Source organism: Oncorhynchus nerka, linkage group LG15, assembly GCF_034236695.1.
Source record: "Oncorhynchus nerka isolate Pitt River linkage group LG15, Oner_Uvic_2.0, whole genome shotgun sequence".
Lineage (NCBI taxonomy): Eukaryota > Metazoa > Chordata > Actinopteri > Salmoniformes > Salmonidae > Oncorhynchus > Oncorhynchus nerka.
This window is the reverse complement of record NC_088410.1, coordinates 45,946,450-46,018,538: the sequence shown is the minus strand read 5'-3', so window position 1 is coordinate 46,018,538 and position 72,089 is coordinate 45,946,450. Positions and strand designations below refer to the sequence as shown.

At 42.5% G+C, this 72,089-nt stretch overlaps 2 protein-coding genes and 1 long non-coding RNA gene across 4 annotated transcripts; 2 read left to right on the top strand and 1 right to left on the bottom strand.

The window, feature by feature from the left end:
• The first annotated feature begins 15,584 nt into the window (after window positions 1-15,584).
• Window positions 15,585-21,090, top strand: LOC115142787 (intermediate filament protein ON3-like). The gene is made up of 9 exons (XM_029682521.2): window positions 15,585-16,174; window positions 17,953-18,161; window positions 18,297-18,357; window positions 18,476-18,571; window positions 18,723-18,887; window positions 19,022-19,147; window positions 19,346-19,566; window positions 19,689-19,744; window positions 19,918-21,090. Exons 1-9 carry the CDS (start codon window positions 15,734-15,736, stop codon window positions 20,106-20,108), a joined length of 1,566 nt encoding a protein of 521 aa, XP_029538381.2. The 5' UTR covers window positions 15,585-15,733; the 3' UTR covers window positions 20,109-21,090.
• A 299-nt stretch (window positions 21,091-21,389) lies between these two features.
• Window positions 21,390-35,846, bottom strand: si:dkey-195m11.11 (uncharacterized). Of its 2 annotated transcripts, none has more exons than XM_029682522.2 (8): window positions 35,794-35,846; window positions 34,411-34,461; window positions 31,879-32,181; window positions 27,450-27,770; window positions 26,692-27,012; window positions 26,143-26,267; window positions 22,937-23,117; window positions 21,390-22,728 (listed from the first exon to the last, which is right to left on the bottom strand). In XM_029682522.2, exons 1-8 carry the CDS (start codon window positions 35,813-35,815, stop codon window positions 22,493-22,495), a joined length of 1,560 nt encoding a protein of 519 aa, XP_029538382.1. In that variant the 5' UTR covers window positions 35,816-35,846; the 3' UTR covers window positions 21,390-22,492. The 2 variants fall into 2 exon arrangements, with proteins under 2 accessions (XP_029538382.1, XP_064857705.1); XM_065001633.1 differs by lacking the exon at window positions 35,794-35,846 and adding an exon at window positions 35,181-35,214.
• A 97-nt stretch (window positions 35,847-35,943) lies between these two features.
• Window positions 35,944-50,267, top strand: LOC135559911 (uncharacterized). Its single transcript, XR_010458599.1, has 2 exons — window positions 35,944-36,423; window positions 48,776-50,267. It is a non-coding gene; the product is annotated as an uncharacterized LOC135559911 (long non-coding RNA).
• Window positions 50,268-72,089: the final 21,822 nt, after the last annotated feature.

The window sequence follows — 72,089 nt, the reverse complement described above, 5'->3', positions numbered from 1 at the left end:
GAGAGACTGAAAAACAGCTTCTATCTCAAGGTCATCAGACTGTTAAACAGCCACCACTAACATTGAGTGGCTGCTGCCAACACACTGACTCAACTCCAGCCACTTTAATAATGGGAATTGATGGAAATTGATGTAAAATATATCACTAGCCACTTTAAACAATGCTACTTAATATAATGTTTACATACCCTACATTATTCATCTCATATGTATATGTATATACTGTACTCTATCATCTACTGCATCTTTATGTAATACATGTATCACTAGCCACTTTAAACTATGTCACTTTGTTTACATACCCTACATTACTCATCTCATATGTATATACTGTACTCGATACTCGATCTACTGCATCTTGCCTATGCCGTTCTGTACCATCACTCATTCATATATCTTTATGCACATATTCTTTATCCCTTTACACTTGTGTGTATAAGGTAGTAGTTTTGGAATTGTTAGGTTAGATTACTCGATGGTTATTACTGCATTGTCGGAACTAGAAGCACAAGCATTTCGCTACACTCGCATTAACATCTGCTAACCATGTGTATGTGACAAATACATTTGATTTGATTTGATCATCCCAGGGCTGTACAACATTTGGAGTATGCATAGCCCTGCTTGTGTGTAACTTGTTACTGGTGAGAAGTGTGGGGTATGGGAGAAGGGGTGGGGCTCCCTAGTGGCGCAGTGGTTCAATTCTAGGCTGTATCACAATCAGCTGTGATAGGGCGGTGCAGAATTTGGACAGTGTTGTTAGGGTTTGGCCAGGGTATGCTGTCATTATAAATAAGAATTTGTTCTTAATTGACTTGCCTAGTTAAATAAACAAATACCAGTAAGGATGTGCAATATTGGTGTTGCTACACATGTCAATGTTACAACATGCCCGACCAGACTGATAGGTACCTTCTTGACCATTTAAGAAATGGCTCTTGACTGTCACCATCTCTCTTCGAAACTTTCATTACGCACACCTGTCCCCTATTCCCACTGATTAGTATTTGTATATACTGTATGTGCCCTTTGATTTCTATTGGGCTGTCGACTATTGTTTCATTGTCCGTTGGTGCCTGTGAGTACCTGTGCTGTGTGCTTTGGCTTTCGTGCCATTGTGGATTGCGCAGATGATTACGGGTCTCGTCCCGTGTGTTAATCATTGTGTGTGTGTGTATTTATTCGAGGTCCTTTGTCTTTTGGTTGTGTTTCAACCCTGTGTTTTGTTACGTGTTTGTTTGGTCTTCGTCCCCGTGCCTTTACGTGGCATGCCGTAAATTGGTCTGAATAAAAAAACATATTACGCATTCCTGCATCTGTCTCCGGAATCATTTATGCCAACGTGAGAATACTGTCAATTATGTATTAGTGTGGTATCTCTTGTTTTGCATTGTATTACAGTACAGGTCAAAAGTTTGGACAGACCTACTCGTTCAAGGGTTTTTCTTTAGATTTACTATTCTACATTGTAGAATAATAGTAAAGACATCACAACTATGAAATAACACATGGAATTATGTATTAACCAAAAAAGGGTTAAACAAATCAACATTTATTTTATATTTGAGATTCTCCAAGTAGCCACCCTTTTCCTTCTCCAAGTAGCCACAGCTTTGCACACTCTTGGCATTCTCTCAACCAGCTTCATGAGGTAGTCACCTGGAATGCATTTCAATTAACAGTTAATTTGTGGAATTTCTTTCCTGCTTAATGCGTTTGAGCCAATCAGTTGTGTTGTGACAAGGTAGGGGTGGCATACAGAAGATAGCCCTATTTGATAAGAGACCATGCCCATATAATGGCAAGAACAGCTCAAATAAGCAAAGAGAAACAACAGTCCATCATTACTTTAAGACATGACGGTCAGCCAATCCGGGAAAATGTCAAGTTCAAGTTTCTTCAAGTGCAGTTGCCCCCAGGTGGTAAGGGTAGGTAACAACACATCTACCACACTGATCCTCAACACGGGGGACCTCAGGGATGCGTGATCAGTCCCCGTCTGTACTTCCTGTTCACTCATGACTGCATTACCAGCATGACTTCAACACCATCATTAAGTTTGCCTATGACAACAGAGGTAGGCCTGCTCACCGACAATGATGAGACAGTCTATAGGGAGGAGGTGAGAGACCTGGCTGTGTGGTGCCAGGACAACAACCTCACCCTCAACGTGATCAAGAAATAGGAGATGATTGTGGACTACAGGAAAAGGAGGACCGAGCACGCCCCCATTCCCATCGACGGGGCTGTAGTGGAGCAGGTTGAGAGCTTCAAGTTCCTTGGTGTCCACATCACCAACAAACTAACATGGTCCAAATACACCAAGACAGACGTGAGGAGGGCACGACAAAACCTATTCCCCATCAGGAGACTGAAAAGACTCGCAATGGGTCCTCAGATCCTCAAAGTTCTACTGCTGCAACATTGAGAGCATCCTGACTTGTTGCATCACTGCATTACTGCCAGATGCTGGAGGAAACAGGTAAAACATTATCTACATCCACAGTAAAACGAGTCCTATATCGACAGAACCTGAAAGGCCGCTCAGCAAGGAAGAAGCCACTGCTCCAAAATCGCCATAAAAAGGCCAGACTACTGTTTGCAACTGCACATAGGGATGAAGATCGTACTTTTTGGAGAAATTTCCTCTGGTCTGATGAAACATAAATAGAACTGTTTGGCCACAATGACCATCGTTATGTTTGGAGAAAAAGGGGTACGCTTGCAAGCCGAAGAACACCATCCCAACCGTGAAGCACGGGGGTGGCTGCATCATGTTGTGGGGGTGCTTGCTACACAAGAGACTGTTGCACTTCACAAAATAGATGGCATCATGAGGCAGGAAAGTTATGTGGATATATTGAAGCAAAATCTCAAGACATCAGTCAGGAAGTTAAAGCTTGGTTGCAAATGGGTCTTCCAAATGGACAATTACCCCAAGCATACTTCCAAAGTTGTGGCAAAATGGCTTAAGGACAACAAAGTCAAGGTATTGGAGTGGCCATCACAAAGCCCTGACCTCAGTCCCATAGAAAATTTGTGGGCAGAACAGAAAAAGCGTGTGCGAGCAAGGAGAACTACAAACCTGAACTACACCAGCTCTGTCAGGGGGGATGGTCCAAAATTCACCCAACTTATTGTGGGAAGCATGTGGAAGGCAACCCAAAATGTTTGACCCAAGTTAAACAATTTAAAGGCAATGCTACCAAATACTAATTGAGTGTATGTAAACTTCTGACCCACTGGGAATGTGATGAAATAAATAAATCATTCTCTCTACTATTATTCTGAACTGTCACATTCTTAAAAATAAAGTGGTGATCCTAACTTAAAACAGGGCATTTTTACTGGGATTAAATGTCAGGAATTGTGAAAAACTGAGTTTAAATGTATTTGACAAAGGTGTATGTAAACTTCAACTGTATAGCGTTTTGCAACAAAAACCCAATTTAATACACATCTAAAATCTATGAATAAAACATTTGAGAACAGTAATGTTTTTCACACACAAGAAGATACTCATGAGCAATAATTTCTGATGAAAAGAAATTGGTGTAAAACTTTTCACATACTTTATCAGTCCCACTGTCACGGTATTATTGCACCTAAAAACACAATAAGTTCACAGTAATGTTTTAACATCCCAAAATATTCAATGAGTGATTCAAAATGCTAAATTATTTAAAAAAAATGATAAATCATTCATATTAAGCCAGTCTGACGGTCTTGTCATGCAAATACGTTGTATGTGATGTTTTGTGCTGTTTCAGGATTTGGTTACTGTAGTTTTACGTTGCAATCTATGATATCTCTTTAAGTCTCTTTTACACCTCATCTGGGAATACCTCAACAGTGGCACTACCAAAAGCAAAATGAGTCTCTCACTGCTAGCCTTTTCCACACTCTGCTATGTAAAAACTGTCTGGGGGAAGCTGATCATGTTTGATATGCACCTTGTGGTCTAGCTATTGGCACATAGAGTATGCCAGGAGTGAACACATTCTGGTGTGAATGGAACAGGTATAGTACAAGTTTCTGCCTGTCTGTTTCTCTGAATGTCAGTAACCCTGCAATAATTTCCTGACATTTTCTGAATGATGGTGTTCAGCCTCAATTATGGTGCCTAAGTACCTCCCTGAGCAGATGTAAATGTCAATACCGTAGGTCAAAAATGGGGTGCAGTCCATTGACCAAATGGTACATTCCATGACATCTACTGTTTTGATGACAGTGTACAATGGATAATCTACCTATTTATTGTCATGTGTCCATTGTTTTTACTATGTGCTAAAAATGAATTGCCACTCGAGGATAATAAATACTCCACTGCACGTTGGCACATGGGCTACCCTATATGCTTGCTTGACAGTAACCTCTCTTACTGGTGGCTACACACCAGCGTGAGTGACGGGGAGAGAACAGTCTTCAAATCAGCTACCATCAGTCCTCACCTCCGCAACACCCTGACCACACTTGTCTACAGACAGTATACTCATGCACGACAGACAGTATACTCATGCACGACAGACAGTATACTCATGCACGACAGACAGTATACTCATGCACGACAGACAGTATACTCATGCACGACAGACAGTATACTCATGCACGACAGACAGTATACTCATGCACGACAGCCCAGGCATGTTCATTATATGTGTGACTGAAAGGGAAAGTTACAGCAGGCAATTCGGCGTCTCGGAAGAGTTCAAAGTAATGTGATAGTAATACAGCAAATTCGGGAAATGATTCAGACCCCTTTACTTTTTATACATTTTGTTACGTTACAGCCTTATTCCAAACAGAATGAAGTAAAACATGTTACTCATCAATCTACACACAATCTACCACAAAAAAAAGGTTTTTAGCCATTTCTGCAAATGTCTTAAAAATAAAAAACAAGAATACCTTATTTACACAAGTATTCAGACCCGTTGCTATGATACTCAAAATTGAGCTCAGATGCATCCTGTTTTCATTGAACATCTTTGAGATGTTTCTACAACTTCATTGGATTCCACCTGTGGTTAATTCAAATGATTGGACATGATTTGGAAAGGCACACACATGTCTATATAAGGTCCCACAGTTGACAGTGCATGTCAGAGCAAAAACAAAGCAATGAGGTCGAAGGATTTGTACGCAGAGCTCCAAGACAGGATTGTGTCAAGGCACAGATCTGGGGAAGGGTACCGAAACATTTCTGCAGCATTGAAAATCCCCAACAACACAGTCGACTCCATCATTCTTAAATGGAAGTAGTTTGGAACCACCAAGACTCTTTCTAGAACTGGCCGCCTGGCCAAACTGAGCAATCGGGGGAAAAGGGCCTCAGTCAGAAAGATGACCAAGAACCCGATGGTCACTCTGACAGAGCTCCAGAGTTCCTCTGTGGAGATGGGAGAACCTTCCAGAAGGACAACCATATCTGTAGCACTCCACCAATCAGGTCTTTATGATAGGGTGGCTAGATGAAAGTCACTCCTCAGTATCAGATCTTTATGATAGGGTGGCTAGATGAAAGTCACTCCTCAGTAAAAGGCAGATTACAGCCCGATTGGTGTTTGCCCAAAGGAACTTAAAGGACTCAGTGTAACGGTTCTCTTGTGGTGAAGGAGAGTCGGACCAAAATGCAGCGTGTAGATTGCGATCCATGTTTAATAAACAAACGTAAAACACGAATCAATAAAAATACTACAAAAACAAAGAACGTAATGAACGTAACGAAAACCGAAACAGCCTATACTAGTGTAAACTAACACAGAGACAGGAACAAGTACACTAAGGACAATCACCCACGAAACACACAAAGAATATGGCTGCCTAAATATGGTTCCCAATCAGAGACAACGATAAACACCTGCCTCTGATTGAGAACCACTTCAGACAGCCGTAGACTTAACTAGAACACCCCACTAAGCTACAATCCCAATACCAACACACCACATACAAAAACCCCATGCCACACCCTGGCCTGACCAAATAAATGAAGATAAACACAAAATACCTCGACCAGGGCGTGACAGAACCCCCCCCCCCCCCCCCCACCTAAGGTGCGGACTCCCGGACGCACCTCAAAACAATAGGGAGGGTCCGGGTGGGCGTCTGTTCATTGTGGCGGCTCCGGCGCGGGACGTGGACCCCACTCAATCACCGTCTTAGTCCCTCCTCCTCGCGTCCTTGGATAGTCCACCCTCGCCGCCGACCATGGCCTAGTAGTCCTCACCCAGAACCCCACTGGACTGAGGAGCAGATCGGGACTGAGGGGCAGCTCGGAACTGAGGCAGCTCGGGACTGAGGGGAAGCTCGGGACTGAGGGGAAGCTCAGCACTGAGAGGAAGCTCAGCACTGAGAGGAAGCTCAGCACTGAGAGGAAGCTCAGGCAGGTAGTTGGCTCCGGCAGATCCTGGCTGGCTGGCGGATCTGGAAAAGTCTGGTTGACTGGCGGATCTGGAAGAGTCTGGTTGACTGGCAGATCTGGAAGAGTCTGGTTGACTGGCAGATCTGGAAGAGTCTGGTTGACTGGCGGATCTTGAAGAGTCTGGCTGACTGGCGGATCTGGAAGAGTCTGGCTGACTGGTGGATCTGGAAGAGTCTGGCTGCCTGGCGGATCTGGAAGAGTCTGGCTGACTGGCGGATCTGGAAGAGTCTGGCTGACTGGCGGATCCTGGCAGACTGACGGATCTGGCTGCTCCATGCTGACTGGCGGTTCTGGCTGCTCCACGCTGACTGGCGGCTCCTTGCAGACTGGCAGCTCCTTGCAGACTGGCAGTTCTGGCTGCTTCATGCAGACTGGCAACTCTGGCTGCTTCATACAGACTGGCAGCTCTGGCTGCTCCATACAGACTGGCAGCTCTGGCTGCTCCATGCAGACTGGCAGCTCTGGCTGCGCTGAACAGGCGGGAGACTCCGGCAGTCTGGCGGATCCTGGCAGACTGACGGATCTGGCTGCTCCATGCTGACTGGCGGCTCTGGCTGCTCCACGCTGACTGGCGGCTCCTTGCAGACTGGCAGCTCCTTGCAGACTGGCAGCTCTGGCTGCTTCATGGCATCCGCTACAAGACCATGGTGCTTGCCTACGGAGCTGTGAGGGGAACGGCACCTCAGTACCTCCAGGCTCTGATCAGGCCCTACACCCAAACAAGGGCACTGCGTTCATCCACCTCTGGCCTGCTCGCCTCCCTACCACTGAGGAAGTACAGTTCCCGCTCAGCCCAGTCAAAACTGTTCGCTGCTCTGGCCCCCCAATGATGGAACAAACTCCCTCACGACGCCAGGACAGCGGAGTCAATCACCACCTTCCGGAGACACCTGAAACCCCACCTCTTTAAGGAATACCTAGGATAGGATAAAGTAATCCTTCTCACCCCCCTTAAAAGATTTAGATGCACTATTGTAAAGTGGCTGTTCCACTGGATGTCATAAGGTGAATGCACCAATTTGTAAGTCGCTCTGGATAAGAGCGTCTGCTAAATGACTTAAATGTAAATGTAAATGTAAACTCTGGCTGCTTCATACAGACTGGCAGCTCTGGCTGCTCCATACAGACTGGCAGCTCTGGCTGCTCCATGCAGACTGGCAGCTCTGGCTGCTTCATGCAGACTGGCAGCTCTGGCTGCTTCATGCAGACTGGCAGCTCTGGCTGCTCCATGTAGACTGGCAGCTCTGGCTGCTCCATGCAGGCTGGCAGCTCTGGCTGCGCTGAACAGGCGGGAGACTCCGGCAGCGCTGGACAGGCGAGGCGCACTGTAGGCCTGATGCGTGGTGCTGGCACTGGTGGGACTGGACCAAGAACACGCACAGGAAGCCTGGTGCGGGGAGCTGCTACCGGAGGGCTGGGGTGTGGAGGTGGTACTGGATAGACCGGACCGTGCAGGCGCACTGGAGCTCTTGAGCACCGAGCCTGCCCAACCTTACCCGGTTGAATGCTCTCGGTCGCCCTGCCAGTGCGGCGAGGTGGAATAGCCCACACTGGGCTATGCAGGCAAACCGGAGACACCGAGCGCAAGGCTGGTGCCATGTAAGCCGGCCCAATGAGATGCACTGGGGACCAGATGCGTAGAGCCGGCTTCATGGCATTTGGCTCGACGCTCAATCTAGCCCGGCCGATACCGCCCCAGGCTATGCACCCACACTGGAGACACCGTGCGCACCACAGCATAACACGGTGCCTGCCCGGTCTCTCTAGCCCCCCGGTAAGCACAGGGAGTTTGCGCAGGTCTCCTACCTGGCATAGCCATACTCCCTGTGAGCCACCCCCCAATAAATTTTTGGGGCTGACTCTCAGGCTTCCATCCGCATCGCCGTGCTGCCTCCTCATACCAGCACCTCTCCGCTTTCGCCGCCTCCAGTTCTTCCTTGGGGCGGCGATATTCTCCCGGCTGAGCCCAGGGTCCTTCACCGTCCAGTTCGTCCTCCCATGTCCAGTCCTTCTCTCGCTGCACCTTGGGGCGGCTACACTCCCCTGGTTTAGCCCAAGGTCCTCTCCCGTCGAGGATTTCCTCCCAAGTCCAGAAATTCTTGTCGCGCTGCTCCTGCTGCTGCTGTTGCCTGTTACCACGCTGCTTGGTCCGGGTGTGGTAGGTGATTCTGTAACGGTTCTCTTGTGGTGAAGGAGAGTCGGACCAAAATGCAGCGTGTAGATTGTGATCCATGTTTAATAAACAAACGTAAAACACGAATCAATAAAAATACTACAAAAACAAAGAACGTAATGAACGTAACGAAAACCGAAACAGCCTATACTAGTGTAAACTAACACAGAGACAGGAACAAGGACACTAAGGACAATCACCCACGAAACACACAAAGAATATGGCTGCCTAAATATGGTTCCCAATCAGAGACAACGATAAACACCTGCCTCTGATTGAGAACCACTTCAGACAGCCATAGACTTAACTAGAACACCCCACTAAGCTACAATCCCAATACCAACACACCACATACAAAAACCCCATGCCACACCCTGGCCTGACCAAATAAATGAAGATAAACACAAAATACCTCGACCAGGGCGTGACACTCAGACTATGAGGAACAAGATTCTCTGGTCTGATGAAACCAAGATTGGCCTGAATCCTCTTTGGCCTGAATCCCAAGTGTCACGTCTGGAGGAAACCGGGCACCATATCAACGGTAAAGCACAGTGGTGGCAGCATCATGCTGTGGAGATGTTTTTCAGTGTCAGGGACTTGGAGACTTGTCAGGATCGAGGGAAAGATGAACAGAGAAAAGTATAGAGAGATTCTTGATGAAAACCTGCTCCAGAGCTCTCAGACTGCAGCTAAGGTTCACTTTCCAACAGGACAACGACCATAAGCACACAGCCAAGACAACGCAGGAATGGCTTCGGGACAAGTCTCTGAATGTCCTTGAGTGGCCCAGCCAGAGCCCGGACTTTTAGATTTTAGATTCTTCAAAGTAGCCACCCTTTGCCTTGATGACAGCTTTGCACACTCTTGGCATTCTCTGAACTAGCTTCATGAGGAATGCTTTTCCAACAGTCTTGAAGGAGTTCCCACATATATTGAGCACTTGTTGACTGCTTTCCGTCTGGGGACCAACTAATCCCAAACCATCTCAATTGGGTTGAGGTCGGGTGATTGTGTCATCTGATGCAGCACCATCAAAATCAAATAAACCTATATTTGTCACATGCGCCGAATACCTTACAGTGAAATGCGTACTTACAACTCCTATATCAAGAAAAATACCCCCAAAATAATAAATACAAGTAACAAATAATTAAAGAGCAGCAGTAAAATAAAAATGACGAGGCTATATACAGGGAGTTCCGGTACAGAGTCAATGTGCGGTGGCACCAGTTAGTTGAGGTAATTCAGTTAATATGTACATTTGCACCTTTTGCACCAAAGTATGTTCATCTCTAGGAGACAGAACGCGTCTCCTTCCTGAGGGGTATGACGGCTGTGTGGTCCCATGGCGTTTATACTTGCGTACTATTGTTTGTGCAGATGAACGTGGTACCTTCAGGCGTTTGGAAAGCTTCTAAAGCCATGACATCATTTTATGGAATTTTCCAAGCTGTTTAAAGTCACAGTCAACTTAGTTTATGTAAACTTCTGACCCACTGGAATTGTGATACAGTGAATTATAAGTTAAATAATCTGTCTGTAAACAATTGTTGGAAAAATGTATTGTGTCATGCACAAAGTAGATGTCCTAACCGACTTTCCAAAACTATAGTTTGTTAACAATACATTTGTGGAGTGGTTGAACGAGTTTTAATGACTCCAACCTAAGTGTTTGTAAACTTCCGACTTCAACTGTATATCCATTTTTTAGCTTGATTGGAATATTTGTATGCTGTATATTTGACTGTGATATGTGGTTGTCTCACCTAGCTATCTTAAGATGAATGCACTAACTGTTAGTCGCTGGATAAGAGCATCTGATAAATGACTAAAATGTCAAATGTAAGTATTTTACAAACCGATGTCAAATTACTGTAATTATTCATTTTTTAACTTTTAATTTGATTTTTATCTCGATGTCACAAATGTGTCATTTGACTGGGTAAAATCTAGCAGTACTACTTATTTCTCTGAGAGTGAGCGGGATATATAGCGTTTTTCAACAAAACATGATTATTTGTCTCTCTGAAATGAAACCATCAAGTGTTAGATTTTAAACAAATACATTGTCTGTCATTAAACAACACCATGCACCGATGCATTGTTGTTACATTGTCTAGATAGAAGGAACCTGCAAACAAGCATTTCGTCATATACAGTGCGTATTCCGTACATCCGACTAATGGCTTTCCTAAGTTCTTTAAACAATAAAAGCTCAAATAGATATATAGAGTTTTGGATTGAAACCCTTCATGCTCTATGTATTATCTATCCTGATTGCCTAGTCACTTTTACCCTGACCAACATGTGACTGGAGGTTGGTGACACATTAATTGGGGAGAACAGGGTTGTGGTAATGACTGGAGTGGAATCAGTGGAATGGTATCAAATATATCAAACACATGGTGTCCAGGTGTTTGATGCCATTCCATTCGCTCCATTCTGGCCATTATCAGCAACTTTCGGAATATGTACATATTACCTCAATTACCTCGTACCCCTGCACATTGACTCAGTACTCAATACTCCTTGTATGTAGTCCCGTTATTGTTATTTTATTGTGCTACTATTTCCTTTGACATTTTTTGCTAATCTTTGGTACTTTTTTTAACTCCGCATTGTTGGGAAAGGGCTCGTAAAGTAAACATTTCACATTAAAGTCTACACTTGTTGTATTTGGCGCATGTGACAAACATTTCATTTATTCATTTGATTTGACATAGCTTTTAGTTTGCCATGTAGCATTAGCATTTAAACAAAGAGTGCCGCTGGCAATCAATCATTCAGTACTGTCACACCAAAGAGCGACACCTGCAAAGGCAATAGTCATCGCAAAGATTGATAGTTGAAACTAGGATGTGTCATTTCTTAATTAGTGCCAAAGAATGAGCAAGCTTAGTGAGAAGTGCAGAGAGAAGATGAGGTCGGTTGAGGACGATAACAATTCAAAATGAAGGAGGGTAGAGAAAAGGAGATTATTGTAAAATTGAATGGATAAAAGAGTGCTTTTCTCCCTTAAGGGACTCAATCACTCATTCACTCTCACTGTTCCAAAGGGAGGCTTGTGTGTGCTCGTGTTTTTGGCAAGTGCCCCTGTTTTCATTCCATCTTCTTTTTTGGCAGGCATATTCTCTCTTTATTAAGCTCTCATGGTTTTCATAATAGATGTTGTTTTCTTGTTGAACTTTACTTCTGTTTGGGAAGAGCCGAGAGCCGAGATTCACTAATGATAGGTCTGATATGATGATGATGACATGTATCCAACACACCAAAGCAAAACTAAAGCAAGTCAGGACACGGATACTACTTTTCATTCCTCTCCTATTGGTGGTGCATGATGGCCTAAGACGCTTTGGTCTCCACAATAATTCATACACAATTCACACATATCTATTATAGGCCTACATGCAGGCACACATAGAGTATACCCATACAAACAGTAGACACACCCACCCATTGTAAAACACACACAGACATTTACTCTTATATATGGCTTTATTACAGTATAACACACTGCCCTTAGGCACAACACTTGAATTCCATTCTTAGATTTCCTGAAAGGCCAAGTCCATCTCTGTCTTGACCTGCCCGAAACTCACCCTCACACCCTCTCCTCTGTGTGTGTCATTGGGCTAGAAAATCCCAGACTCCAGAGCATAGCTCTGACTGACTGCAATTACAGGATCACCACAACAGACAGAAACCACACATAGATTTATGAGCATGACTTAATCTTTTTCTCTTTATTTTGCTCTTACCTCCCATATCTCTTACTCTATTTCCTTCTTTCTTTCCACATCTTACTGTCTTTCTCTCTCTTTTGACCTCCTTTTTGCTTCCTTTCTACACTTATTATCTCTGTGTCACTCAGGCTTTTATTATTTCCCTTTCTTTTTTTCTATTGCGCTCTCTTTTTATGAGCATTTCCCTCCCCTTACTGTATGTAGCCCTGGAGGTAAATACTTCTACCCGCGAGGCTTGTCAGACCGTTACAATATATATACATTGTGATATACAGTACATCCATTACAACACTCCTCCTTTTGTTTTCTCTATACTATAGATCTGATTCCTTCATACATTGAGAAATAAATGAGTGTGTGTGTGTGTGTGTGTGTGTGTGTGTGTGTGTGTGTGTGTGTGTGTGTGTGTGTGTGTGTGTGTGTGTGTGTGTGTGTGTAATGTACATTTATGTTTATACCATTGCATTGTTGAATAGTTGTTTCAGATTGTCTTGAAGGGCAATCGAGAGCATACATTATTTAATTGATAATGCCAGAGAAATGTTTGGAGGATATCTTGGCATGGTGTAGTTAGGGCGTTATATTTGCATGGTCGAATTCAATGTCTATAGTTCATTCTTCCATGTTCTATATTTGAGCTGCTTCTCAAATCAAATCAAATGTATTTATAAAGCCCTTCTTACAACAGCTGATATCTCAAAGTGCTGTACAGATCCCCAGCCTAAAACCCCAAACAACAGCAATGCAGGTGTAGAAGCATGGTGGCTAGGACAAACTCCCTAGAAAGGCCAGAACCTAGGAAGAAATCTAGAGAGGAACCAGGCTATGAGGGGTGGCAGTTCACTTCTGGCTGTACCGGGTGGAGATTATAACAGAACATGACCAAAATGTTCAAATGTTCATAGATGACCAGCAGTGTCAAATAATAATAATCACAGTGGTTGTCGAGGGGGCAACAGGTCAGCACCTCAGGAGTAATTGTCAGTTGGCTTTTCATAGCCGATCATTTCAGAGTATCTCTACCGCTCCTGCTGTCTCTAGAGAGTTGAAATCAGCAGGTCTGGGACAGGTAGCACGTCCGGTGAACAGGTCAGGGTTCCATAGCCGCAGGCAGAACAGTTGAAACTGGAGCAGCAGCATGGCCAGGTGGACTGGGGACAGCAAGGAGTCATCAGGCCAGGTAGTCCTGAGGCATGGTCCTAGGGCTCAGGTCCTCCGAGAGAGAGAAAGAAAGAAAGAATAAGAGAGAGCATACTTAAATTCACACAGGACACCAGATAAGACAGGAGAAATACTCCAGATATAACAGACTGACCCCAGCCCCCCGACACATAAACTACTGCAGCATAAATACTTCTGAAAGTAAAAGTCAAATTGAAAACATTATTGTCATTGTTAAATTAGATTTTTATAATGGCAAGCTAGGCCTGATGGCTTGTTTAGTTACCACAGCAATGACTGTAGCTATCTTGTAAAATTGCTCCTTACTTCAGTGGATGTTGAAAAAATTTCAACCGGCAAATGAGCGCATTGCTAGTGACAAATGTGTTAAATTATAGCCATGGTATGAAAGGGATAATCAACTAGGGCCTCTATGCGTTCTCTAGAAAAGAATGCAACTCTGTGGAAGGTCAATTCCACTCCGCTAGCACATCATGGAACACACCTTCCACGCCTACGTCGTTCATTATTTTCCATGGAATGCATAGGCCCTCGTTGACTATCCCTTACGTAATGCATGAATGCTTTTTGTATGGTGAAGTTGTATGAGATATGTGCTGTATCGTTGTGATTCATTCATGCATACACTAGTTTGAATATTTCTATAAACCTATGTCATGCCGTCAGAAAGGCATGAATACATATGTGTTTAGGTGTGTGAAAGAGAGATTTACAACTCGAAATGGAGCGAGTCAGCGAGAGAAAGTGGAGGAGAGATTGATAGACAGGTAAAGTGCGAGACCGCATACAACCGTGTTGGGACAGGTTGATGAGTCAGAGCTCACTCACACATTCACTCACGGTCAGTAAATGATGTCACTTTTACTATAAGAGGTCCTACAGGCCGTAAAGAGTCAGGAACGTGGCATACATCACTGGCCCTGTTGTACTGTTTCTATCATATGTCTACAATGCACTTGAAATGCAGTTTGGTTTGATTGAATATGTCTGGATTTCAAATTCATTCAATCAATCAATCAATCAATCAATCAATCAATCAACCTAAGGAACGGGTCAGGAGTCGCACAACACACCTTCTATGAGATACTACCCGTGCATCAACATCTGTTGCCAAGAAGAGCCCTGCGCATATCTGGCCAACATTGCTATGAGACAAGGTTTGCAGACAGTTTCTCACACACATTCACGAAAATTCACAGAGGCAGAGCTAAAAATTCCTCTCCCTGAAAGTAGGTGTACAACATTACTGTATGTTGAAAATGAAGTGTACCGTTTCCAATTGCCATAGGAGTACAGTATACTGGAAATCACATCACTGGCATCAACTTGTCTGTCATTAAAATCATCCACTGGGTGTTGTGCCAGTTGGCATAATCGAAGCGAGTAAGTGATTATACTACTGGAAGAGGTTGTAATATACGTAATTCATTCACGTGCATGACTGTACTCCCCGGAGTGTGAACTTGGCTACGCTGTAGACATGTAGAAACTATAATATATGCATATGCCCTAAGCAAATCCTTCTGTGCTGCCCTTCACAAGCCTATTTTACTCCCCCTAAGGCTCTACATCAAGGCTTGCCTTTTCCGATAGGCTATTTTTATTTACGTTTTGTAGACACATAAACATGTCTGCCATACATATTGAAGACAAACGGTAGTGACACGACAGTAAATTATCTCCAAGTAACCACATTTTAATGCATTTCTCCTCATTCACTTTCTCTGAGCTCTGTAAGATAGTGCACTTGTCTTCTCTTGAAGAGACCTCTCGTAACATGCAATTAATCCCAAAGGTTAAAAGACTCACCCTCCTTGTATACTCCCCCCCCCCCACAACTTCCTCTCTCAACCCTTTCGCCAGAAGCAGGGTGTGTCAGGGCTGATCTCCTCTCAAGCCTTTTCGACCAGTCTGACAGGACAGGCCACTCCTGCCAGCCACAGCCTCAAGGGAACCAAGGGAGAGGAAGGAGGAGGGAAAGGGAGAGAAGTGCAGGTAAAATTGGGTATGTTCCAGGTGAATGCTCCTCCCCTTGGCTCTAGAGTAGGATAAAACCGCTGTGGTGCCAGACAGATCGTCACTTGAGGGACTTGACTCTCCTTTTGAAGCCTCCTTGTCCTCTGTCCTACTTCTGTCGCTCTCTACCCCTCTCAATTTTTCCAGAATTCCAGGCTTGTAAAGAAGAGTCAACACTCCCCTAAAGTTTCAACGATGAGCTTCAGCAGGACAAGCTACACCAGCGGCGGCGGCGGCATGGGCGGCGGCATGGGCGGCGGCATGGGTGGCGGCAACACCAGCATTCGCAGGAGCTTCACCAGCCAGTCTATGATTGCCCCCGGCTCCACCAGGATGAGCAGCGGATCCGTCCGTCATTCCGGCGCCGGATTCGGCGGTGGCATGGGCATGGGCGGGGGCAGCGGCGGTGGCTTCAGCTACAGCAGCAGCAGCAGCGCAGGTGGCTACGGTGGCGGTCTCGGCGCTGGATTCGGTGGTGGTATGGGTGGCGGATACCCCATCACAGCTGTCACAACCAACCAGAGCCTGCTGGCCCCCCTGAACCTGGAGATCGACCCCAACATCCAGGTGGTCCGCACCCACGAGAAGGAGCAGATCAAGACCCTCAACAACCGCTTCGCGTCCTTCATCGATAAGGTCAGTTCCTGTTAACTCTATATGACTCCAGCTCGCCTGCACTTCAAACACTGAGCATTCACATCGACATCGATTGCATGCTATTTTACTATATATTCTGTAATGAGCCAGATAAGTACCAGTACACATTTCCATTGACTTTCTCATGCACTGAATTTATTCTTAAAGAAAGTGAGCTTAAAGCCTGTATTAAAGCAGAATGATATTATACTGCTTTGCTTCTGTAGAGCTATACTATTTGCGGGCTTCCATGTCAAACTCTTAACCAAATAGATATTTGACATTGACTACAGGGACACTGTGCAATGATCAGAATCAATGGAGTAAACCAGAAAGGCAACAAATACAAGCCTTTGTTCTCACCTCACATATTAGCATCCTAATATAACAGGAGTTCCTGGCTGTATATAGCTTTCTTTTTCTTTTTCTGTTGACTAAGCCCTTATTGCACAACTCCCCTTGTGAGCTCAATAATCTTACACCCTGGTTCAAAGAAAGAGAGAGGTAGGACACCAGGGCAGCTATGAATCTTATCTCTAATGCTGAATCCGTCAATGAATTCCGACCTTTGGGATTCTCTTATAATCTGTGCAAAAGCTGTTTCTGACTGCCCCTGTGTTTAACTTTCACAAAAGCTATTAAAGGTCTCTACCCAGGAGTTGATAGCCCATCCTGTGACTGTAGCGGTCTCTTTGGCTACTATCTAAACAAGGGTGGAGACCCGTCTCTTACCCCATGACTCACCCGATCTCATACCTGTGGGGTGTGGTCGTGTGGACCTTTCTACAGAGTGCCCACAGTTCAAAGTCTATGCCTGTCCCCGTTGTCATGGGAGATGAGCATGTCGAGTGCAGTTGCAGTACAGTAAATCAACTTTCCCTTTTGTTTTTTCCAATGAAAGATGAACTCCATGTTTCCACCAGTCTCTAGGTATTTCCACCTGCACACCCCCCTATATGCCTTACTTGAGGTAGAGAATAAAATACACCCCCTTAATTGGCAGAGAGTCAACTCTCACAAGCAAGGCAAAGAACAATGTAAACACCTCTGTAAAGCCTTCAAAGCTGCTTTTGTCTTCTGTGGTTTATCTGCCACACCTAGTTTTTTTTATGGCTGGAATGAATGCGTGGCCTTCACAGTGAAACAGAGCGAAAAGGAGATGACTCATAACTATGAGAGATAAGTAAAACATTTTAAAGCCATACACACACTGTGAGTCTGTCCTAGGCAGAGAAAGTTTGGATATGCTTTGGCATGCCGATAAACTCTCTTTTACTTGCCTATCTTTTGTTCTGAGAGTGAACAATGAGAGCTACACATCTCAGGGCAGTTTATCGATGGGATCAGGTTTCGTCTTGCCTCCCAGGATGTAGGCTTCTCAGCCTGGGTGTATACATGTAGATTGCCATATGTCATCATCGGTTAAATTAACAAGGTCTTGGACACTGACCGGCTGTTCAAGCCCAACCCTGTGATGCTATTTACACAGCTATTCAGGTACTGGTGTGGCTTTTATTGCAAGTCTGCTACAAGGTTGACTTCAGCTAAGTTATGTTTTTGCCACACCATTGGAGCCCAATTCGTTCTACTCCCTTTTAAAAATGGACAGAACTGATTCATTATTTTCATCACCAAGTCTACTCAGGCTGACAATTGAATTTGAATTTAGAGGCTATAAAGCCTTATTCATGGGCCATCCATCACCCATCCTCATTCATTAATGAACACGCATCCATTTATTCACTCACTCACTGACCATGTCCCTTTTGTCCCTGCAGGTGCGTTTCCTGGAGCAGCAGAACAAGATGCTGGAGACCAAGTGGAGCCTCCTGCAGGACCAGACCACCACCCGCTCCAACATCGACGCCATGTTTGAGGCCTACATCTCCAACCTGCGCAGACAGCTTGATGGTCTGGGCAACGAGAAGATGAAGCTGGAGGGGGAGCTGAAGAACATGCAGGGCCTGGTTGAGGACTTCAAGAACAAGTAGGTGTCGATATGTCGACGGTGCTTCAAAAGTAGCCGTATTAGTATAAGCAATAACTTATGTTTAACCTCAGTGTAAGAAGCCACCCAGAGTGATGACTTTGCATGAAATATTGCCCTTTGCTTTGTCATCAGGTATGAAGATGAAATCAACAAACGTGCCTCAGTGGAGAACGAGTTTGTCCTGCTGAAGAAGGTGTGCAGGATATAACATGATGTCTTGTCATAACATATCAGAGTTAGAACCCATATCAATTCCATTCCATTAACTCCTCTCTCTCTCTCTCTCTCTCTCACACTCTCGCTCTCTCTAGGATGTTGATGGTGCCTACATGAACAAGGTGGAGCTGGAGGCCAAGGTTGACGCTCTTCAGGATGAGATCAACTTCCTCAGGGCCGTCTACGAGGCGGTACGAACCATTCATTATTTTCAACCTTCATGAACTTTTTCACATTTACCATGCAACACATAAGTCTTCCACATCTGAATCTTGGAGAGCTTCAACACTACATGATAGTCAGTGAATCAGATGTTGGCTCTATCCTCTCTTGGTTCTTCAGGAGCTGCATGAGCTGCAGGGCCAGATCAAGGACACCTCTGTTGTGGTGGAGATGGACAACAGCCGTAACCTGGACATGGACTCCATCGTGGCTGAAGTGCGCGCCCAGTACGAGGACATCGCCAACCGCAGCAGAGCTGAGGCCGAGACCTGGTACAAGCAGAAGGTAAGCAGAGTTTGAACATGAACAGAGTTTACCAGGACAATTTTGGCCAAAATAAGCTAAATTGCTGTGAGCGCTTCCGCAATCTTCACCTCCCTCATTTAAATGTTCTTACATTTCTTCCTCACTTTTCTCAGTATGAGGAGATGCAGAGCTCTGCTGGACAGTATGGTGAGGACCTCCGCTCAACCAAGGCTGAGATTGCTGAGATAAACCGCATGATTTCTCGTCTCCAGAATGAGATTGAGTCTGTCAAGGGACAGGTGAGTGTGCCAGCTAATTTCAGAACCTCTTTTATGAGGATTGCCCATAAATAGCTGATGTCCAAGCAAGATGGTTCATAGCACTAGCGTATTACCATTAGCTGCTAATCCATGCTTCTACAGTGGATACAGGCTAATGCTAATGAGCATTGATAATAGCCGAGGTTAATGCTAATGCACCATTCTCTTTTACCACAGCGGGCCAACCTTGAGGCTCAGATCGCTGAGGCAGAGGAGCGCGGTGAGATGGCGGTGAAGGACGCCAAGCTCCGCATCAAGGACCTGGAGGATGCCCTCCAGAGAGCCAAGCAGGACATGGCCCGCCAGGTGCGTGAGTACCAGGAGCTGATGAACGTCAAGCTGGCCCTGGACATTGAAATTGCCACCTACAGGAAGCTGCTGGAAGGAGAGGAAAGCAGGTGAGTTAAAGCTGGATAGTTGAGACATTAGCCTCTTAGCTTAGCATGTTATGAATGACAGTTAGCATATTTGATCAACTTTCCATCCAAACTTCAATAACATTGGACTTATCTATTTACAGAATATCCTCCGGTGGTGCGTCTGCAACAATCCATGTGCAGCAGACCTCTGGCGGCAGTAAGTACCATTTGATTTAAATTTGATTTAATTTCTAACTGTGTCCCCTAGTTCAGATCATTTTACGTTATGCTGAGGAATACACATGGACTTTGCCATGCATCATTGAAACCGAAATATCCTCTAGCTTTACAGCCGATTCAACTGATCCCACTCTATCTCTCTGTACCCAGACTACTCCGCCGGAAGCTCAGGTGGATTCGGCTATGGCGGCGGCAGCGGAAGCTACGGCGGCGGCAGCTTTGGCGGCAGCAGCAGCTTTGGCGGCGGCAGCAGCTTTGGTGGCGGCAGCAGCTTTGGCAGCGGCGGAGGTGCCACCATCACCAAGTCTGTGACATCCACCAGCTCCAGCAGACGTTTCTAGAGACCTTCCACTCTGTACCAATCCACGGTGGTACGCAGTACTCTTAGACACAGCAATATCCCCGTTGAGTTAAAAGTGATGGGGGAATGTCTAGCGAACCTGATGATTTGCAATGAGATTGATGACATGTATTTACGTTTCTTTTTCAATCCCTCCCAGGACAGAGAAATAAGAATAGGGACATTGAATTATACTGCCTTGACAGTGATTCGCTGGAAAACAATGAATGTATCAACGTGTTCATCCAGGATCAATAGCTGTTCTCCCCTCATTCACATGTACTCTTCACCATGTTTAACAAGGCCTACATTCATATCTTTCTGCACTGACGAATAAGGAATAGGAAGAAAAAAAAAGAGAAAAAAAAAAGAGTAAACTCTTGAGGAAAAAGTTTAAACCAGCTATAAAGAAAGCTTGCTCGGGATCCTCCTTGTATCTTTGTCAGCTTGTATGTTGCATCTAAATGCATCAGTGGTTGTTGGGCATATTGTTCTAGCGTCACACTCGTAGGCGGCAGTGCCATGGACATAATCAATCAACTATGGACACTTGCTGATTTGGCAGCTGAACGGAGAAAACACTCCCACCCTTGTGGGAATACCCTCATATTTCTTTAAGGTGATTTATGAATGATATGAAAGTGATTATGTCATGTGTTCTCGTAAACAAAAATAGGCCTCGTTACGAACACATGACCTGTCTCTTTCATAGTGTACTGAAGTAGCCATACAGAAGAGCCTGTAGTCAATCTTCACTCGCATAACTCTAAAGGAAATACATTGTTGTCAGAGGTTTACATTTTAGAGAGGTTTCCTGTAAATAGTTTTCTTCTGTGCTTGGTTTAGCTTTTTATGACCATTGGAATGAAACGATGTTGCGACCAGATTTATTTGTCAAAGTTTTCTCAACAACCTACATAATTTGTGTCAATTGACTTTTTAACATAAAAAAATTACAAATTAAATGAATCTGAGATCTATAATCACTGCTTGCTGTCTCTTACATTTATTTGTATTTTTGTTGTTGTTGTCTTTTTTCTGAATTGTGTGTGCTTCACATACATCTCTGGCACCATCTAGCACATCCTTTGATCAAATGAAACTACAATGTTGAGCACTTTTGGAATTTCAGAGTATTCAACCACATTAAACTGATAACTGATTATTCGTATGAATAAAGTACTGATCATTTGCCGAATAGAACAAGCTCTCAAAAACTCAGTTAGTTACCGGTCATTGTCTTACGAAGGGACACATCAAACACACAATTAAAGGCAACATCCAAAGTTTAGACCCACTGTTTTATCTCACGTTCATTTCCTATACAACAATTGAGTTTGAACTATTTATGACTTCCTGTCCTCCTCAAGACAGTCTTATTAGATTGACATTACAGAAGCATAATCACTGTAGTAGTGGTTCCTTATGTTACTAGAACAAAAAAAGACCATGATTTTCACAACATTTAAGCCATAGAAGGACCTGTTGAAGGAAAGATTGTTGACATATATTTGACACAAAATATCACTGGGAAATAATTCATTGAAGTTAGAATATTCTATGACACTTTGGCCTAACCCAGGCCTCCTTTAAGACTCCATGTTTCATCTGTAGGTGCTATAAAGCAATTGTTGGTGTGAAGCTTCTCCCCTTGCTCTGTAATATGAGTAGTATTTTGATTTCAATAACACATTTGTAACATAAATGTATAAATATAGAAAAATGTAAACGTGCACATTGAAAATATCACATTTTTGATTGAGCTAAGTATTCTATTTATTGTTGAACATAATATGCTCTACAGACATATCGACATTCAAGAGTGGGATCTCTGCTACTTTTAAAGTTATGATTCAATTTGTAAGCATCACCAACACAGTGAATGTGAAAATGTATAAAAAATGGTCGCCCTCTGTGTTGGTGCTTTGCAGGATGTCCAAGGAGGGCTGTGATTGGCTACATTGCCTACCAAGCCAATTTCTCTGTATAAAATGGGCCATAACGTTACAACTAGCAGAGAACCCACTTTAGGACATTAATACGTTCGTGTGGAGTAATTTTAGTGAAAATCCCCAAAAATCATGGTATTTTTTTGTTTTAGTTTCGTGAGGAAACACCTATAGGGAAAATGACAGATGTAACCCTACTCCCCACTGGGCACAGACGTAAATGAAGCGTTTATTCCACGTTGGTTCAACATCATTTCACTGAAATGACATGGAAACAACATTGATTCAACCAGTGTGTGCCCAGTGGGCTGTGCACAACTTCTTCACCAGAGCCACATGACTGGTAGAAAGTAGGACACTACCTTATATATAAGGTTTAGGGTGACGTTTCAGACAGGCCCATACGTTTTATGTAATTGTAAATACACAAAAAAATTTACTGCATAGGGATTATATGGAGATTTTCGGGCGGGGCTTCCTGCATGTTTCTAGACACTCTCTCCATTCCTGCTGAGGCCTCTGGGTCAGCTGTGGACACCCCTTGAGAAGTGACAGCATTTGCTGTCTCCCCCTTCTGGACACGATAGACACACATATACACTAATATGGCTGCTCCAGATACGGTTGTGAGGAGAGCCGTGATGATGAGTCCAACATTTGGTTTGTACCATTCTGTTGAAAGTGAACGGAGAACACAAGAGTTAATGTGAAATCTGAGCATTGGGTATGGAGTGTAAGATAATTCAGACAATCGCTATGCAAGCAGATTGCACTGTACCAATCGGTTACAGTACAGAGTAAGGGAGAGGCGGACATACTGTGAATACCTATACAAGAGATGGAGTTGCTTTTAGTTAAGCGAGAAAACATAGGTACTCACTGCTCACGAAGATCCTCACTGAGGACACAGTCTGTTCAGACCCTCTAATTCTACAGGCATACTCTCCTGATAAGACAGGCGCATGAAGCATGGTCCTCATCTCCTCTCCTGAGGCGATTTGCACATTGTCGATTGTGTTAATGTACGAATCTATGGAGACCCTCGTCAAGTCCATGGAAAGCTGAGTAAAATGACGAGAAGAAACATCACAAATTGAGTTGTTGTTGACGTTATACAGTACTTGCATACCACCAGTACTCTGCCCTACAAAGGTAAACATGCAGTAACTACACTTTTGGTCAAAATGTAGGTAAGACTGAAATCAGGCTTTATAGTATGTGTTTTATCGTGTGACAAAGTGTCCTGGTTCAATTACGTTCAGTTTCAGAGAACATGGAGTGTGAAATATGCAGTAACTGCAAAATCCAAGTAAAAACCAAGGCAAACAGAAGTAACAGAAGTTACTGCACTTTGGCTTTGTTCAATTATGTTTTGACAGCATTTACCAACTCTGCTATACACAGGCAAAGTGCAGTAACTATGCAAACAGTGAAACTGAGAAAAATGGCTATAACGTTTATTTGCTGTCCAGCCAATATGGTGTAGATAAGTAATAATGCACTTTTGTATTATCTTATTATAAAGGGATTTTTTCATGCATAGAAATCATGACAACTGATTTGACCTATGACCCCTATGTCAAATAAATGACCATACAAAGTCAAACAGAAAAACAACAAGAAAGTTGGATACACACATTTAGATTGTAGATATTGCACAAAGTCAAAAATATGTTTGAGGTATAATTATTCTGCGTGATGAAAATAGTCCTTACCTTTTGACAAAAAAATGGTTGTGAGGGTTACTACAATACAACATTCAAAACATGAAAAGATAACTACATAAAACCATTAAATACAGTTGGAATGTGCACTGAACAAACATATAAATGCAACATGTAAAGTGTTGGTCCCATTGTTTCATGAGCTGAAATAAAATATCCCCGAAATGTGCATAAATGTGTTACCATCCCTGTTAGTGAACATTTTTTCTTTGCCAAGATACTCCATCCACCTGACAGGTGTGGCCCATCAAAAAGTTGATTAAACACCATGATCATTAAATAGGTGCACCTTGTGCTGGGACAATAAAATGCCACTCTCTGATGTGCAGTCACACAACGCCACAGATGTATTCAAGTTGACGGAGCGTGTAATTGGCATGCTAACTGCAGGAATTTCCACCAGAGCTGTTGTCAGAGAATGCAATGTTCTCTACCATAAGCCGCCTTATGTAATTTTATAGGATTTTGCAGTACGTCCAACCGGCCTCACAACCACAGAACACATGTATGGAGTTGTGTGGGCGAGCTGTTTGCTGATGTCAAAGTTGTGAACAGAGTGCCCCATGGTTGCGGTGGGGTTATGGTATGGGCAGGCATAAGCTACGGACAACAAACACAATTGCAGTTTATCGATAGCAATTTGAATGCACAGAGATACCGTGATGAGATCCTGAGGCCTATTTTCACCATCACCTCATGTTTCAGCATGGTAAATGCACCTCCCCATGTCGCAAGGATCTGTACACAATTCCTGGAAGCTGAAAATGTCCCAGATAATTCATGGCCTGCATACTCGCCAGACTTGTCACCCATTGAGCATGTTTGGAATGGTCTGGATCAACTTGTACGACAGCTTGTTCCAGTTCCCGCCAATGTCCAGAAAACTTTGCACAACCATTGAAGATGAGTGGGACAACATTCCACAGGCCATAATCAACAGCCTGATCAACTCTATGAGAAGGAGATGTCGCGCCGCTTGAGACAAATGGTGGTCACAACCAGATACTGACTGGTTACTGGTCACACCAGATACACTAGATACTGACGCCCCTGCCAATTTCTCAAGGTATTTGTGACCAACAGATGAATATCTGCATTCCCAGTCATGTGAAATCCATACATTAGGGCCTAATGAATTCATTTAAATTGACCGATTTCCTTATATGAACTGAAACTCAGTAAAATCGTTGATATTGTTGCATGTTGTGTTTATATTTTTGTTCAGTAAAGTTAGACCTCTCAAATGGTTTCCATCAAACAGAAAAATACAGTTAGATTGTAGATACTGCACTTTGCCTTTGCATTACCCATATAGTTGTTTATCGGTGGGTCCTCTGCGGGACTAACATAGGCTAATGCGATTAGCTTGAGGTTGTAAGTAACAAGAAAATTTCATAGGACATAGACATATCTGATATTGGCAGAAAGTTTAAATTCTTGTTAATCTAACGGCACTGTCCAATTTACAGTAGCTATTACAGTGAAAGAATAATTATTTTTTTTTTTTTTACCTTTCTTTAACTAGTCAAGTCAGTTAAGAACAAATTCTTATTTTCAATGACGGCCTAGGAACAGTGGGTTAACTGCCTTGTTCAGGTGGCAGAATGACAGATTTCTACCTTGTCAGCTCAGGGATTCAATCTTGCAACCTTTCGGTTACTAGTCCAACACTCTAACCACTAGGCTACCTGCCGCAATACCATGCTATTGTTTGAGGAGAGTGCACAATTTTGAACATGAAAAGTTATTAATAAACCAATTAGGCACATTTGGGCAGTCTTGATACTTTTTTTTACAGAAATGCAATGGTTCATTGGATCAGTCTAAAACTTTGCGCATACAATGATGTCATCTAGTGGCCAAAATCTAAATTACAGCTGGGCTGGAATAATACATGATTGCCTTTCTCTTGCATCCATCCAAAGATGGTACAAAAAAAAACATTTCTTATTTTCTTTTTATGATCTTTTACCAGATCTATTGTGTTATATTCTCCTACATTCCTTTCACATTTCCACAAACTTCAACGTGTTTCCTTTAAAATGGTACCAAGAATATGCATATCCTCAGTTACAGGCAGTTAGATTTGGGTATGTCATTTTAGGCGAACATTGAAAAAAGGGTGTGATCCTGAAGAGGTTAAATAAATAAATAAATGAGCAGAGTGCAGTAATAGCATTTTATGGTTCAGAGGTCAGATCAGTGGGCATGGTTGATGTGCATAATGACTTCAATAATAAGATGATACATCACTGCATTATCACTTATCTACCTACAACTTATTTGGCTGGTTAGCAAAAAAAAAAAACTTTAAAGCCATTTATCTCAGTTTCACTGTTAGCGTAGGGAGCTACAGTGTTACCTTTTCCGTACCAAACCAAGGGGCATTGAACATGCAGGACAATTCCAACGAGTGCTCATCACTGATGTCGACTCTCGATACCTCTCTGTAGCCTGTGACTGAGATCTTAGTAGTTGGCAGAGCATCTACAGGCAGAGGAAGAGGATTAGAAAAATAATCCAGACCCAAAAAAAATCATCCATACAAAATATACAAATTAACAACTCTTCAAAATACAAGTATCTGGTCAAAACAGTGTCACAAAACATTAGGTAATGCCTTTACAGAGTGTTACCCAATCCTGGGGACCCAAAGGGGTGAATTTATTTTTCATAACCAACATTAAAACACCTGATTCAATTTATCAAAAGCTTGATGAGCAGTTTTTAAGTTGAATCCGCTAAGTTAGTGGTGGGCTATAAACAAACATGTGCAGACCTTTGGATCCCCAGGACCAGGATTGGGAAAAACCCTGCACTGACGGCAATTTAACAACCAACAACCTGTTAAAGAGTTGTACAGAATTAACACCAACCAACATAACTTGATGAAGAATGCACTCTCTCCCACCTGAGCAAACCATTTTCACCCCCTTCCTTGAGTTACAAAGGGGCTGCACCGCATCAATCTGACACTCCCTGAGTCGTCCCTCGCTTCCTCTGCACAATATGGAACCGATGGAGAAGTCAACCTTATGGTTGTAGTCTTGCTTCGTCGAGACGGAAGATAGTGTCCCACAGCCCAGCTCTCGACAAACCACGATACCCATTGCCCGGTTCCAGCTTTCTATCTGTTGGCACACAGGGCCCCAGCTGCCTCTGACCTGCACCTCCAGTTGTCCCAGACACTTGGAGCCCTGATACTGGGGCACAAGACGGATAGGCGCCTCCTCTGCGAGAAGCGGGGTGGAGAGTCAGAGGACATATTACATATTCAACAAGTGACTTTTTAGTTAGTAATTTGAATCTGGTCATATACAGTATAACAAATAAAGAAGGAAAGTCACACAGTCATATACTAAATACTCACATAAAATGTACTGGTAAACCTGCGTTTCGGCACGCATTAGCTTCTTGAAGAGGGCACTGAGTGCCGAAACGTTTGTTTACCCAGTAAATTGTTGTGAACATACAGTACATGACCGTGTGACTTTCCTTCGTCATTAACTTGCTGGGAGAATATACAGGTGTCGACTTTCTTTCATGTTTTTATCAAGTTTACTCTCCCTTAGTTAGCACCTCTAGAAACAGTTTTTGGTTGGGCGTCAGCTCATGCATTATTGCTGTAGGCCTATTGACTATTAACTCTTCCTGAGCTCATACACCAACCTGCAATAGCTGGGAGGGAACTGGAAGGAGGAGAGAGGTAAATATGCTGGTTGAAGTCCACAATCTCTAGTCTGCAGACAAACTCAAAGTTTTCTGTGCTGTCCACTAGCCACCTGGTCAGTGTGATGGAATCGTGGCTGTCAAGAAGGGCCGCTGACCCCGTAAACTTAAAGATCTCGTTTCCCACAGTAACAGGCAGCTGTCTGTTGTAAAGGGCCAGGGTTCTGTTGGGGAAGCGGGTGGTAGTTTGGCAGCTGATGGTGTAGTTTCCTCCGATGGGTATGAAGGCGGGCACCACCAAAATTGGCACTGGAAGAGAGGCTATTCGAGTGTCGAAGACAGATGGAAAGATATAAGAGAGTCAGAGAGATAGGACAGTGAATGTCATACATTTATTGATGGACAGTTCTCTTTAAGTCTTTCTCTCTTGGCTATTTCTTTCTTTGTAGATTTCAGTAATCATAATGACTCAGGGATCGATTCAAGCCTTATTGCGACGACTCGTAATGGCCACTTGATTGACAGCTGATCTCTCGTTAAACCATCAATACAAGGTAAATATCACCCGCACAGCTGATCTCAATTGCAACCATTATCCACCACCAATTTAACGCCCCATAAAGGCGCTTGCAGACGGGTGGCGGTAACAAAACTCAACGTCAACAAAACTAAGGAGATGATTGTGGACTTCAGGAAACAGCAGAGGGAACACCCCCCTATCCACATCGATGGAACAGTAGTGGAGAGGGTAGCAAGTTTTAAGTTCCTCGGCATACACATCACAGACAAACTGAATTGGTCCACTCACACAGACAGCATCTGAGGGTATGGCTGAAGAAGGCTGAAGAAATTCGGCTTGTCACCAAACTCACAAACTTCTACAGATGCACAATCGAGAGCATCCTGGCGGGCTGTATCACCGCCTGGTACGGCAACTGCTCCGCCCACAACTGTAAGGCTCTCCAGAGGGTAGTGAGGTCTGCACAACGCATCACCGGGGGCAAACTACCTGCCCTCCAGGACACCTACACCACCCGATGTTACAGGAAGGCCATAAAGATTATCAAGGACATCAACCACCCGAGCCACTGCCTGTTCACCCCGCTATCATCCAGAAGGCGAGGTCAGTACAAGTGCATCAAAGCTGGGACCGAGAGACTGAAAAACAGCTTCTATCTCAAGGCCATCAGACTGTTAAACAGCCACCACTAACATTGAGTGGCTGCTGCCAACACACTGACACTGACACTGACTCAACTCCAGACACTTTAATAATGGAAATTGATGGGAAATGATGTAAATATATCACTAGCCACTTTAAACAATGCTACCTTATATAATGTTACATACCCTACATTATTCATCTCATATGCATACGTATATACTGTACTCTATATCATCGACTGCATCCTTATGTAATACATGTATCACTAGCCACTTTAACTATGCCACTTTGTTTACATACTCATCTCATATGTATATACTGTACTCGATACCATCTACTGTATCTTGCCTATGCTGCTCTGTACCATCACTCATTCATATATCTTTATGTACATATTCTTTATCCCCTTACACTGTGTATAAGACAGTAGTTTTGGAATTGTTAGGTTAGATTACTTGTTGGTTATTACTGCATTGTCGGAACTAGAAGCACAAGCACTTCGCTACACTCGCATTAACATCTGCTAACCATGTGTATGTGACAAATACAATTGGATTTGATTTGATTTAAATGGCAATTGAACCGTGAGAAAATCTGCCTAACATGTGTAGAGACAAGCGGTCCTGGTTGCTGTCAGCTCGAATGCTGTCATTAAACCATTGTTTGATCAATTCTACTCATTGGTCAACCATGTGCGGCGGCCGCTCAAAACTTCAGCTAATTTCATTTTTTGGCGCCTCGAGCGCCCGAGCCAACAGCGCCGCTCACGGGTGCGAGCTCCATGAACTGCGCCGCTTGCAAAACTACTTGCGTTTTGGCTGCCTGCCTTCCTACCCCCACTAAGTCTATGAGACCTTTGCAAGTTACCGCGGCCCACCTGTAAGCGCCTTTATCGGGGATTGAGGTACGACCCAAGTGCAGAATGTGTGAAGTAACAATGTTTATTGTAACCGCAGGGGCAGGCAAACGACAGGTCAAGGCAGGCGGGGGTCGATAATCTAGAGCAGAGGCACAAGACGGCACGTACAAGATGACAGGCAGGCTCAGGGTCAGGTCAGGCAGAGGTCAGTAATCCAGAGGCGGAGCAAAGGTACAGGATGGCAGGAAGGCTCAGAGGCAGGCAGTGGTCAGGCGGGCGGGAACAGGGTCAGGACTGGCAAATGTCGAAAACCAGGAGGACGAGAAAAGAGAGACTAGGGCCAACCAGGAGCTGAGACAAAATGCTGGTAGGCTTGAACAAACAAGATGAACTGGCAACAGACAGAAAACACAGGTATAAATACACAGGGGATAATGGGGAAGATGGGCGACACCTAGAGGGGGGTGGAGACAAGCATAAAGACAGGTGAAACAGATCAGGTCGTGACAGCCTTAACATGGATGTCTTTTTATCTTTCATCAGAGACACTGGATATAATGTCGAGAAGCTTGTGTCTCTTTCTGCAGTTTTTGAATACTCAATGGATGTTGACGTCAACCGCCTGTATTCAATGGAGAGTGAGATGCTATGCTAGCCTCATGAATATGCATAGACCGCCTCGAACGCCGATATAAAGTGCCTGTTCTCAAAGTTCCCGGGATGTCACGTGCATCACACTCACCGACCAGTTTATTACGCACTCCACCCCGTTCACGATAATGGATTTCTCCTACAGAAAGTGAGACACGTGGCCGTGGCTTGCTATATAAAGCAGGCTGAAAAGCGTCAAGGCATTCAGTTACAGTTAGAAAGGGCAAAACAAGTGACCTAAGGTTCTTTGAGCAAGAATCGTGCAAGCTAACGGGCGGGCAACAAAAAGACAAATAATGGTGCAGTGCAACAGTGGCGTGCATAACGGCATCTCGGAACACACAACTTGTCGATCTTTGACGCTAATGGGCTATTGTAGCAGACGACCACACCGAGTTCCACAACTATCAGCTATAAAAAAGAAGGGGCTCCAGTGGGCACATGATCACCAACACTGGACATTTGAGGAGTGGAAAGAGTTCAGTTTACTTGAATGGCCTGCGCAGTCCCCAGACCTCAACCCAATAGAGCCTCTTTGAGATGAGACGGAATGGGATGTTTGTAGCATGAATGTGCTGCCGTCCAATCTGCAGCAACTGCGTGATGCCATTATGTTAGCATGGAAGAACATCCCCGTGGAACATTTCCCGACACCTTGTAGAATTCCCCCCAATATCCAGGCTGTTCTGGTGGCAAAGGGGGGTCCGACCCAGTACCAAATGGTTGTACCTAATAAACTGTCCGGTGAGTGCATATCAGTACACTCGTAAGAACCTAAGCATTACAAAACTTCTACGAGATCAAATAAGCCTCACATATCAAAACAGCAATACATTTTCGTCTTGACTAAATTCGACATTCTCTCATTGTCCCCCATACAAAAACTCCTCACTAGCTTAATAATGAGCGATCTGCTTAACATGTACAGCTTTTGGGCAGCGTAAACTCTCTTGCTTCACCTCTTCCTCTGTCTTTTAGTCCTGATTGCAACCAACATTTTTCAAGACGATTTTGCCCTCTGCTAAGTATTGTCATCGGACTATTTTAATCTTTATATTTGAGCGGATTTAGGGCGACTTCAATGATGGCAGTCTTAGACTAAGGTATGTAGCGAATGACAGAGCAGCGGAAGAATAATATGAGTCCTCAGGCTAGGTTATTTTACCTCGGAACGTAATCTCCGTTAGTAGCGTGTTAAGAAATCCAGCGGTAATTTGTAGGTGAGCATTAAATTCTGTGTCTTTGTTGCAATGCTGCCATAATAATTATATGTAAGGCCTGTAAGGTTTTACTGATTCCATTTGAACCCCTTTTACTCCCCAATTTCGATCTTGTCTCAACGCTGCAACTCCCCAACGGGGCTCGGGAGGCGAAGGTCGAGTCATGCGTCCTCCCCGAAACATAACACGCCAAACCGCGCTTCTTTAATACCCGCCCGCTTAACACGGAAGCCAGCTGCACTAATGTGTTGGAGGAAACACCATTCAACTGACGACCGCGAGGCTCGCAAACAAATAATGCACAACTAATCCTGAAACTAAAATACTGTAGCAACCTTAGTTCAACACCTAGCGTTTGTCTCTTGGGGAGACTAAAAGAGGCATAGTTCAACCACAATCTGAGAGGAAGTTGTGTATCTCTTTACTGGAAGTTTATTTCAATGTTTTTAAGTGAAGAGGGGCACCCGTTAAACATGACATTTGTATGCCCTCATGATGATCTGTAATAAGAGAGTTAGACATTATGACACTTACAGATGGTAAGGTTGGCTGGATTGCTTTTCTCCGACACGTCTCCAGTATTGCTGGCATTGTACCAGCATACGTAGATCCCCTCATTGGCTGCAATGGCTTTCGTGGTGAACCTGACATCATTTCTGTTTCGTATAGTGAGGGAATGTATTGCAGAGAGGGATTGGTTGTCCCAGCTAAAAGAGACAGTTATTGGCAATCTAACGTTTGTCGGAAGTGTGCAGATCAGCTCCACGTCTGAGAAAAGTTGGATGTTGCTGCCAAAACGGGGGCGGTAGAAAGAGAGCGAGGGGGCTGGAAGAGGGCCTGTGGAAGGGTGAGAAAAGTGTGCAATCACTACAAAGGTACAGCAACACACACACCACAGGAGGCTGCTGATGGGAGGGTAGCTCATAATAATGGCTAGAATGCAGTGAATGCAACGGTATCAAACACATGGAAACCTTGTGTTTGTCGTGTTCGATTCCATTTATTCTGTTCCAGCCATTACTAAGATCCCATCCTCCCCAATTAAAGTCCAAAGAACCGCCTATCACACACACACACACACCTTGTTTTTCAATACATCATATTGCCTGTGGGTTACACAGTGCCATGCAAAAGTACTCGGTTGCAGGATTTTCAAATTTCATAGTGTTAGATGGATCCAGCCTTGCAAAACTTTTATGAAACCAGGAAAACACCCCTTTACACTGATGCTTGCTACATAGGTGACCACACTACAGCTCTCCAGTTAATCACAACTCATGACTTGTGAAGAGGATGTTGCTTTACAGAAGGATATTCTGATACAATGCAAAGTATACAACATTATTAAGGGAAACTGTTGCAAGCTGTTTTCCTGTGTTATAGTTGCAGCCAGGGGTGTAATCATTACTCCAAACAGTTGCAATTGATTTTGCAACTAAAACTAGCGTTTCTACAACCCCAGTTGTTTATTTTTTTAATGTTCGGTATTTCCAGCATTATCCACTAGGTTTGCTGCAAATTCAAAATCCTAGGAAATGTTATTTCATTGACACAAGCTGTCTCCAATCAATATTGTGTAAAATATTATTATCATTGCATTGTTGGAAAGAGGTCTCAAGGTTAAACATTTCACTGTACTGTTTTACACTTGCGCTTATGGCGAAAATAAAGTTGTGCGAACTTAACTGAGTGTGTCTCCCATAGACACCAATAGATGGGATTCGTTGAAAATGAAGCGCGCGTGTCGATAGAGCCAGAAGCTATGCATTGTTATGATTCTGAATGGCCAGATAGATGGCAAACATTGACAAGAAGCTGCCATGTGGGGAATCGTACGTCGCTCGTTTCATCTTGTTCATGATACCATGACTTGTTTTGACTTATTTCATGTCAATGCTAATATGGCTACATTTCACTAGCTAGCTAACCAACAACTGTAACAATGTATTTGAGAGTGCTTATTGTGCAATAGTTGCCCACCCATCGGTTTTGTTGCTACACAACCAACCAGTCTTTGCAATTACAGTTGGGTCTGGTCTACTTAGTATATGGGCTTTTATTCAACCAGAAACAAAACAGAAAAAAGCTGAGTGGGGTGTCTCGCTTCTTCTTCCATCTCTGATTAAGATTCATAGAACTACGCCTCCCCTGGCTTAAGGCGTGGGGATACATAGGTTCGGTTTGCTCCTAGCAGGCCTCTGCTAGGCAAAGCGAACATCTGTGCTCGCATACTCCCTAAATACCTTCACTTGAAAATGAGAAAAAAGTGTAAATATTACTATTTGTCCCTCTTGAGCCACAACACTTCCTCAAAATAGTCAGAATTAAATCAAGAAATCGGCCATTCATTTGGACGTTTTGCCAAGGAGGTCTTAGTCGCACAATTTGACATCTATCTAAGATGTTTGGTGGAGCATTTCTAAAGTGAAAACATTGACATGAAAATTAGTCGTCTCTCGTTGAATGAAAAAAAAAATTAAGAATCCCGTCCATAGTTTCCACTCCTACTGTTGACCAATCACCAACAGAGGGGAGTAAACTTTGGCTATCGAAATTCAACTTGCCTCAAGAAAGCCGAGAAAACCCAGCCGAAGACCAAAACCCACAAAATGTCACAAAAATATGTCATAAAAATGCACAATCTATTTCGACTGGCAAGTATATGGTAAGCTTTAGGCGATTCCCCCACCAAACACTCACACACAACCAGACATTGATTTATTGGAGACCGCTTGTGTCAGGTAAATAACATTTTATACATGCAGCAAGCCTAGTGAATAATGCTTGTAAAAAATTTACCCATAAAAATCAACCAAAACAACTGGCCCTACTTATAGTGCACTGTATGTCTGCTGTCTGATTACTGTATCAGCTACATTATGAACATAATGACATGTTCTTCAGTGATACTCTACTAACTATACATAATGTATAATACTGTACATAATGCGCCTTGTTCTCTCTCACACCGGGAACATAGATTAATTTACACACAAACTATGTATGGAGAGAAACAACCAGTTTTAACAAGCACATTTGGAAATATGCAAGAGAGAGCATGCTTACCCTGAGTCCAAACCACCCTGGCTGACTGCCCAAGCCACAAGATGGTGAGCACTGGGTGAGAAGGAGAGGAAAGGGACATTTTGGTGTTGTGTAACTGCTTCAACTTCACACAACTTACTGATAGTGAATATTCTTTAAACCATACACTGACTGTAACATATATTCTGACCACACTGATCTGTTGAATAGAAAAACAAATGATAAATAAACAGAGAGGTCCAAAAAGGATTTGGACCGTGATACATTTGTTGTTTTGGCTCTGTACTCAAGCACTTTGGAAAAGTGCAGACTGTCAGCTTTAATTTGATGGTATCCCCCCCCCCAAAAAACAACAACAACTATTTGGACATTTCACTTTAAATATGTCTATTAAAGTAGTCAAAAGTTTACTACTTGGTCCCCCTATTCCTAGCTCACAATGACTACATCAAGCTAGTGACTCTACAAACTTACAGAGGCACAAAGATCATACCCCAAGACATTACCAATAACAAGGAATGATAGCATTGTTTGGGGATGTATGATATTTATGCCTTCAAGTTTCTCACTCATCATTATTCACGATTAATTCAGGATTATCTGTAATCATAGTAGCAGCCACGTTATTGTAGAGGTGTTCAGAAACATATCCTATTCTTATTTACAATAAAAGTTATTACAAAATTACACAATACAATATTTACCATTAATTTATGTTGGGCACAAAATAATCAGAAACACAGCCAAAACAAGTTTGTAGAAATCTTAGGAAGTCTCAAGGTTTTGCTCACCCGAGGTAGCGTATCTCATGTCAAACTGTAGACCACACTATTTACCAAGAGTTTTCATCTATAACCTTCATAGCTGTCTATTTACCACCACAAACCAAATTCTTTGGTTCCCTAAAATGAGGGGGTATGTAGAAAAATACCTGTAATTTCGAAACGGTTCAAATTAAAGCTGAGTCTGCACAAAGCCAAAACAACAACACTTGTCACTGTCCAAATACTTTTAGACTTCACTGTATATAAAACAGGTCATTATTTAAAGATATTAAAAATAAAAATGCTTTGTAAATTAAGTGCCGACAAAGAATAATGGGGTGCCAACAAAGTTAGTTTGTGCTGTTTATGTTCATGCTGTAAGACAGTACATGTACAATGTATGTATACTTATATACTGTAGGATAAATAAGTATTTGTAAATATGAATGCACTGAAAGCTGTCATTTTTATATTCAATCAAACCCTTTACATATGAATGAAAGTTTACAAAATTATAAATGTTAACATTTAAACAGTCCTCAGCATTGTGGTTAATTGTTTAAAAAAGAAATGTCCATCCATATAAATGTCCATATTGAACAAATACTCTTTATATGTATTGCCATGCATAAAAATTTACCTGTTACGCTGAGAATCGCCATGGTGAATGAAACATTTACAAATACATCCAGAAAATGTATTTGAGCAATAGCAAATGGGGAAGATCTGAACTTACCACACAAACTGTCAGTACTTTACATAATACTAGAAACGTCGTTATTCACAGAGTTCGAGCTGTTGGAGGAATCGAATACCAGATTAATTCAGCACATATTGAATTATGAAACCAGTGTAACATTTTTACACTTGTTTATCCAGTCATTGATCATTGTAACTAGAATGGTTTCGGATATTGTTATATTAGTTTGACTTTCTTGTCAAGAAATATTCACAATCTGATGATGGGATTTAACAAAATGTTGGCACAATTATATATTTTGAAAAACGTTTTTTTCATGGATATGATGATTTTTACAAATTGATCATTCAGTTTAAAACACAATAACCCCTGGATAAGGCTTCTTCACTCTGTTAGAGATGAGGCAATGTGGATTATGCCATTGCTCATTGTTTTCCACAAGAGGGCAGTGTTGTTCTGCTTTTCTTTGAGAGCTTCAACCTCTGCTTTGATATGATATCACAACAACTCACATTCGGACTAAAATACCACAACTTGCATCTGGCCTACGAAGTACTTGTGCAACACTAGGTAAGGAATCAAAAAAAGCAATTACACTGAACTGTCTGAACAAAACAATACCCTCATTGCAATTTGTAACACAGTTGAGATGTAGACTGTAAAATTCTTTGTTTTTGTAATGCAACATTAGTGTGGATTAAAGTAGCCACAACTGTGGTCCTATAAATCTTCTCATCCTAGCCAGGAGTGAAAATATAAAACAGATATAGCAATATCTGGCTCGCTATACAGTACCAGTCAAAAGTTCGGACACACCTACTCATTCAAGGGTTTTTCTTTATTTTTTTTACTATTTTCTACATTGTAGAATAATAGTGAAGACATCAAAACTATGAAATAACACATATGGAATCACGTATTAAACAAATTTAAATATATTTTATATTTGAGATTCTTCAAAGTAGCCACCGTTTGCCTTGACAGCTTTGCACACGCTTGGCATTCTCTCAACCAGCTTAATGAGGTAGTCACCTGGAATGCATTTCAATTAACAGGTGTTCCTTGTTAAAAATGAATTCCTGGAATTTATTTCCTTCTTAATGTGTTTGAGCCAATCAGTTGTGTTGTGTCAAGGTAGGGGTGGTATACAGAAGATAGCCTTATTTGATACAAAAACAAGTCTTCACCTGGAATGCTCTTCCAACAATCTTGAAGGAGTTCCCTTGAGAGAATGCTCAGTAACACATATTCATGTGCCATCTCTTCATAGGTTTTTAGGAGCATATACCCACGTGGGTGAATGAATGATAAACTTAGGTCCATACTCTGGTAGGTTTCAGTAATGCTGTAAAGTTGGTTGCCAACGACCATATGAAGTCCAAAGAAGAAAAAGAAGCCTTAAGGAAGGAGAAGAAATGACGAGAAACAAATTCGGTTTACAGTTTTATATGTGGATTAATTGTCAGAGTTGAGGACCTTGTGCATTTCAGGAAAAATAACAACCCAATGTTTACATACCAGGACAACTTAGCTAGTAACAGCAAGCTAGCGAGATAAATTGCCATACATTTTTTATCCTTTTTGATCTGTCCCCAAATTAATATAATTGGTTCAGAGTTTGTTTTGATATTTCAACCTGCGCGTCCTGATCGCTTCTGTTGTGGGCGAACAAAATCAACGTGCGCGTGTTCGGTTTGGTCAGCATGTAAGGAATTGTTGAGACCAAGAGAGATGAGGGTTCTCTGAGGAAATTCAAAGGCATATTTCACAGATTTAGGTCTCTTTTTTTAGACAATAAAGGACTGTGTGTATGAAAGTTGAATTTGGTTAGTTAAGTGATGTTATTTTGATATAGTGTTTTCTCAAACCCAAGAACACAAGCCAGAGTGGACCGACCACATTCCATAAAAACACAATACGCAGTTGAATATCCCAAACTATTAAAGACAACAAAGAAAGCCAGAACAGAAAAGACATGATTATTCTGATGGAACCACAAGACAACAAATGGGCATGGGGAGAAGATACTATTTATTCCTAGAGTAGGCCTACCTGCCTTCCATGCATTCGAGGGAACTATCCCAGTGGGCACAAACTGGTTGAATCAATGTTTACAACGTATTGTGATGTGGAATCAACGTGGAAAATACCTTGGATTTGAAAAAAGCATCAACCAGTACTGTTTTCATCCCATTTCAACCAGCGTTGTAAACATTGCAATTAGGGTACAACTTCAACTTAAATAGATTGGCTTAACCTGACTAACAGGTTGTTACATCAATTGAATTTCAACGTAATCATCAGAACTTTGTATGCATTGAAATTGCATTGAAAATTCCACATAGAAACGTAATACATCTTTATCATCCTATATTCACTATATATTGATTGGGTGGTTGAATTTTTTTAAATATTTGATTAGACATTTTATTTGACTTTGTTTCAATGTTGATAGTAAAATGGTATGTTTGAATCAACATCATTTTTTCAACATCAATGATTCCTGCCTGAACAGTGACTTCTACTGGTATATGATTGGCAATGCACTTCATTGAGAACAAGTCTACCATCCAGATGCCTATCTCTATGTACCCTGCTTGGCTTTGGAAACAAGCTGTGTCCTTTTCAGCTAACATATCATGTTGACACAATTACACATTGATCAGCTTCCATACTCATTTGAGTAAACTACCTAAATAACAAAGCATTTGCTGACCAGCTGGCAAGTGTCTTTACAGAAATGTTCAATCTATCCCCGTCTTTAATTCCAACATGTTTCAAGCTGACCAACATTGTCCCTGTTCCCAAAAGCTCCAAGGTAACCTGCCTAAATGGCTATTACCCTGTAACACTCACATCTGTAATCATAAAGTGCTTTGAAAGGCTGGTCATGACACACATCAACACCCTAGACCCAGTCCAATTCGCATAACTGCTCCAACAGATCCACAGATCCACGCAATCTCAACTGCACTTCACACTGCCCTCTCCCACCTGGACAAGAGGGGAAATACAGTAACTATGTGAGAATGCTGTTCATAGACTACAGCTCAGTGTTCAACACTATAATCTCCTCCAAGCTCTTCACTGAACTCCTCCCACGGCAACTGGAGCCTGGACTTCCTGACGGGCCAGCCCCAGGAGGTGAGGGTAGGCAACAACACTTCTGCCACGCTGACCCTCAACACGGGGGTCTCTCAGAGGTGTGTGCTTAGTCCCCTCCTGTACTCCCTGGTCACCCACGACTGCACGGCCACGCATGACTCCAACACCATCATCAAGTTCGCTGTGGACACGATGATGCTTGGCCTGATCAACAACGGCAATGAGTCAGCCTACGGGGAGGAGGTCAGAGACTTCGCAGTGTGGTGCCAGGATGATAACCTCTCCCTCAATGTCAGTAAGAGCAAGGGGCTGATCGTGGACTATAGGAGAAAGTGGGGAGAGCACATCCCCATCCACATTGATGGGACTGTTGTGGAGTGGGATGAGAGCTTCAAGTTCCTTGGCGTCCACATCACTAAAGACCTAACATGTTCCACACACATCCGCACAGTCATAAAGAGGGCACGGCAGTGACTCATCCCCCTTGGGAGGCTGACAAGATTCTTAAGAAGTTCTACAGTTGCACCATCAAGAGCATCTTGACTGGCTGCATCACCGCTTTGTATGGCAAATGCACTACCCTTGACTGACAAGCACTACAGAGGGTGGTGCGGACAGCCTAGTACATCCCTGCCATCCAAGACCTCTATATTAGGCGGTGTCAGAGGAAGGCCTGAAACATTGCCAAAGACTCCATCCACCCAAGCCATAGACTGTTCAGTCTGCTACCGTCCGGCAAACGGTACCGTAGCATCGGCTCTCGGACCGGCAGGCTCCGAGAGAGCTTCTACCCCGAAGCTATAAGACTGTTAAATAGCCAGACTGCTAATTAGTAAATTAATGGTACCCGAACTATCTGCACTGACTTTATCTTGCACTGACTGTACGCATGCTCACTAGACTATATACAGTATATATATGCTACATTGACACTCACACACAAAAGCCACAGACATTTACATACATTACATACGCACACACACATGAATACCGACACAACACAAACACAAACACACATACACGCGCACACACACACACACACATTTACACTCATCATTTGCTGCTACTCAGTTTTTTGTTTCACTCTTATTATCTATCTGGATGCCAAGTCACTTTACACTACCTTCATGTACCTTGAACCTTTGCACTGGTACTCCCTGTATATACAGTAGCGCCTTGTGTATTTCATTTTGTTCCTCATGTTACTATTTTAGTTGTATTTTTCAACTCTGCGTTGTTGGGAAGGGCTCGTAAGCAAGTATTTCACAGAAAAGTCTACACCAGTTGTACTCAACGCATGTGAAAAAAATACAATTTGATACAACGAAATAGTTGAAAGTAACTTCTCTAACATTTCTTACACATGCTGTATGTGAAAGTACATTTGGAGTGAGGTTGGGTTTATATGACATCTGATTTGCCCAACAAAAGACACCACTATTTCAACATGTTGCTAGGTATACTATCCTTCATAGTTGATTAGATCTTCGGATGTTTTAAGTAGTTATGGACTGTCCTGTTGGAAGGTGAACCTTCACTCCAGTCTGAGGACCTGAGCGCTCTGGAGCAGGTTTTCATCAAGGATCTCTCTGTACTTTGCTCCGTTCATCGTTCCCTTGATCCTGACTAGTCACCCAGTCACTGCCACTAAAAAACATCCCCAAATCATGATGCTGCCACCACCATGCTTCACCTTAGGGCTGGTGCCAGATTTCCTTCAGACGTGACAAATGGCATTAAGGCTAAAGTGTTTAATCTTGGTTTCATCAGACCAGAGAATATTGTTTTTCATGGTCAGTACTTTAGGTACCTTTTGGCAAACTCCAAGTGGGCTGTCATGTGCTTTTTACTGAGGAGTGGCTTCTGTCTGGCCACTCCAATATAAAGGCCTGATTGGTGGAGTGCTGCAGAGATGGTTGTCACAGTGGAAGCCACTGTGTTTTTGGGGACCTTCAATCCTGCAGAATTGGATGGGGATTTTTTTGCTACCCTTCTCCAGATCTGTGCCTCGACACAATCATGTCTCGTAGCTCTACGGACAATTCCTTCAACCTAATGGCTTGGTTTTTGCTCTGACATGCACTGTCAACTGTGGGACCTTATATAGACAGGTGTGTTTCTTTCCAAATCATGTCCAATCAATTAAATTTACCACAGGTGGACTCCAATCAAGTTGTAGAAACATTTTAAGGATGATCAATGGAAACAGGATGCACCTGAGATCAATATAGAATCTCATAGCAAAGGGTCTGAACAGTTACAGTGGGGAAAAAAGTATTTAGTCAGCCACCAATTGTGCAAGTTCTCCCACTTAAAAAGATTAGAGAGGCCTGTAATTTTCATCATAGGTACACTTAAACTATGACAGACAAAATGAGGGGAAAAAATCCAGAAAATCACATTGTAGGATTTGTTATGAATTTATTTGCAAATTATGGTGGAAAATAAGTATTTGGTCACCTACAAACAAGCAAGATTTCACAGACCTGTAACTTCTTTTTTAAGAGGCTCCTCTGTCCTCCACTCGTTACCTGTATTAATGGCACCTGTTTGAACATGTTATCAGTATAAAGGACACCTGACCACAACCTCAAACAGTCACACTCCAAACTCCACTATGGCCAAGACCAAAGAGCTGTCAAATGACACCAGAATCAAAATTGTAGACCTGCACCAGGCTGGGAAGACTGAATCTGCAATAGGTAAGCAACTTGGTTTGAAGAAATCAACTGTGGGAGCAATTATTAGGAAATGGAAGACATACAAGACCACTGATAATCTCCCTCGATCTGGGGCTCCACGCAAGATCTCACCCCGTGGGGTCAAAATGATCACAAGAACGGTGAGCAAAAATCCCAGAACCATATGGGGGGACCTAGTGAATGACCTGCAGAGAGCTGGGACAAAAGTAACAAAGCCTACCAACAGTAACACACTACGCCGCCAGGGACTCAAATCCTGCAGTACCAGACGTGTCCCCCTGCTTAAGCCAGTACATGTCCAGGCCCGTCTGAAGTTTGCTAGAGAGCATTTGGATGATCCAGAAGAAGATTGGGAGAATGTCATATGGTCAGATGAAACCAAAATATAACTTTTTGGTAAAAAATCAACTCGTGGTGTTTGGAGGACAAAGAATGCTGAGTTGCATCCAAAGAACACCATACCTACTATGAAGCATGGGGGTGGAAACATCATGCTTTGGGGCTGTTTTTCTGCAAAGGGACCAGGACGACTGATCCGTGTAAAGGGAAGAATGAATGGAGCCATGTATCGTGAGATTTTGTGTGAAAACCTCCTTCCATCAGCAAGGGCATTGAAGATGAAACGTGGCTGGGTCTTTCAGCATGACAATGATCCCAAACACGCCCGGGAAACGAAGGAGTGGCTTCGTAAGAAGCATTTCAAGGTCCTGGAGTGGCCTAGCCAGTCTCCAGATCTCAACCCCATAGAAAATATTTGGATGGAGTTGAAAGTCCGTGTTGCCCAGCAACAGCCCCAAATCATCACTGCTAGAGAAGAATTTTATGGAGGAATGGGCCAAAATACCAGCAACAGTGTGTGAAAACCTTGTGAAGACTTTTGACCGTTTGACGTTTGACCTCTGTCATTGCCAACAAAGGGTATATAACAAAGTATTGAGATAAACTTTCGTTATTGACCAAATACTTATTTTCCACCATAATTTGCAAATAAATTCATTAAAAATCCTACAATGTGATTTTCTGGATTTATTTTCTTCTAATTTTGTCTGTCATAGTTGAAGTGTACCTATGATGAAAATGTCAGGCCTCTCTCATCTTTTTAAGTGGGAGAACTTGCACAATTGGTGGCTGACTAAATGCTTTTTTGCCCCACTGTATGTAAATAAGGTATTTCTGTTTTTAATTTTTAATAAATGTGCCCCCTTGGTCATTATGGGGTATTGTGTGTAGATTGATGAGGAAAACATTTCATTTAATACATTTAGAATAAGGCTGAAAAACGAAACAAAATGTGGAAGACATTTTAGATGATTGTGGACTACAGGAAAAAGAGGACTGAGCACGCCCCCATTCTCATCGACGGGGCTGCAGTGGAGCAGGCTTAGAGCTTCAAGTTTCTTGGTGTCCACATCACCAACCAACTAACATGGTCCAAGCACACCAAGACAGTCAAGCCATAAGACTCCTGAACACCTTATCAAATGGCTACCCAGACTATTTGCATTGCTTTCCCCCCTTTTACACCGCTGCTACTCTCTGTTATAATTTATGCATAGTCACTTTAATAACTCTACCTACATGAACATATTACCTCAACTAACCGGTTCTCCCGCACATTGACTCTGTACCGGTACCTCCCCTGTATATAGTCTCACTATTGTTATTTTACTGTTGCTCTTTAATTACTTGTTACTTTTATTTGTTATTCTTATCTGTATTTTTTTAACTGCATTGTTGGTTAGGGGCTCGTAAGTAAGCATTTCTCTGTAAGGTCAAATCAAATTTTATTAGTCACATGTGCCAAATACAACAGGTGTTGTATTCGGCACGTGAGTAATACAATTTTGTTTGACTGACAAGATATGACGGCTTATTACACAGAGATGAGAAAAAAAACGAGAGAAAGGGACGTTTATTTTGGATACATTCTAGGACTGTCTTCACATTAATCATATGCATTGTACACAAACCACCTCTCATTTTGGAATAAGACGTATTGAATGTATGTGTTGAATGCTGTCGTTCGTCATTATATCTCTGTCGAAACCAAACCTTGAAAGGGGGTTTTGTTGGCCTTTCCGCAGCCCGCTTGTACATGCTCTGATTGTCCACCAGAGGTTACAATGTCTTTCTTCTTAGTTGTTCGGTCTCCAATGAGCTTTGTTCAGAACTTGTTCTTAGCTCACATGAATAGCCAGAGCATGTTCATGTTCGAGTATAGTCTGGTGAGTTTGTCTTCTTCACCTCATGTTGTTTCAACAATTTCCCACGTGTAGCTAACGCTCCATGTTTCCTGGTCTGGTAGGTGAGGTTATTTTCTCATCTAGTGTTGAGGTTGAGAGTTTCAGAGTTTCTGTCACGCTCTGACCGTAGAGCGCTTTTTATGTCTCTAATTTGGGGTTGCTCAGGGTGTGATTTGGGTGGGCATTTTATGTTATTTTTCTATGTATTTGTATTTCTTTGTTTTGGCCGGGTATGGTTCTCAATCAGGGACAGCTGTCGATCGTCTCTGATTGAGAACCATACTTCGGTAGCTTTCCCCCACAGGGTTTTTGCTGCACCTTAGTCCTCCACTCCTTCCAACAGCCATTACAGTTTCTAACCATTTCAACATGTGGTCCACGGTCTCATGTCTTCTGGTATGATATGTTAATTCTTACCCAGTCCTTTTAAAAAGAGAGGTTCCAAAGGTTCACACTGACAAGCTCTCTGATTTCATTCGGGGTGTGGCTACTTAATGGACAACGTATCATCAAAACTATGATCTCGTTATAGTCTATATTAACAAAACTATTCTCTTCATCCTTGATATTTCCTACACAACGTAAAGGATGTAAACCTGACATACACAGTGTGAAAGCTCTTCAAGTTACAATATTTTCGGGAAAACATTTTTATTCCATTTTTGTTATGACATCACGAAATAGACATTAATGTTCCATAGACCATCTCTCATCATTCCCCACATCCGGATGTTTGGAAATATTGTTCCAGTGTTCTCACTTTTGGACGTTAGAGTTTTTGGGTGGCAAAATGTCTCTGTAAGTAAGGCACATTCCGATCACCACTCCTGAAGACCAAAAGAAGCAATTGCTGCATACAATTTACGATTGGCTTGAGGTGTCATCAATCCCTACTCCTTTCTGTGGGTGAGAGGGGTCTGGTGGACATGGATCCATTGTAACATGATCTTTGGATCCTCAGAGTCATGCAGCTTATATGCACTTAACATTTTCTCATTTATTTTATTCCATGCTATTGTTACAAATACATTTGTGTTGACTTTGATTAGGGCGTGGGAATCTAAGAGCATCTGCTAGGCTATATTAACAAACGAGGATTGCATAGCTCACCACATGATCCTCAAACCAAAGCCTGGCCAAACTTGTGATTCTAAAAGTGTGACAAAATCTATGGATAGTAGACTACAATTGTGTCTGTCAAACAGGTAGGGCTACCTCTTATTTCTTGAAAAGGAAGAAATAGGCTACAACACAAACTCTCTTATTTTTAGTAGCCTAAAGTCAAATTAAAATGAAGGCCTTGAATTCCTTACTTTCAGCACCTACGCGCTGTCCATCTCCGCGGCAGACGCTTCATAGTAATGTAAATTACTCAAATATGGCTAATTTTGAGTACAATACCTCTGACAAAAAGCTTCATTATGGGCCACGAAACATTGTTTTTTTAAAATTAAAATCAATTAAATCAGTAGAAAGCTTACTTCCGGTCCTCCTTCTCATCTTCAGTCTCCCTCTCAAACTGAATAGGAGGATATCAGTAGGCCTAGTCCGCGTGCACAGATATTGCATTTCTTGGACAAATTTTAAAAAATTCCGGAAGAAGCTTTTGACTCGTCTCCTGAAGAGCCACCATACATCAGCAGTCATTGGTTAGGCAGCACAAAGGATTAACATCAGCAAGAGCAGGGCAGGCCCATGTCTCATGATTGGGAACACCTATCCATTGCAATGTGACATTTCACATGAGCAATATGAGCAATATGACATTTCATCTACTTCAAATTACATTACCCTCCCCTGGTCTAAATTAAATATACTAAACACTCCCCCTGACTGAAATTGAAAATGCATGACTTTCCCCTATTTTCCTCCGGGTAACAATTGTGTACATTTTGACCTCTCCCTTTCAATTAGCCCTATAATTAGGATGCCAAATTCATGATCCAGCATTCTGAAGCTTGACTTACCCTTCATGGTCAATGCTAAGGTTAATCATTGACACAAACCTGTCTTCCTCATATGTATTGAACTTAGTAGGAAATCAGCCAAATATATAGACATGAACAAAATGCATAAGTGATTTGTGTTTTCCTTCAACTTTCTGAAGAGGTAACGGTGCAGGACTGCCCCTGTGTGTGTGTTTAGTTGTCTATCACTTTGTGTATCCAATACCAATGACGCTAATGACATTCTCTTCTGGCAGATGGAAACACTTTCCCAAAAACCTTCTAAATTAAATATTACAGACAAAGTAGTCTATGCTCACCAATGGATTATTTGCAACAATGCATTGGTGATTTGTTTAGCAAACTCTGCAATCACGCTTTCTATAGAAACGGTGCTAACTAAGAAAATCTCTTACTGGTGCATTCTTAAATTAAAAGGTATCTACATCCAAAAATGAAAATGTCTTTTTCCCAGACCTCAAAAGTCATTTTCTGATGTGGTTTAAGCATTGTTGTGGACTTAGAACATCCAATGCTGTTGTTTTTCTATTAATAAAGTGTGAATCTGAAACCTCGAAAAACATTACGGAATTTAGGAAATACTCAATGGAATTAGGTGAAAAATCAAAGATTTTATAGGGCCCTACTGATGTTATATATTGAGTAGGATTAAAATAGTGTTTTCATAGCCTAATAATTTATATATTTAGTATATCTTACTTGCATTCTCTCTTATTCTGGACAACTTCTAATCTACATTGCTATTCTGTAAAGGCCTTCAAAAACATGAAACAATGGATCAAATTATGTAGGCCTATGCACTTCAAGCCCAGCTTGTTCGGAAAATGAAGAGAGAAGACAGACAGTATGATTACCTGGCCACTGCCCTTTGCAGTCCTTTTAACGGGTTGTGTGATTTAATCACCGATACCATTGAGTGACTTTGCTCTTGTGCCATAAAATGTGTGGTTAGGACGCAATCTAAAAATGAGAAGAGAAAGCTTGCCTATGAAGTCATTAACATTCACAGTGATGTACTCTCACTGTGGAAATTATGGGGCCCTGTCATTGCTCACGGCCTTACTCCCGCCTGCCCTTCTTAAAATACAATTCCTGCTCCTCATTTTTACAGGCCTGGTATAATGTGGTATTAAAATGCAAAGGCTTCTATTGAGTTAACTTATTTCAGACGTCTGTTTAATTTAATTAAATGTCAAGTGAAATGACAATTAGGTCTGGCACAATTACTGTGTAATCGTGTACCGGTTATGGATGAAGAGCATTTTTTTTGTGGAACTAAAGACGGGACGGCCAGTCATTTTCGTGTAGTCGAGTCTGTTTCCGCGGTAACGTAGACTTTAACAATGTGATGAAACTTTGTTGCTCCTTGCTGAAACAAGCAAGGTGCTGTACCAAATGAGTCTTCGGCTGCCTAGCCAATGCCCCTTTCCCTGCAGCACACATTGAAATAGTATGAATAGAACTGGCTTGGAACCTCTAACCCTGGCAATTTGACTGGTAAACTTATGGGTACACTTGCAATGGCTGCCTGGTATTGTGATGCAATAATTCGGGTGATTGTGGGCAAATAGCCCTTACACAGCCTGGAGGTGTGTTGGGTCATTGTCCCGTTGAAAAACAAATGATAGTCCCACTAAGCGCAAACCAGATGGAATGGGTTATCGCTGCAGAATACTGTGGTAGCCATGCTGGTTAAATGTGCCTTGAATCCTAAATAAATTACAGAAAGTGTCACCATCAAAGCACCCCCACACCATCAAACCTCCTCCATGCTTCACGGTGGGAACCACATATGTAGAGATCATCTGTTCACCTACTCTGCGTTTCACAAAGACACAGCGGTTGGAATCAGAAATCTTACATTTGGACTCATCAGACCATAGGACAGATTTCCACCGGTCCAATGTCCATTGTTGCATTGTTCTCGGCCCAAACAAGTCTCTTCTTATTGTTGGCGTCCTTTAGTAGTGGTTTCTTTGCAGCAATTCAACCATAAAGGCCTGATTCACGTCTCCTTTCAACAGTTGATGTTGAGATGTGTCTGTTACTTGAACTCTGACGGATTTATTTGGGCTGCAATTTCAGAGGCTGGTAACTCTAATTGACTTATCCTCTGCAGCAGAGGTAACTCTGGGTCTTTCTTTCCTGTGGCGGTCCTCATGAGAGCCAGTTTCATCATAGCGTGTGATGGTTTTGCAACTACACTTGAAGAAACTTTCAAAGTTTCTTCAAGTTGATATTTTCTTCAAGTCTAAATTTTCTGGATTGACTGACCTTAATGCCTTAAAGTAATGATGGATTTGGTCTTATACCAAATAGGACGATCTTCTGTATATCACCCCTACCTTGTCTCAACACAGCTGATTGGCTCAAACACATTAAGAAGGAAAGAAATTCCCCAAATGAACTTTTAATAAGGCACACCTGTTAATTGAAATGCCTTCCAGGTGACTATGTCATGAAGCTGGTTGAGAGAATGCCAAGCAGACATCAATGCAAAGCAGACATCAATGCAAAGGGTGGTTACTTTGAAGAATCTCAAATATAAAATATATTTTGATTTGTTGAACACTTTTTTGGTTACTACATGATTCCATGTGTTATTTCATAGTTTTGTTGTCAACACTATTATTCTACAATGTAGAAAATAGTGAAAAGAAAGAAACCCTTGACTGAGTAGGTGTGTCCAAATGTTTGACTGGTACTGTATGTCTACTGAAAGTGTTAAATCAGGTTTCCTGGATATTACAAAAGGTGTCCAGCAGGTGTCAATTCTGGGTTCTGTACTTTTTACTGTTTACATTAACAACATTGACTTGCCTGTAAAGAAATGTACCTGCATTTGTATGTTGATGTTGTGTATGTAACTCCCTGATCTGTTTCACCTGTCCTGTCCCTACTCCAGGTGTCACCCGTCTTCCCCATTATCCCCTGGGTACTTAAACCTGTGTTATCTTTGTCTGTTGCCAATTTGTCTTGTTTGTCAAGTCAACCAGTGTTTTGTCTCAGCTCCTGCTTTCCCCCAGTCTTTCTTTTCTCGCTCTCCTGGTTTTGATCTTTGCCTGTCCTGACTCTTAGCCCGCCTGCCTGATCACTCTGCCTGCCCCTGACCCTGCCTGCCGTCCTGTGCCTTTGTCCCTACTCTGGATTACCAACCTCTGCCTGACCTGAACCTGAGCCTGCCTGCCGTCCTGTGCCTTTGCCACTACTCTGGATTACCAACCTCTGCCTGACCTGAACCTGAGCCTGCCTGCCGTCCTGTGCCTTTGTCCCTACTCTGGATTACCAACCTCTGCCTGACCTGAACCTGAGCCTGCCTGCCGTCCTGTGCCTTTGCCACTACTCTGGATTACCAACCTCTGCCTGACCTGAACCTGAGCCTGCCTGCCGTCCTGTGCCTTTGCCACTACTCTGGATTACCCCCTGCATGCCTTGACCTGTCGTTAGCCGGCCCCTGTTGCTGTAATAAACATTGTTACTTGCTATTGTTCCCACCGTTGACCAGGCTCAATCTGAACTACAGTCTACCTTCATTGTACTACAGAAACTTTATTGACCTGAAATTAGTACTGAATGCAGGTAAAAACGAGTCTGTTCTCTAGAGAGCATAAAAGTCTGATTTAAGCATATGTACTTTGGTGCCCATATTCAACATGTCTGTGCTTACACATATCTGGGCATCTGGATAGACGAAAAGTTTTCATTAAATAAGCATATTGATGAGTTAACGAAGAAGCTGAGAATAAAAATGGGCTTCTTCTTTAGAAATAGGTTTGGCCTGTTCCTACCGGTCCTAGACTATAGCAACATCATCTATATGAACACAGCTGCCACATCATTAAAGCCGTTATATGCATTTGATCATATTACGGGCGACAATGTTAGTTATCATCACCGCATTCTCTACCAGAAAGTTCCTTGGCCCTCTTTGATGTCACATACTGTAGGTTGATACATTACTATGTTTTCATTTATAAAGCACTTTTACAAAAAGTCCCACTGTACCTAACATTTCGACTAAACCCTCGACGAATGAGTTACCACACCTGGTCTCAGGGATGACTCTGGAAATTCCTTTGGTCTCTACTGAATGAGGTAAATCAGCTTTTAGTTTTCTTGCAACTTGTTTGTGGACCAATCTTTAAATTGTAATTACATTTCATGTTCTGGTGCCTCTAGGGTAATTCAGAAAGCGGATTGAGGACCTTATTCCTGTGTTTTTTTTATGACCGTGCTTTTCTTTCTGCTTTAATTTTTGTTTTTATATTTTCATGGGTGTTTTCTGTAATTTATGTAGCTTGGGGCCCATCTGTAAGATATCTTGGTCTCAGTATGACTCCCTGATAAAATAAAGGTTCAATGAAATGGGCGCCAAGATCGCGTCAAATAAATAATAATATTGCTTGTTTATGAATAACATTACTACTGGGCTGGCACCTCACCAACATTACAGGCACATTTAGTCTTTGCCACTCCCTGGTGAGTGAACAATGAAACCGAGTAGGTCTCGTCAACAACACTTCAACAACACTTCACACTCACGAAGCAGCATTCTAACCAGTGGCTCTACTAAAACCAGGGTATAAGAGAGACACTACTTCAAGTCTTAGGCAGGGTGATATTACCACAAGATGCTCGCTCTGGCGTTCGGGTTACCAGCCAGAGATACTAAATCTAGTACTCGCAGCACTCTGACCTTCCACGCAGCAACCTCAGAGGACAGGCAGAGTCCAGTTGTGTGATTCATGTCATGAAAGGATGACTTCACAACGATGATCTGGATGTATCAGAGTATCTATACTGAACAAAATTATAAACACAACAGGTAGTGTTGGTCCAATGTTTCATGAGCTGAAATAAAAGATCCCAGAAATGTTCTGTATGCACAAAAAGCGTATTTTTCTCAAATGTTGTGTAGACATTTGTTTACATCCCTGTTAGTAAGCATTTCTAAATTGCCAAGATAATCCATCCACCTGACAGGTGTGGCATATCCAGAAGCTGATTAAACAGCATGACCATTACACAGATGCACCTTGTTCTGGGGACAATAAAAGGCCTCTCTAAAATGTGCAGTTTTGTCACACAACACCATGCCACAGATGTCTTAAGTTTTGAGAGAGCTGTTGCCAGAGAATTTAATGTTCATGTCTCTACCATAATCCACCTCCAACATCGTTTTAGAGAATTTTGCAGTACGTCCAACCGGCCTCGACCACAGACCATGTGTACCCAAGCCAGCCCAGGACCTCCACCTACGGGATTGTCTTGATTCTTCACCTACGGGATTGTCTGAAGTGTTGGGGAGTGCTGAGGAGTATTTCTGTCTGTAATTAAAAAAACTATTGTTTGGACAAACCTTCTGATTGGCTGGGCCTGGCTCCCCAGTGGATGTGAAATCCATAAATGAGGGCCTAATGAATTTATTTCAATTGACTGATTTCCTTCTATGAACTGTAACTCAGTAAAATCTTTGCAATTGTTGCATGTTTCATTTATATTTTTGTTCAGTATATTTTTCGTCGGCATAATTAGAAAAATAGGAAATAACAAGCTTTCAGTTCAATGTGTCTCAATTTCCTTTGCAAAATGTACCATACTTGCATCGTTCTAGAAACCTTAAACAACCGGCTTTCAGTTCAAGGTATCTGCATGTGTCAGTTAGTAAAGCAAGCTAACCCTCCCTGCCTGACCAGTGAGAATTTTTATGCTTACTCGCAGAAGGACAGAAAAAGTAGCCTTCAACTGGTGAGGCAACAGGTTCATGGAGATGGAGTGAACCATTCCATAGTTTTAACTTATTTCATAAATTGTCTTTTATTTTCTTATACCAACTCTGTTAAACTCAGATTACAGATACATATTTACATTGTGTTGATTATTTATTAATTCAATTGCACACTCATTTTTTTTGCATTTTGTGTGGCCTAATTCGTGTGAAAAGACACATTTTTGTGCGACTTAATTAATAGGAAAATATATTTTGGGGGCGGGCAAACTTCAGAACAATATTTTGAAAGTTATTAGAGTAATGCATGATGGGCAGTGGTGTTCTACACTGCCCTTATTTTGTGTCACACATTTACTTACATAATTTTTTTTTAAATCCTTCATAAAGCATTTCATATTTCGTTGAGCCTACACTACCGTTGACAAAATTGTCCATTAAAATATCAAATTGATCAGAAATATAGTGTAGACATGGTTAATGTTGTAAATGTTCTATTGCAGCTGGAAAAGGCAGATTTTTAAAATGGAATATCTACATAGGCGTACAGAGGCCCATCGTCACCAACCATCACTCCTGTGTTCCAATGGCACATTGTGCTAGCTAATCCAAGTTTATCATTTTAAAAGGCTAATTGATCATCAGAAAACCTTTTTGCAATTATGTTACCACAGCTGAAAACTGTTGTCCTGATTAAAGAAGCAATAAAACTGGCCTTCTTTAGACTCGTTGAGTATCTGTAGTGTAAGAAGTTGTGGGTTCGATTACAGGTTCCAAATTGCCAGAAACAAATAACTTTCTTCTGAAACTCGTCAGTCTATCCGTGTTCTGAGAAATGAAGGCTATTCCATGCGAGAGATTGCCAAGGAACTGAAGATCTCATACAACGCTGTGTACTACTTCCTTCACAGAACAGCGCAAACTGGCTCTAACCAGAATAGAAAGAGGAGTGGGAGGCCCCAGTGCACAACTGAGCAAGAGGAAAAGTACATTAGAGTGTCTAGTTTGAGAAACAAACGCCTCACAAGTCCTCAACTGGCAGCTTCATTAAATAGTACCCGCAAAACACCAGTCTCAGCAAAACACCAGTTAACAACTAGACATTGTTCATGTTGTAAATGACTATTGTAGCTGGAAACGGCAGATTTTTTATGGAATATTTACAGAGGCCCATTATCAGCAACCAGCAAACACCAGTCTGAAGGTCAACAGTGAAAAGGCGAGTCCGGGATGCTGGCTTTCTAGGCAGAGTTGCAAAGAAAAAGCCATATCTCAGACTGGCCAATAAAATGAAAAGATTAAGATGGGCAAAAGAACACAGACACTGGACAGAGGAACTCTGCCTGGAAAGCCAGCATCCTGAAGTTTTCCCCCCAGAAATGTACTTTGCTATGAATGAAGTTGTACAAAAATGTGGGTATTTTCCAACGATTTAAGTAGGAATTTCTTTTGTATTTTCACATGAATTAAGCCACACAAAAACACACAAAATCTGCTAAAATACTTTTTGTACATATCTGCATGAATTGAGTGTGAGATTGTGTTGAAATAATACACATATATAGTCGTGGTAAAATAATAATGCAATACCACAGCAGACAATTAATTCGGAACGAAAATCCATTCGAAATACCTAATTGGCCTAGTTCACTCTGCTGATTTACATTTTTATTTAATTTTTTTATTTACCTTTATAAAACTAGGCAAGTAAGTTAAGAACACATTCTTATTTATAATGGCTGACTACCCTGGCCAAAACATTGCCTAAGCCGGGCGATGCTGGACCAATTGTGTACCGCCCTATGGGACGCTGGTTGTGATACCTCTAGCACTGTGATGCAGTGCATTAGACCGCTGCGCCACTTGGGAGCCCTTCCACTGAATCAAGTGGAAGTATTCATACACCTGGTATTTCAAAATAAAAATCTCTCTTATTCATAACCTAGGGAAACATTACCTTGCTGTAAATGTTAACAAAATGTCTGCCCACCAATATTCATTATCTTTCTATGAGGATTAGGCTATTATAAAGATTATTGCCTTGTACACCTTGTATATACAAATGTTCACCTTCATGTTTAGGTAATTCTCTGTTCACAAAAAAAGCACAGTGTAACGGTCGTCGGTGGAAGAAGGTGAGGACCAAAGCGCAGTGTGGTACTTGTTCATGTTATTTATTTAAAACAAACAAACAAACCAACCAACTCACAACCCACAACCCACAACCCACAACCCACAACCCACAACCCACAACCCACAACCCACAACCCACAACCCACAACCGCTCCGTCAGGTGCAGCCCACACTAAACAGAAAGTATAATCACCCACAACTCAAGGGAGAAAACAGGCTGCCTAAGTATGGTTCTCAATCAGGGAAAACGATTGACAGCTGCCTCTGATTGAGAACCATACCAGGCCAAACACAAAAACACCACATAGAAAAAGGAACATAGACAACCCACCCAACTCACGCCCTGACCATACTAAAACAAAGACATAACAAAAGAACTAAGGTCAGAACGTGACACACAGTAAATATGCACTAGTGGTCTTGAACAGAAGCCAGTTACATCATTCTCAAACGTTCACACAACCTTTTTGAATTTTTCTCCAACTATATTGTTCCAAAACAATATCAAGCTCCAAAGGTAGCTTTGTAGTTCAATAAAAATATAAAAGGTCTATTTGCATTTGTCTTTTATTTAAGAGTAGCCTATTGGGACCATGGTCAGTGAATTTAAAATTAACGCAATAAAACTTCCTAACCTCTCCCTAACCTGCTCTAGCCTATGGTCCGAAAGTCTGAAGTTAGGCATTTTCTATAGAGCTTGTGTCTCCCATAAATGTTCTTTGTACTTACCCATTAGAGACTGTGTCCTGTGGTCTCACTGTGACTTGGAAGGCCACCACTGGAAATGGACTTTTTATTACACTCATACATCACAGGCCCATAGTTTAGAGTCAAGACAACAAAGGCGATTTCCCACTTTGCTTTCCTCCAATGGTGAAGGAGGGAAAATAACAATTGATTGAAAGATGGCCATTGCCAAAAGGGCCGTTGCTGTTTTAGGCCAGTCCTATTTATGTTAGATGTCGGCTACGGTAGAAAATGTAAACAAGAGTCTTCCTTCATCTGAAGGTACCCTTGGACAATACTGTTTTTACATTTAGATTATTTCATGATAACATATTTGTTTGTGATAATATGTAACTTTCAAAATGAAACAACACAAATTAATTTGAAAACCTGTTTGTACCCTAAAGCTCCATCTCGCTACACTACCATCTAAGCTAATCAAAGGAAAATGTGTGTGGGGGAATTAATAGCACAATCTTCATTGTGTCTCATAGGAAGGTTACTGTGGGCCTTGCTGCTTTAAATGACAGGCTTCAGAGTACCATGGCAACCGAGCACTTTGCGTCCAAGCATCAGTCCATGTTGAACGAACATAATGTTCGTGATTTAATTTCTACCCCAGTTCATGGAATTCGGTCTACCTTTGTGCATTCTCTCATCCGTCTTTGTAATGCTATTCTATTTCGTTCTCAAGCAGGCCCCGTGTGGGCTCTTTGTTTTATTTTTACTAAAGTCTGTCAAATGAACTATTTGTTGTTCCGGCGAGTCTTTGGTAGCTTTTAATAAAATAGCATTGAACATGTAGAGAAAATAATGTCTTGTTTTGTTGTTAGGGCAACCCAATTAAATCAAATCAATGTTTATTGGTCACGTACACAGTTTTGCACGTTATCGCTTGTGCAGGGAAATACTTGTTTATACATTACATTTACATTTAAGTCATTTAGCAGACGCTCTTATCCAGAGCGACTTACAAATTGGTGCGTTCACCTTAAGACATCCAGTGGAACAGCCACTTTACAATAGTGCATCTAAATCTTTTAAGGGGGGGATGAGAAGGATTACTTTATCCTATCCTAGGTATTCCTGAAAGAGGTGGGGTTTCAGGTGTCTCCGGAAGGTGGTGATTGACTCCGCTGTCCTGGCGTCGTGAGGGAGTTTGTTCCACCATTGGGGGGCCAGAGCAGCGAACAGTTTTGACTGGGCTGCGCGGGAACTGTACTTCCTCAGTGGTAGGGAGGCGAGCAGGCCAGAGGTGGATGAACGCAGTGCCCTTGTTTGGGTGTAGGGCCTGATCAGAGCCTGGAGGTACTGAGGTGCCGTTCCCCTCACAGCTCCGTAGGCAAGCACCATGGTCTTGTAGCGGATGCGAGCTTCAACTGGAAGCCAGTGGAGAGAGCGGAGGAGCGGGGTGACGTGAGAGAACTTGGGAAGGTTGAACACCAGACGGGCTGCGGCGTTCTGGATGAGTTGTAGGGGTTTAATGGCACAGGCAGGGAGCCCAGCCAACAGCGAGTTGCAGTAATCCAGACAGGAGATGACAAGTGCCTGGATTAGGACCTGCGCTGCTTCCTGTGTGAGGCAGGGTCGTACTCTGCGGATGTTGTAGAGCATGAACCTACAAGAACGGGCCACCGCCTTGATGTTAGTTGAGAACTACAGGGTGTTGTCCAGGATCACGCCAAGGTTCTTAGCGCTCTGGGAGGAGGACACAATGGAGTTGTCAACCGTGATGGCGAGATCATGGAATGGGCAGTCCTTCCCCGGGAGGAAGAGCAGCTCCGTCTTGCCGAGGTTCAGCTTGAGGTGGTGATCCGTCATCCACACTGATATGTCTGCCAGACATGCAGAGATGCGATTTGCCACCTGGTCATCAGAAGGGGGAAAGGAGAAGATTAATTGTGTGTCGTCTGCATAGCAATGATAGGAGAGACCATGTGAGGTTATGACAGAGCCAAGTTATAAGTTATAAGTTAAGTTTATAGCTCCAATGCAGCCCTATCTAGCAATACATTAACAATGCACGCATAATCCCAAAGTTCTTTTTTTAAAAGAACAAGAAATGAAGACATATTAGATTGAGAAATATCAGAACAAGCAATGTCAGAGCCCAGAATATAAATATACATGGGCAGTATATGAATAGAAAAGATGAGTACAGCAGAAGCTATATAGGATGATCCATGACTAGAATACAGCATATATAGTGCTGTCGGAAAGTAATCAGACCCCTTGACTTTTTCCACATTTTGTTACTTTACAGCCATATTCTTAAATTGATGAGGATTTGTCTTTATTTATTCAATCTACAAACAATACTCCATAATGACAAAATCAGGTTTTTATACATTGTTGCAAATGTATTCAAATTAAAAAACGGACCTTATTTACATAAATATTCAGGCCCTTTGCTATGAGACTCTGAAATTGAGCTCAGCTACATCTTGCTTTCATTGATCATCCTTGACGTTTCTACAACTTGATTGGAATCCACCTGTGGTAAATTCAATTAATTGGACATCATTTTGAAAGGCTTGCAGTTGACAGTGCATGTCAGAGCAAAAACCAAGCCATGAGGTCGAAGGAATTGTCCGTAGAGCTCCGAAACAGGATTGTGTCGAGGCACACATTGAAGGTCCCAAAAACATAGTAGTCTCCATCAATCTAAAACGGAAGAAGTTTGGAACCACCAAGACTCTTCCTAGAGCTGGCCGCCTGGCCAAACTGAGAAATCGGGGGAGAAGGGCCGTGGTCAATCTGACAGAGCTCCAGAGTTCCTCTGTGGAGATGGGAGAACCTTCCAGAAGGACAACCATCTCTGCAGCACTACACCAATCAGGCCATGAGAAACAAGATTATCTGATCTTATGAAACTAAGATTGAACTCTTTGAGCTGAATGCCAAGCGTCACATCTGGAGGAAACCTAGCACCATTCCTACGGGGAAGCATGTTGATGGCAGCCTCAGGCTGTGGGGAGGTTTTTCAGCGGCAGGGACTGAGAGACTAGTCAGGATCGAGGGAAAGATGAACGGAGCAAAGTACAAAGAGATCTTTGATGAAAATCTGCTCCAGAGTGCTCAGGACCTCAGACTGGGGTGAAGGTTCACCTTCCAACAGGACAAGAACCCTAAGCAAGAAAATGCAGGAGAGGCTTTGGGACAAGTCTCTGAAGGTCCTTGAGTGGCCCAGCCAGAGCCCGTACTTGAACCTGTTCTAACATCTCTGGAGAGACCTGAAAATAGCTGTGCAGCAACGCTCCTCATCCAACCTGACAGAGCTTGAGAGGATCTGCAGAGAATGGGAGAAACTATCCATTTTAGAATAAGGCTGTAATGTAACAAAATGTGGGTCTGAATACTTTCCAAATGCACTGTACATAGGAAGTGGATAAAACAATATGTAAACATTGTTAAAGTAACCATTGTTCAATGACTATGTACATAGGGCAGCAGTGTCTAAAGTGCAGGGTAGAATACTGGGTGGTAGCCGGCTAGTGACTGTGTTTAAAGTTCAAGTCAGGGTACTATGCGGAGGCCGGCTAGTGATGACTGTTTAACATTCTGATGCTCTGGAGATAGAAGCTGTTTATCAGTCTTTCAGTCCCAGCTCCTGTACTCTCTCTGCCTTCTACATGGCTGTGGGGTGAACAGGCCGTGACTTTGGTGGCTGAGGTCCTTTTATGATCTTCTTGGCCTTCCTGTGACACCGGGTGCTGTAGATGTCCTGGAGGTTAGGCAGTGTGCCACCGATGATGCATTGGGCTGACCGCACCACCCTCTGGAGAGCCCTACGGTTACAGGTGGTGCTGTTGCCGTCCGTACCAGGTGGTGATACAGCCAGACAGAATGCTCTCGATGGTGCATCTATGGAAGTTTGTGATGGTCTTAGAGCCAAACTAAATGTCTTTAGCTTCCAGATGTATTTCTCCTTTAAAAGGCAGAGTGCTTGCTTGATTGGTTGAAAGCTGTCCTGCTTTTTCTTTTCTTCTCTGCAAGTTGGCCCCATGTTTTTTGCTACAGTAGCCAAGCAGAGCTCATTTGGAGGTGGCTACTCTAAAGTCAATGCAAAATGACCCGTGTTTTCATTCCCCTTACAGTAGTGCGAGGAAGAGGTAGCGTAATGAGCTATTGATTCCGTTGGGTTGTGAGAAAATCCTTTGTAGTGATTGAAAAAACTGACCTTACACTTAAACTGAGCCACCACTCCCGATCAATAGACATTACACCTTCCACAAACCCTGACACACAAATCGATAGCGGGGTATTATCAGGCCGTTGGCAAACACAGGAGATGCATGGGGAATAGGGAGGTACCACATCACTTAGTGCCTGTGTTAGATGGTAATGAGGATGCCTCAATTTAGGTTGGATGGAGAGGGGGAGGGAAGTGTCACCTCTCTTCAGAGCCAGTTGATGGAAGGTTTGGGTGACACTAACCATTTACATTTACATTTACATTTAAGTAATTTAGCAGACGCTCTTATCCAGAGCGACTTACAAATTGGTGCCACAATTCCAGTTTTTATGCAAGTAAAGTCATACCACATACAAATAATTACGACAGCTGTGATGGAAACAGGACGTTTCGGTACAATTTTATAAATGCCGACAGATAATTTGTTCGTTCGACTTGGTGGGATCTTTATGTGTCTGTAAAATTAATTATGCGAGAAATGGCGGTGGAAACGCCTTTATGTGCAAATGTTGGTGTGTAGTCCTCCCACTATGACTCGGGAAACCATACATTTTAAATTAGGCTACAGATGAAATAGGTTATGGTGAACTTCACAGGGGGGTGAAAGTGATGCTTGATGCTCCTTTCCAATAAATGTTGAGGGTCTTATTCTGGCGAAATGATGATCGATGCTTGATTGGCATTTTGAGAAATAAAAACATTCACATTCCCCTTCATAATCTCATCATGTAGACTAGCCTTCCCACAGAGCCCAGCCACACTGTATCTGTGAGCTATTGGCTACAGCATGTGTCTAGACCAGAGCAGGCACATTTGTTAACGCAACATCAGCAGTTAAAAATGAAGACGGAAACACATTCAACATTTGATTTTCATTCGGTACATGAAAACTTAAACATAAAGGTACATTTTGAATGCACTTTGTCATCACACGCTGATATTTTTCTGCAACAAGTCAGTTTGGTGGAAACACCACTGGTGGGACAATGCACATATATTTCTTTATGCGGATTTTAGAATATTTGCATGAAAATCTGGCACCAATTGGATGGAAACCCAATTCCTGCCATAGAAATGATGCTATGTTGATCTTTACTGGAACTTGTACTGGAACTTGTACTTCCGGCGCCGACTGAGATGGCCGCCTCGCTTCGCGTTCCTAGGAAACTATGCAGTTTTTTGTTTTTTTACGTGTTATTTCTTACATTAGTACCCCAGGTCATCTTAGGTTTCATTACATACAGTCGAGAAGAACTACTGAATATAAGATCAGCGTCAACTCACCATCAGTACGACCAAGAATATGTTTTCCGCAACGCGGATCCGGTGTTCTGCCTTACAAACAGGACAACGGAATGGATCGCATGCAGCAACCCAAGGAAACGACTCCGAAAAAGAGGGAAACGAGGCGGTGTTCTGGTCAGACTCCGAAAAAGGGCACATCGCGCACCACTCCCCAGCATTCTTCTTGCCAATGTCCAGTCTCTTGACAACAAGGTTGACGAAATCCGAGCAAGGGTAGCATACCAGAGGGACATCAGAGACTGCAACGTTCTCTGCTTCACGGAAACATGGCTTACTGGGAAGACGCTATCCGATGCGGTGCAGCCAACGGGTTTCTCCACGCATCGCGCCGACAGAAACAAACATCTTTCTGGTAAGAAGAGTGGCGGGGGCGTATGCCTCATGACTAACGAGACATGGTGTGATGAAGCAAACATACAGGAACTCAAATCCTTCTGTTCACCTGATTTAGAATTCCTCACAATCAAATGTAGACCGCATTATCTTCCAAGAGAATTCTCTTCGATTATAATCACAGCCGTATATATCCCCCCCCAAGCAGACACATCGATGGCTCTGAACAAACTTTATTTAACTCTTTGCAAACTGGAAACCATTTATCCGGAGGCTGCATTCATTGTAGCTGGGGATTTTAACAAAGCTAATCTGAAAACAAGACTCCCTAAATTTTATCAGCATATCGATTGCGCAACCAGGGGTGGTAAAACCTTGGATCATTGTTACTCTAACTTCCGCGACGCATATAAGGCCCTGCCCCGCCCCCCTTTCGGAAAAGCTGACCACGACTCCATTTTGCTGATCCCTGCCTACAGGCAGAAACTAAAACAAGAGGCTCCCACGCTGAGGTCTGTCCAACGCTGGTCAGACCAAGCTGACTCCACACTCCAAGACTGCTTCCATCATGTGGACTGGGACATGTTTCGTATTGCGTCAGATGGAAATATTGACGAATACGCTGATTCGGTGTGCGAGTTCATTAGAACGTGCGTCGAAGATGTCGTTCCCATAGCAACGATAAAAACATTCCCAAACCAGAAACCGTGGATTGATGGCAGCATTCGCGTGGATTGATGGCAGCATTCGCGTGAAACTGAAAGCGCGAACCACTGCTTTTAATCAGGGCAAGGTGTCTGGTAACATGTCCGAATATAAACAATGCAGCTATTCCCTCCGCAAGGCTATTAAACAAGCTAAGCGTCAGTACAGAGACAAAGTGGAATCTCAATTCAATGGCTCAGACACAAGAGGCATGTGGCAGGGTCTACAGTCAATCACGGACTACAAGAAGAAACCCAGCCCAGTCACGGACCAGGATGTCTTGCTCCCAGGCAGACTAAATAACTTTTTTGCCCGCTTTGAGGACAATACAGTGCCATTGACACGGCCTGCAACGAAAACATGCGGTCTCTCCTTCACTGCAGCCGAGGTGAGTAAGACATTTAAACGTGTTAACCCTCGCAAGGCTGCAGGCCCAGACGGCATCCCCAGCCGCGCCCTCAGAGCATGCGCAGACCAGCTGGCCGGTGTGTTTACGGACATATTCAATCAATCCCTATACCAGTCTGCTGTTCCCACATGCTTCAAGAGGGCCACCATTGTTCCTGTTCCCAAGAAAGCTAAGGTAACTGAGCTAAACGACTACCGCCCGTAGCACTCACTTCCGTCATCATGAAGTGCTTTGAGAGACTAGTCAAGGACCATATCACCTCCACCCTACCTGACACCCTAGACCCACTCCAATTTGCTTACCGCCCAAATAGGTCCACAGACGATGCAATCTGAACCACACTGCACACTGCCCTAACCCACCTGGACAAGAGGAATACCTATGTGAGAATGCTGTTCATCGACTACAGCTCGGCATTCAACACCATAGTACCCTCCAAGCTCGTCATCAAGCTCGAGACCCTGGGTCTCGACCCCGCCCTGTGCAACTGGGTACTGGACTTCCTGACGGGCCGCCCCAGGTGGTGAGGGTAGGCAACAACATCTCCTCCCCGCTGATCCTCAACACGGGGGCCCCACAAGGGTGCGTTCTGAGCCCTCTCCTGTACTCCCTGTTCACCCACGACTGCGTGGCCACGCACGCCTCCAACTCAATCATCAAGTTTGCGGACGACACAACAGTGGTAGGCTTGATTACCAACAACGACGAGACGGCCTACAGGGAGGAGGTGAGGGCCCTCGGAGTGTGGTGTCAGAAAAATAACCTCACACTCAACGTCAACAAAACTAAGGAGATGATTGTGGACTTCAGGAAACAGCAGAGGGAACACCCCCCTATCCACATCGATGGATCAGTAGTGGAGAGGGTAGCAAGTTTTAAGTTCCTCGGCATACACATCACAGACAAACTGAATTGGTCCACTCACACTGACAGCGTCGTGAAGAAGGCGCAGCAGCGCCTCTTCAACCTCAGGAGGCTGAAGAAATTCGGCTTGTCACCAAAAGCACTCACAAACTTCTACAGATGCACAATCGAGAGCATCCTGGCGGGCTGTATCACCGCCTGGTACGGCAACTGCTCCGCCCTCAACCGTAAGGCTCTCCAGAGGGTAGTGAGGTCTGCACAACGCATCACCGGGGGCAAACTACCTGCCCTCCAGGACACCTACACCACCCGATGTTACAGGAAGGCCATAAAGATCATCAAGGACATCAACCAACCGAACCACTGCCTGTTCACCCCGCTATCATCCAGAAGGCGAGGTCAGTACAGGTGCATCAAAGCTGGGACCGAGAGACTGAAAAACAGCTTCTATCTCAAGGCCATCAGACTGTTAAACAGCCACCACTAACATTGAGTGGCTGCTGCCAACACACTGTCCAGCCACTTTAATAATGGGAATTGATGGGAAATGATGTAAATATATCACTAGCCACTTTAAACAATGCTACCTTATATAATGTTACTTACCCTACATTATTCATCTCATATGCATACGTATATACTGTACTCTAGATCATCAACTGCATCCTTATGTCACTAGCCACTTTAACTATGCCACTTTGTTTACTTTGTCTACATACTCATCTCATATGTATATACTGTACTCGATACCATCTACTGTATGCTGCTCTGTACCATCACTCATTCATATATCCTTATGTACATATTCCTTATCCCCTTACACTGTGTATAAGACAGTAGTTTTGGAATTGTTAGTTAGATTACTTGTTGGTTATCACTGCATTGTCGGAACTAGAAGCACAAGCATTTCGCTACACTCGCATTAACATCTGCTAACCATGTGTATGTGACAAATAAAATTGGATTTGATTTGATCCAAATTGTAACGTCTGAATTTAGACTGAGCTTTTGACTATTATGTTTGTCATGACAGGGTTACATGTATTTCAGTCCGCATTGGGTTATGCCTTGGGACTTGTAGTGACATATTTTCTCAATTCAGCAACGGTGGAGGTGGGGATTAGTTCAGTTGAATTTTTCATTATTAGGCCTTGAATTAATCTTGACTGGCCCTACTTGGGAAACAATAAATGGCACATTATATATACTGCAAAATGTGACATAGATGACCTCGTATGATAGAAATAAGTAAAAGCAATACAATCGACACTTGATTAGTTTACCATCCCTATGAATGTGCTGGTCCTTTCCCAAACAGGCATTTTCCTAGACACCTATGGAATCCCTAAACTGAGAGTATGACAGATGAATCTCCCCACCAGGCTCAAAGACAGGCCTGATAAAAACAAGGGATGGCACACTTACAGGGTTATCACAGGCCTGTTGCCTTATCATGACAGGTGACAGAGTGGGGACGATCACCTGGATGTCTGCTCTCATCCTCCTACGTACGTTTTCAGGAAGTTAAGGAAGTTGTATCCAGGTGTTACTTTGTTGTTTTAGGTTCATTAGGTTGGTTCTAGGGATGTTAGCGGTTAACTGTTAATCGATTTGACCGGTCATACCTATTGGTTTATAGGTTCATTTGCATAATTTAGTGAAATGAAATTGTCCTGTGTATTTCGTTAGATCGTCATGTATCTTATTTATCAAACGTGCATAGCATTGAGAGCCTAGTTTGAGCGGAATAATTTCCCCTGTCTGACAGAAAACGCTGCAGGTCCTTGAACAACACTCCTTGAGCTTTGGGCCAGTAACTGAACAGTTTCTGGTTTGAATACTCGAGCCTACAAGCGGAAAAATCTGCAGAGGAAGGAACATAACCACAATTTGTGTAACGATTTTCTTCCGTTGAAGGAGAGGAGGACCAAAATGCAGCGTGGTTAGTGTTCACCATGTTTAATACGGACAATAAACATGAACACTACAAAACCAAAACAGTCCTATCTGGTACACAGACACAAAGACAGAAGACAACCACCCACAAAACCCAACACAAAATAGGCTACCTAAATATGGTTCCCAATCAGAGACAATGACTAACACCTGCCTCTGATTGAGAACCATATCAGGCCAAACATAGAAATAGACAAACTAGACATACAACATAGAATGCCCACTCAGCTCACGTCCTGACCAACACTAAAACAAAGAAAACACAAAAGAACTATGGTCAGAACGTGACAATATTTTCCAGGAATCATTCTACTATGACTGACCCTGTTATAAGCCCAATCATTGCGCAACAATTATAAATGCAATTGCATGCTGAAAACAGAGTTTTAATGGCCACAATTAAATAGAGGAGAATCCCTGCTTTCTATTGCTACAATTTCTATTTCTCACCTCCTAATTGAAGTGCGTCCTCCATTCGAATGCATACAGTAGGCAACTGTAGGCAGGCTATCAGCACATCGCCCATCACTTTGCAATATGAGCTGGAAGCAGTGTGCATTTTGAGAACATATACTTAATTATTTGAAACTTGAACGTTTTACTTCATATTATGAGGCGTGTCTTACCATGCTTCAAAGTAGCCTAGCCAAATCCGACCATAGAAACATTGAGGAAATTATTTTATAGGCCGTGGCTGTGAATACGGAGTTTCACCCCAACCCCGCCCCTCTGGAAAATTATTTCTCAAAGCTCAGGATCTTTACACACACATGATAGAACAGTCGGTGAACGTCTCCGGAATCGCTGAGCCGGAGGAGTGGTATTAATCCTGCTGTATTAATTCATACATACACCTCAGTGGCAGTATTCCTTGTGACCAGCAGGTCAAACGAATGACTAAAATGAACGAGTGACTCAGAAAAACCAGAAAAATTTGTTTTCACAAATTGGGGTCATGACTCTCGAGTTGTTCAAAAACATTAAATAACAGTTTTGACTGCCTCAAATCAAATCACATTTTATATGTCACATGCTTCCTAAACAACAGGTGTAGACTAACAGTGAAATGCTTATTTACGGGCCATTAACAACAATGCAGCGTTTTGCTTGTGTTTAATATGCTTCCCTAAATAGCTGCATGTAACTTAGCAGGCAAGAAGAATGTTAAATCGCAAGACTGCCTTTTTGTGTCGAGCTTATGTTTGCAATACTGTTACAACAGACAACAACGTTTGTGCGGACATGTCAATCATGTCTTATGTGTGCATCTAAATAGCTGCATGTAGACTTTGCCTCCGGGCCAAACACTACGCCACTCCCACAGACGTTAGCTTCTTTCTCCACAATTGGTCTGGATCTGAGGACCTCCCCAACTATTTATAGAACGCAAACACATTCTAACAGTTCTGATTGGTCCCAGAAACCGATGGGTTGGGCCAGAGCCAGAAGACACATGAGTAAAGCGGCATTTTGAAAATTCGTCATTGACTGATACTCTGATTTGTTAGAGATAATCCAATAGCTAATGACTTTGTTTAGTACCACACCCCTCATTTTTTGGGCGTCACCACAAACACCACAAATATGGCAGTCTCAGCTTAAAGTATGTAACAAACAAAGAGCAGCAGAAGAATTTAGTTTGAGTAATCAAGCAAATGTAGCCTAACTCCCCTCCTGAAAAAAGAACATGAAATCACGCTTACAAATTTCCAACTGAGGAATGCAATAGGTATAGGAGTGGGCAGTGGGAGGCAGCTACGTTTTTTAAAATCCTGCACATGCGCAGATATCAAATCCAAGTTTATTGGTCGCGTACACACTTTTGCAGATGTTATCGTAGGTGCAGTGAAATGCTACTGTTTCTAACTACAACAAATCTATGTATCTTTAGCTACGGCAAATCGGGTTCTAGAAAATCCAGAACAGCAGCCACTCTGTATTTTATCAAGACTTCCTTGTATGCCGTTGAAACCAGCATTTCTTTCCTGTGCTATTTGATTTCATATCAATTTTCTTTCATTGTCCAGAAGCCAAAGGCACAATCCTAGTTATATTAGCAACTTGTCCTTGTTATTGCATCTTTAAATGATCCTTTAAAAAAAAGTTTATAACAAAAAATAGAATCTCTATCACACATGGAACCGCTCGCATCAGGTGGGCTGTTTAGAACAGTGTTGTTCCACGAATGCTGTTTTACATTGGCAGTTGCAATATAAAACAATATAGCCCCTTTGGCTGTTAGAAAATATTCTTGCTATTGTTTCATGTTTCAAATGTCTGATCCTTGTATGGATGCCTAGCATTTTATGTTGGTCATGTCTTTTTACTCTTTGGAAACAAAATTAGAGTTTGTTTTAATGAGGTCCCTAGAGTCGGCAGCAAAATTGACCGAAATTTGCATCCCTAGTTGGTTAGTTGTGAAAAACACAGGATCTTAAATGCATCTGTTACGCATGTTAAATGATCTAAAACATCGTTTTAGGAGGAAATAACCTACATATTCTAAATGAATTGTATATATACTTATAGATTGTATATTATATTTCTGGTTCTTTCTGACCTTTTACCTCATTTGATGATTTTCCATTTAACTAAGTTAAATCACTGATGTTTATTAAAGTTGAATAAAGAGCAGTGATTGGGTTTTTAATTTTTTATCATCTTATAATCTCAGATGCCTTTTTTGACAACAATGTGTTTTTTTTTATATTCAATGCCCGAAACGGTGGACATGAAATGTCAAACATGAACAGTGCCAAAGAGGTTAAAATGCATTTTTGCTGCATGGTCAACTGATAATGTCATATGCAATTTGTATTGAAATCCACCATAATGTTTATAAAAGCTTATTGTTGAGTTCTGGTCATCTTTCTTAGGTCCAAGTGGACAACTCTTGAAGTTACAGCTACTGTACTATATCTTTCTGCGTAGAACTGGGCACACCAGATTTGTCACTGTTGTGTATAATCAATCCACATCCACAACCATAGTTAAAATAATAGCCTTGTCGGCCAGTACTCCTGTGCAGCAGTTGTACTGTATCTCTTCCCCTCTCAGACTATGACCCTTAAAATAGAGTGATTTATGGAGATGAAACATTGTGAACAGAAAGTATTTTTATTTGATTGATTTAACCCTTATTTTACCGGGCAAGTTGCCGAGAACACGTTCTCATTTACAGCAACGACCTGGGGAATAAGGACGGGGGAGAGGAGGGGGGATGATTAGTTGACCATGATGGTATGAGGGCCAGATTGGGAATTTAGCCAGGACAGCAGGGTTAACACCCTTACTCTTACAATAAGTGCCATGGGATCTTTAGTGACCACAGAGAGTCAGGACACCCGTTTAACGTACCATTCAAAAGACGGCACCCTATACAAGGCAATCATTGCCCTGGGGCATTTTATCCAGAGGAAAGGGTGCCTCCTACTGGCCCTCCAACACCACTTCCAGCAGCACCTGGTCTCAATAACAACTTTGAAACATTGTGATCAGAAAATAGCAATAATTTGAGGATTTTTGTTATAACAGAATAAAATTCAAACATAAGAAAAGGTAGCCCCTTAACTGACACACTATGCCAGCATTTTGAATGAGAAAATAGCTTGACAAATCAATTTATGACTATGTATTTTTACAATTTCTTTCATGCTAGGATACATTTACCATTGGCGACAGTCATTGTACCTCAAGTCAACCAATAAAATGCTCTCGTCCCTCACCGTCTCTTTGTAAGGGACCCCTCTGAGAAAATGTTCTTCCTACCGTACTTGAAGGAAACAGAAAGAAAGGCAAAGACAGCCTTTAACAGCTCAAGCCACGTGCAGTGACTGAACAACGCTGTCGTTGTTGTTTATTCTTACCATTTCCCCACTGAGCGTGTGTGGATGTAACTCCCAGAGTGTTTGGTGTGTGTCCCGTGGCAATATTTCAGAGTGTTTGACTGATGGTGCATTGAGGCGGGACAGATGGACGTGCGGTGACAGATTGCCTGTGCCAGGGCCTGACACAAAGCCATTCAGCCCATGGAAATGATAGATGCTGAAGCTAATTTTAAACACCATTAACTAAATTAACGCCGTCAGAGCGTTAATTCACTAACTGGGACACAGTTGGTGGGTTAAGAAAACACCTGCGGTCACCTCTGTCCGCCTGTGTCTCGCAGCCCTTCCACATACAATCAATAATGTTATGCTTAATGATGGGTATCCATCATTAAGCATATGTAAGGCGACAGAGGACAAGAAGAGATAGTGTTCCCGAGACAGACGTTTAGGACGTATTAAGACATAGTCGTTTTGGTGTTGGCGACACGTTTTTTGGTTGGACAGCTAGCCTCCATATATATCAGGTTTGATTGCACCAGCTCTAATGGTGCATGGTATAGAGCAGGTGTTTCTCAATCCATTCCTGGGGTATAGGTCAGCCTACAGCTCTTCCTCTTACTGAAACAACACGTCTTCAAAACCCAAACTTTTCCATCCTATTCTCACCACCACTGCAGGTTTGACAGAGTTGATGGCACGCCAACAGCAACCAAAGATCTGGGTGCTTGATCCCACTTAAGCATAAACAGAGTATGAATTGTTACAATGTCTCTGCACAGACAAACGCACCCCTTCCCAGGTCTATGATGGGCTACATCTGAGAAGGAGACAGAGAGGGGAAAATAAGTATCTTTCTGCTCAACTTTCATCACACCATGGATGATAGGAGTTTGAGCCTTTTCACACTACTGAGCAGAGCTAAGGCAAACCGAACTGAGCTGTACTGTACTGTGCTGGGCTGGTTTGTTTTGACAATAGGTAGAATGTAAAACTATGAAACAGTTATAGCTAATGAATTGAAGTACCATTGATCCTGAGTTTCAGTCTGCTTTTCCAAAACTTTCTGAGTCAGGTATTGATGCTCTCTCTCTCTCTCTCTCTCGCTCTGTTTCTCTCTCCCTCTGCCTTGGGACTCTATGCAAACCAGTTATCCAGTGCCTCATTATCCCACAAATCAATGGGCTCTCAGATGTTGATTGGTGTCTGTGACTTTGTTATCCAGTCCATGAAAATCCCCATTGGCTTCTGAGGTCGGTCCATGCATGCTAATCTATGATAGAGGAATAGCAAACTGGGTGGAAGTACATTGCAGACTATCAGCTTTGAACAGGACCTTATACTTTGCTACTTCTTGATAACATATAGGGGTCAAAGCAGCTTGAATCAAACAAAACTGCAGATGGTGATTGAGTTAGTGTCTTTAGGATGTACTTTTTTGACACAGCATATAAAGTCCTTATTAAAGAATACTTATAGTCGAGTTATTCAAGAGCATAACCTGTATATTACATTGACTTGGAAGAGTAACTACATTCAACCTTGTGTTAAGGTCACACCCAGGCTGCTGATGTTTATTGATGTTGCTAATTTAGTTTCCGTGATGAAGGGACAACGTCCTGTGCTCTGTAGACAGCTGACAGAGGGGCGGCACTGCATGACAAATGGCTGGCAAAATCTCTGGCAGCTCTGTAATTACTCTCATCTTCTGCTGATTAAAAACAAATATGGCTACTTTAAAGCTAACTTGGGGGTTGATGTTACTCATACAATTGAGTAAATATTATTACAAGGGTAAAGATGCACTCCGGGATCTTAAGCACAATAGATTTTGAACATAGTGCACACATTGCTAAATTCATATATTATAGGAATTGCAAAATTCGTAACATATCACACGAATTGGATGACTTAGTACACAACTTGAGAGTGCATCTGTAAAATGAAATGATAAAAACACAATGGTTTTAAATGGGCATAGCAATAATATACAATATACACCATCACCATAAAGCATAATAATATACACCATCACCATAATGCATTATAATATACACCATCACCATAAAGCATAATAATATACAATATACACCATCACCATAATGCATAATAATATACACCATCACCATAATGCATAATAATATACACCATCACCATAATGCATAATAATATACACCATCACCATAATGCATAATAATATACACCATCACCATAATGCATAATAATATACACCATCACCATAAAGCATAATAATATACACCATCACCATAAAACATAATAATATACACCATCATCATAAAACATAATAATATACACCATCATCATAAAGCATAGTAATATACACCATCACCACAAAGCATAATAATATACACCATCACCACAAAGCATAATAATATACACCATCACCATAAAACATAATAATATACACCATCATCATAAAGCATAGTAATATACACCATCACCACAAAGCATAATAATATACACCATCACCACAAAGCATAATAATATACACCATCACCATAAAGCATAGACTCAAAATGTTACTGAGGCATTACCACCTACATGAGTATGCCCATGTATTTTATTGTACAAACAATTTTGTGTACATGACTTTGAGGGGGGTCACAGAACAATAACAAGGAGAAATGCATTCAGGAAATCAATGGCTCCATTGACACCGGCAGTATTATGCTACTGTGAATCTGTGGCATTTCATACATCACAGCAATCGATCATGCTGTCTCGGAATAGTGGTGGGTGGCTCGGTGGATGTTGAAGGAGCTCTCACTTCCTCCATAACCAATAAATATTCTATTGCAAAACAGCACTTTCAATGTATTTGTTTGAACTGTGTTTAAATACAGCCCCTGGGACCAAAAAAATATTTATAATTGCCTCCTCATATATTTTTACGATCAATAGCCAAGTCGTATCAACTGCTTTGCTATTTGTTTGCAGGTTGGCATTTATTGGGATGACTCACGTAGTGGAGGCAGCTCTGCAGGGTGATCACTAGCTGGCAAAGCAAATAAGTCACAAAATCTGATTTTAAACCTAACCGTAACCTTAAATAAAACGCTAATCACACTGCTAACCTTATGCCTAACCCTAACCCAAAATGAAGACCAGACAGCTAATTATTGTTTATCTTTTTTATCTTTTTTATATACAGTAACAGTTAAAAGTTTGGACATACATACTCATTCAAGGGTTCTTTATTTTGTATATTTTCTACATCAAATCAAATCAAATGTATTTATAAAGCCCTTCTTACATCAGCTGATATCTCAAAGTGCTGTACAGAATCCCAGCCAAAAACCCCAAACAGCAAGCAATGCAGGTGTAGAAGCACGGTGGCTCGGAAAAACTCCCTAGAATGGCCAAAACCTAGGAAGAAACCGAGAGAGGAACCAGACTATGAGGGGTGGCCAGTCCTCTTCTGGCTGTGCCGGGTGGAGATTATAACAGAACATGACCAAGATGTTCAAATGTTCATAAATGACCAGCATGGACTGGGGACAGCAAGGAGTCGTCATGCCAGGTAGTCTTGAGGCATGGTCCTAGGGATCAGGTCCTCCGAGAGAGAGAAAGAAAGAAAGAGAGAATTAGAGAGAGCATACTTAAATTCACACAGGACACCGGATAAGACAGGACAAATACTCCAGATATAACAGACTGACCCTAGCCCCCCGACACATAAACTACTGCAGCATAAATACTGGAGGCTGAGACAGGAGGGGTCAGGAGACATTGTGGCCCCATCTGATGATACACCCGGACAGGGCCAACAGGCAGGATATAACCCCACCCACTTTGCCAAAGCACAGCCCCCACACCATTAGAAGGATATCTTCAACAACCAACTTACCATCCAAGACAAGGCCTAGTATAGCACACAAAGATCTCAACCCTAGGGGGGGGGCGCCAACCCAGACAGGAAGACCACGTCAGTGACTCAACCCACTCAAGTGATGCACCCCTCATTGGGACGGCAATGGAAGAGCACCAGTAACCCAGTGACTCAGCCTCTGTAATAGG

What these genes read in the sequence shown, in the direction of transcription:
- LOC115142787 (XM_029682521.2), top strand. Translation starts at nt 15,734, where the DNA reads ATGAGCTTCAGCAGGACAAGCTACACCAGCGGCGGCGGCGGCATGGGC. An exon ending in TCGCGTCCTTCATCGATAAG is followed by an intron (nt 16,175 to 17,952) that starts GTCAGTTCCTGT and finishes TTGTCCCTGCAG; the next exon opens with GTGCGTTTCCTGGAGCAGCA. An exon ending in AGACCTGGTACAAGCAGAAG is followed by an intron (nt 18,888 to 19,021) that starts GTAAGCAGAGTT and finishes CACTTTTCTCAG; the next exon opens with TATGAGGAGATGCAGAGCTC.
- si:dkey-195m11.11 (XM_029682522.2), bottom strand. Translation starts at nt 35,815, where the DNA reads ATGGCGATTCTCAGCGTAACAG. An exon ending in GGCGATTCTCAGCGTAACAG is followed by an intron (nt 34,462 to 35,793) that starts GTAAATTTTTAT and finishes CTTCTCACCCAG; the next exon opens with TGCTCACCATCTTGTGGCTT. An exon ending in TCCAGCCAACCTTACCATCT is followed by an intron (nt 27,771 to 31,878) that starts GTAAGTGTCATA and finishes ACACTCGAATAG; the next exon opens with CCTCTCTTCCAGTGCCAATT.